We start from the raw sequence: 72,089 nt of genomic DNA on the forward strand, positions 1-72,089 counted from the left end.
CCACGCGCCGATCACAGCTGACTTCCAGGTATCGGTGGAAGCATCGGGAGCATTTGCCCGAGTACAAGTACTTGGGCAAATGCTCGGTATCGGTGCCGATACCGATACTAGTATCGGTATCGGGACAACCCTAATAAAAAGAAATGCTCCAATAGTGTAGTACCATTAAAAAGATCAATTTATTCACACTAAAACCGCATCAAATTAACTCACATTTAAATAAAAACTGGTGGGCAGAAAAAACACTTCACAGCATATTGGAAAGCAGCACAGCACACTGAACAGGGTACAAAACGAAACCACCACACACGGTCACGGCAGGCCCAGGGAGTATGGGAGCTGAAGTGCATCTCACCCGCCTGCAGCGACCTGTCCTCCAGCCAATCCTCGCTCCGTCACCCATCACCTCTTCCTTTGAACTCTGTGTTTTAAATTGCCCGAAAGCTCAGCCCCGACAGCATTTATTCATGGGTTCAGCCCATGAACTCCCTGGGTCCGCCGTGACCGTGTGTGGTGGTTTCATTTTGTATCCTGTTCAGTGTGCCGTGCTGCTTTCCAATATGCTGTGAAGTGTTTTTTCTGCCTACCAGTTTTTATTTGAGTGATTGAGTGAGAGCAATAATTCTAGCACTAGACCTCCTCTGTAACTCTAACCTGGTAACCGTAAAAAAAAATTAAAGTTTCGCCTATGGAGATTTTTAGGTACCATAATTTGTCGCTTTTCCACGAGTGCGTGCAATTATAAAGCATGACATGTTTGGTATCTATTTACTCGGCGTAACATCATCTTTCACATTATACAAAAAAATTGGGGTAACTTTACTGTTTGTTTTTTTTTAAATTCATGAAAGTGTCCCTTTTCCCAAAAAGTTGCGTTTAAAACACTGCTGCACAAATACCGTGTGACATAAGATATTGCAACAATCGCCATTTTATTCTCTAGATTTTCTGCTAAAAAAAAATATATAATGTTTGGGGGCTCTAAGTAATTTTCTAGCAAAAAATACGGATTTTAACTTGTAAACACCAAATTTCAAAAATAGGCTTAGTCATGAAAGGGATAATTAAGAAAAAAAATTGGAGAATCCTTAAACATGATCCTGTGTTAAGTAGCAGACTCCCAGATAGACCCAATATTGTGTTTAGAAAGCCTCTGGATTTGAGGAGCTTGGTAGCCCCGAGTAGGGTGAAAAAAATCTTCTAATAAATCTACAAGTATATGGTCGACAATCTTTGACCAAAAGGGAAGCTATAAGTATAGTGTCAAAAACTGTGGCACATGTATGTATATGTGGCACAGGAAGAAGACCTTAGTAGGGAAAGATGGAAGGGTTCACCAATTAAAACATTTTATTAACTGTGGAACAGAGTATGTTGTGTATGCTATAATTTGCCCTTGTGGTGGCCTTTATGTGGGCTGGACATCTTGCCCCATGAGAGTCAGGATAGGCGAACATAAATGCGACATTATCAAAACAAGGGTGAAATACCAAGTCCCTTGGCACTTCCAAGAAGCCCACCAAGGTGACCCATTGGGCATGAAGGTTTTTGGGATAGATTCGATTGGAGATGACTTAGATAAGGGGAGGAGACACCAGAAGTTATGCAAGCGAGAAGCCTTCTCGATCTTTACCCTTGGGAGTCTCACTCCTGAAAGGCCTAAATGAGGATCCTGAAATACATAAAATTGTGTAAATATAAAAAAAATTAAAACAAATAGTAAGTGTAATCGTAGTTGGGTCTAAGTTAAACTTTCCTTTTAGAAAAGATAACCATCCACCTGATGGTTGATTTTGATGTTACCACTATCTTTCTTATTATTTCTTGATGATGTAAGCCTTGCTCCCTTTCTCTCTCTTTTTTCCAATTATATGTGTTATCATCGTTGTACCGAATGGTGTATATACTTAGATTACCTGTTAAGATTAATAAGAATTTCTCTAGTAGTTATCAATTTTTAAATAACTAATATTATTACTATCATTATTATTATTGATATTAACCACTTTAATACCAGGCACTTATACACCTTCCCGCCCAAGCCAATTTTCACCTTTCAGCGTTGTCGCAATTTGAATGACAATTGTGCGGTCATGCTACACTGTACCCAAACACATTTTTTATCATTTTGTTCCCGCAAATAGAGCTTTCTCTCTGCGATTTAAATTTTTTGCGCAACAAATAAAAAAGAGCAGAAATTTTGAAAAAAACAAGTTTTTCTTTGTTTTTGTTCGTATGTTTTCTTCTTCAATGACAGGCACTGATATGGCTGCACTGATGGGCACTGATAAGGCGGCACTGATGGGAACCGATGAGGTGGCACCAATGATGTGGCACTGATGAGGTGGCACTGATGGGCACTGATGATGGGCACTGATAGGCGGCACTGATGGGCACTGATAGGTGGCACTGATGGGCACTGATAGGTGGCACTGGTATGCGGCACTCATAGGTGGCACTGATGGGCACTCGTAGACGGCACTGATGGGTACTTATGAGTGGCACTAATGGGTACTTATAGGTGGAACTGATAGGTGGCACAGATGGGCACTGATAGGTGGGCCCTGATGGGCACGGATGGCCACTGATAGGTCACTGATGGGTGGCATTGCTGGGCATCGCTTAATTTTTTTGTTTTTATAATGCTGCCAGTCAGTGCCCATTTGTGGGCACTGATTGGGCATATGTTGGCACATGTGGATGGCCATGTACCTGGCCATCCACATATTATGTGCTTCCCTGGTGGTCCTGGCGGCTTCCCTGGTGGTCTGAAGTGGGCATCCGAGGGGGGGCTGTGCTGATAAACAATCAGCACAGACCCCCCTGTCAGGAGAGCCGCCGATCGGCTCTCCTCTACTGGCATCTGTCAGACGCGAGTGAGGAAAAGCCAATCAACAGCTCTTCCTATTTACATCGTGATCAGCCATGATTGGACACGGCTGATCACGTGGTAAAGAGCCTCCTCTGGACTCCTCCTGTCAGACTAAAACACACCGCACCACCGATCGCCGCAATGCGTGCCCCCACAGGCGCGCGGCAGCTGTCATCCTGCAGGGTGTCATATGATGCCCAGTCAGGATAACTGAACCACCGCCCGGCCGTCATTCTGCTATAGGCCAGGCGGGAAGTGGTTAATAAGGTTTTTTACTAAAGATTTTATAATCTATGATAGTAATTATTAACATATACTTTTTATACCATTTGATCTATTAATAATTTATTAATAAATTTTACATAATATTTTTTGCATGCATTGTGTGTAATGTGCATACATATTTTTGTATGTATGTGTGTATATGCGCACATATATATTGTGTAAAATATTTTAGCTCCTTCAGTTATGGCCATGGGTGCCTACAATGTATGATTATCATGAGCTTTTATCACATGTAGATGTGTATATGCATTGGTTTACACGCCTCCCTGATTTGAATTGATTTCAATACAATATGATATATTAAGGGGTGAGTGTGTGTATCTCGATAGGGACCTTCATAGAGAGTCACCTTTTTGGCGATCTAATCCCAGAAACTTATGCTGTGTACACACACGGGTGGACTTTTTGACCGGACTGGTCCGATGGGACGAATCCGTCGGACAATCTGACCGTGTGTGGGCTTCATTGGACCTGCAGCAGACTTTTTCGGTCGAAAATCAGACGGACTTTAGATTTGGAACATGTTTCAAATCTTTCCGATGGACTCGAGTCCGGTTGAAAAATCAGCTCGTCTGTATGCTAGTCCGACGGACGAAAACTGACACTAGGGCAGCTATTGTCTACTGGCTATCAACTTCCTTATTTTAGTCCAGTCCTACGTCATCACGTACGAATCCGCCGGACTTTGGTGTGATCGTGTGTAGGCAAGTCCGTTCGTTCTAAAGTCCGTCAGAAGTCCGTCAAAAGTCCGTTGAAAGTCCGTCGGAAAGACCGTTGGACCTTTGATGCAGAAAAGTCCGCCCGTGTGTACACAGCATTACACTCTGAATCTATTAGAGCCCTAATGTGCTATGCCACCGGTCTCGACAACATACCCATGGGTATGGAGGCCTTGGCATATGCTAAGTCTAATAAGCGATTTCCCACATACATCCGGATGCAAAAAATATGGAACAAGCTTAGACAGTTACAAGAAGTAGAGGGCTTTACTGGGTACAGCACGATATGGGCTAATGGACATTATGAGGAGTTGCAGTCGTTGGATTGTGGCATGCATTGGAGAAGACACAGGGTCACACACTTGCAACATATATTTGCCACAGAAAGACCGATTCCCTTCCCTGCGTTGAGGGAGCAATTTCACCTCCCGCAATTAATGCTCTTCTATTATATGCAGCTGCAACATGCAGTGGTGGCACAGGCCGGGGGGGACCCCGTGGACTCTCTCACCGACCCCGATATTCTGATATATGGCTGAGGTGTCCCAGTTTAAGGGCTTAATTTCTAGAACTTGATTTTCAATAGAACATGATTCTCAATATTTACCTAGAGGGGTTTCCCCTAGGAGCGTTGAGTAAATGGGAAAGAGATGTGGGAACATTTGAGGACGAACAATGGGAGGAGGCACTCCAGGCAGTACAACTTTGCTCCCTGAATGTGGCCCAACAATTGTCCCAGCTATATATATAATACTTAGAGTGCACTATACGCCAGACCAGATTGTTCAGGATGGGAGTGAGACCGGATTCCAAATTTTCCGACAACAAAATCCGTTGTCGGAAATTCCGATCGTGTGTACACAAATCCGACGGACAAAGTGCCACGCATGCTCAGAATAAATAAAGAGATGAAAGCTATTGGCCACTGCCCTGTTTATAGTCCCGATGTACATGTTTTACGTCACCGCGTTTAGAACGATCAGATTTTCCAACAACTTTGTGTGACCGTGTGTATGCAAGACAAGTTTGAGCCAACATCCGTTGGAAAAAATCCTAGGATTTTGTTGTCTGAATGTCCGAACAAAGTCCGACCGTGTGTACGGTGCATAAGACGACATTGCTATGGATGACAACTTCAAACAGGCCATAGCCTCGTACACACGAGCGGACTTTACGGCAGACTTTGTCCTGCGGACTTTTCGACGGACTTTCCGAATGAACGGACTTGCCTACACACGATCAACCAAAGTCCGACGGATTCGTACGTGATGACGTACGACTGGACTAAAACAAGGAAGTTCATAGCCAGTAGCCAATAGCTGCCTTAGCATCGGTTTTTGTCCGTCGGACTAGCATACAGACGAGTGGACTTTTCGACCGGACTCGAGTCCGTCAAAGATTTGAACCATGTTTCATTTCTAGGTCCATCGAACTTTTGGGGAAAAAAAGTCAGCTGGAGCCCACACATGATCGAATTGTCCGACGGACTCCGGTCCGCTGAACCAAGTATGCCGTAAAGTTCGGTCGTGTTAGACATTGGAAGGCGGTTGAGCTTCCAACGTTAAAGGAATGGATTGCCCAGATGGAAGACACTATAAGGTTGGAGAAATACATCTTCCAACATAGAGGTCGCCTGGGAAAGTTCGATAAACTATGGGCACCCTGGTTGGATACCCCCGGCCTCTCCCCAGTTGATCTTGTAATGGACAGACTGTTGAGGTAAAATGCATAGATGGGAAAGCGAGGGATAAACTCTGAAGGTGGAGAACGGAAAGCGATTACATCATAAAAATCAGAATACAGTGCTGACGCACATATAATGAGTTCCTATAGAAGAAATACCTGAATTGCATACTGTGAGGTGGTATTGGATGCTAAGTTTAATGTATGAATATACCTCTTGCGATGGTAATTGAAATGTATGACAGACTCTGTGCCTTAATTGTGAGCTGTAAAGTTTTTTCTTTGTTTTGTTTTCTAATAAACCTTTTTTTTTTTTTTTTTTTTTTTTTTTAAAAAGGCATGCAAGCCATGTCCTCCCACTTTTACAAGTCACAACAATACTGATATCCACCAAACATAGGTTTATATATCCTTGTAATGAAAGAGTATATATAACCAGACATGCCCGGAGTACCAGCTCAGAAGAGCACACAACCAAAGAAAACGTTTGCATAGAAGTAAGCCAAGGCATATCCAATAATGACTGGCCAATAGTGAATATGCATGCAAAGTGCCCGCCCTGTGTAAGAAATGCAGCTTACCTAGATTTAGACAGCATCCATCTGGGGCCCTGGCCTCGTATAGACAGGTTGCACTTCCTATCCCTGATCTGAGCCTCTATCTTTATACTAGCCAACCAGGGCTGCACCGCTCATTGCAGATGGGTGACAGCTGTGTTCAGCCCTGGAGGCTGGGTTCCCATCCATATCAGCCCCCTGAGAAGTAAGCGCCGCTGTCACGCCACGTGAGTGATGTCACTGCGCATGCGCAGCGGAAGGAAGCCGCACGCACACGTCCCACCGACACGGCACAGTAGAGGAGATAGAGGGAGAAAATGGAAGCTGACCATGGGTCAAAACAAGACCCGTCCGCTTACTCCAAGATGCCACATAAACCTGGGCATTGGCCGTGTCAGGCAGCCCGGAAATTCATACCTATAAAGTTATCATAAATATGGTATTAATGTCAGTATTGAAGCTCCACCATTTAGTGGTAGAAAATTGAATTTCATTCCAAGAAAAATTAATGAAAAAATGCTAACATTTGTTTGAATACATGGGCCAGGGAATGGCAGCAAACCCCAAAGCCGCATGTGTGTATAAAGTATTTACAAAAGTTGAACAAAATACATACATGCCCACTTATTGGTTCAAATCCAGAAAACACTACATATATTTAAAGAAATCACTATGACAATATGGTTATCTATAGTATCTACACAAAGAATCAGAACATTGCTAAGGCAAAAAGAGAAGGGAAGAAAGAGACCGATTCATTTTTCCATGCCCCCAGATGCAAAGCCTCTAGAAAGGGCTTATAGCATACAACTTCATTGAGTCCTGAAGGCTGGGTGGCCTTTAAGATGTATATCCATCTAAGTTCCAACTGAAGAAGGGATTTATTCCAATCCCCCTCTCTAGGGTTGGGATGGACTTAAAATGCCGCTAGTTAACTGATGCGGATAAATATGTCCTTATCCTGGTTGTACTATTATCAGCTCAGGAGTTACAAAATACACTGAAGTTTGGATTCTTTGGCTAATAACAGTCAGTCAGGAATGCATTTTGACCATTCCACCAGCTGAGCTATTTACAACAGGTGATGAGTCTAAGACCAGTATGGATATCTGTTAAGATTCTAGTTACTCAGGCCTGAAAGCTTGATAGTTTTATGATGGCCGCCCACAATGATTTATTGTTATATAGGTATAAATAGTTTACAGAAGTGAGACTATATATTAATATCTCTCAGTGTTTGTTTTGTTTTATCTTAGCCTTCATACCTAATATGATTTCAAGGCTGATAGTGGATGATTTGGTCCACTCAGCCTTCTCTATCTATGTATTATTTTTTGTATTTTTTATGTATTTCAGTTACGTGTTAGGGCTAATCACAGGGGAGTTGCCCCTTGGAGGTGTGAGAGAAGGGATGCGTATATACTGAGTCCCATCCCGGTATTTGGGAATTTGGGGGTACTTAATTTTTGGGCATAATAAAATGCTTAGAAGTACCCAAATACAGAAAATTAGTTTCACTCTATTTCTCCCCACTGCTCATGCACCCAGGGACAGATATGTACAGTGGGGAAGGAAAGTATTCAGACCCCCTTCAATTTTTGACTCTTTGTTATATTGCAGCCATTTGCTAAAATCATCTAAGTTCATTTTTTTTCCTCATTAATGTACACACAGCACCCCATATTGACAGAAAAACACAGAATTGTTGACATTTTTGCAGATTTATTAAAAAAGAAAAACTGAAATATCACATGGTCCTAAGTATTCAGACCCTTTGCTGTGACACTCATATATTTAACTCAGGAGCTGTCCATTTCTTCTGATCATCCTTGAGATGGTTCTACACCTTCATTTGAGTCCAGCTGTGTTTGATTATACTGATTGGACTTGATTAGGAAAGCCACACACCTGTCTATATAAGACCTTACAGCTCATAGTGCATGTCAGAGCAAATGAGAATCATGAGGTCAAAGGAACTGCCTGAAGAGCTCAGAGACAGAATTGTGGCAAGGTACAGATCTGGCCAAGGTTACAAAAAAATTCTGCTGCACTTAAGGTTCCTAAGAGCACAGTGGCTTCCATAATCCCTTAATGGAAGACGTTTGGAACGACCAGGACCCTTCTGAGAGCTGGCCGTCCAGCCAAACTGAGCTATCGGGGGGAGAAGAGCCTTGGTGAGAGAGGTAAAGAAGAACCCAAAGATCACTGTGGCTGAGCTCCAGAGATGCAGTCGGGAGATGGGAGAAAGTTGTAGAAAGTCAGTCGGGGCTTTATGGCAGAGTGGCCCGACGGAAGCCTCTCCTCAGTGCAAGACACATGAAAGCTTGCATGGAGTTTGCTAAAAAACACCTGAAGGACTCCAAGATGGTGAGAAATAAGATTCTTTGGTCTGATGAGACCAAGATAGAACTTTTTGGCCTTAATTCTAAGCGGTATGTGTGGAGAAAACCAGGCACTGCTCATCACCTGTCCAATACAGTGACAACAGTGAAGCATGGTGGTGGCAGCATCATGCTGTGGGGGTGTTTTTCAGCTGCAGGGACAGGACGACTGGTTGCAATAGAGGGAAAGATGAATGCGGCCAAGTATAGGGATATCCTGGACGAAAACCTTCTCCAGAGTGCTCAGGACCTCAGTCTAGGCCGAAGGTTTACCTTCCAACAAGACAATGACCCTAAGCACACAGCGAAAATAATGGAGTGGCTTCACAACAACTCTGTGACTGTTCTTGAATGGCCCAGCCAGAGCCCTGACTTAAACCCAATTGAGCATCTCTGGAGAGACCTAAAAATGTCTGTCCACCAACGTTTACCATCCAACCTGACAGAACTGGCGAGGATCTGCAAGGAGGAATGGCAAAGGATCTCCAAATCCAGGTGTGAAAAACTTGTTGTATCTTTCCCAAAAAGACTCATGGCTGTATTAGATCAAAAGGGTGCTTCTACTAAATACTGAGCACAGGGTCTGAATACTTAGGACTATTTCAGTTTTTCTTTTTCCGCAGTGGTGGGAGGGAAGAAACATGTAGGGAATTGCAGGTGTCCTCCCCTCCATGGCATGTACAACTGTGTGCACCTCCATCGCATACCTGTTATAGACCTTAGCAGGTTATACCTACCAGGCGTTTACTAGGCATATGGAACATGCTGGACACTGACATTTTCAGCATCACCTGTACCCAATAGCTCATTGTAGCTGGAAGACTCCTGACAGCATTTTCCTCACACTGCAGAGCAGAGCTGACCTAGGCTGCTTGGAGCCTGCACACAGCAGGGAGCCTAGAGATCTAATTACAGCCTGTATGCTCAGAGTGTGGAACACACACAGAGACAGGGATATCCCTGCTTGGACTGGAGCACAGAGCACAGTTTATCCATATAGCCTGGAGTCTGAATATTGTGTTTGGTGATCACACACAGCCTGCATGTGTACAGTTTGAAACTTATACAGAGAGAGGAGTTCCCTTGCTAGACCTGGATATGGTAAGATCCATTGTATAATATAGTGTCTTATGCAGCATGTCAATGATTTGCTTCTAACTTTATCCCTCACACAGGGCTGGTGCAAGGATTTTTGACACCCTAGGCGAAACATAATTTTGCCACCCTCTGGCTCTGCCCCTGACTCTACCCCCTCTGCCCTTCCCATGTAACCCTAGTGATCTACCTGACTATTACACCGACCTACCTGACCCCTACACTGCCCCCTACACTGACCTACCTGACCCCTGCACTGGCCTACCTACACTGACCTACCTGTTCCTTAGACTGACCTATCTGCCCCCTAAACTGACCTACCTACACTGACATATCTGACCCCTACGCTGACCTACCTGACCACTACACTGACCTACCTGACTCCAACACTGGCCTACCTGAACCCTACACTAACCTACCTCATTCCTAATACAATGTCAGTGTTGTTCACTCACCCGGGATCTGTTTAGGCTACAGCACGTGACACTGCCACTTTACAGGACAGGCCGGGAGGGAGAGTAGCCTCTACGAATTGTGGTGACATGGCAGGGTCACATGACTCAGTATAGGAATCACGTATGAGCAGAGGCAGAGCTGGCTGTTCTGGGACATCAATATACAGAGACTCTGAGAGAGAGAGAGAGAGAGACAGGCCACTGATCATAGAGGCGGAGGCACACAAGGGATGTGTGCTTCCGTTTTATCAGGACACAGTCTTCCAGTGCTACTCTGCGCCTCTGACACTATTTACTTACGGATGGGGCGGCTGCCGTCTGAGTTAGTTACATGCTGCAGACAGAAGCATCGCCTGCATTACTGCATACAGTCAGCACTGCACCGAAAACTTACATGGCGGGAGACAGAGAGTAGGAAAACCAGCGGCAGTGCGCCCTAGGTGGCTGCCTAGTTTGCCTAGTGGTAGAACCTGCCCTCACAACAGATCCATCCACCTGTGGCCACGGAGGAATCTCTCCTCCCCAGTCTGGATCTAGCAGAGAAGACAGGGATTTCAGCTTGTGATATACCTGAAACACTGATTCATTTTGTTATCACAGACATGGATTAGTCTCATTCCTGCTGCACTTGTAATCATCACAGAGCTGTATATAACAGGGATTGTCCCAGCTATTCATCTTGTGAAGCAGGTAGTACAATATCCATTGTTGGTGCAAGGACTGTTCATGCATGCATGAGACTCTCTTTTTTTACTATTTTAATCAGACTGTATATATTTTTTAGCCTGGTCCAGATTTTTTGGGCCATCTGCCTTTTTTGTGTCCTTGGAGGTTTTCATCGGCCGGCATTTGAGGTGCTCTATCCTGGTGTGTGCATATATATATATATATATATATATATATATATATATATATATATATATATATATATATATATTGTATATATATATGTATATGTGTGTGTATGTATGTATGTGTGTGTGTATATATGTGTATATATATATATATATATATATATATATATATATATATATGTGTGTGTGTGTGTATATGTATGTGTGTGTATATATATATATATATATATATAGCGTGCTAAGCAGCAAAAAGTGAGAAAAAGAAAATAAATAAAAAATTATAAATCAAATAACACAAAATATATAAAAAATATATACATATGTGATGTCACTTTTTAAATTCACAAAACTAAATATAAATCAACTTCAAACAATATCCTCCCAACAGATGTGGCCTTAGATGGCAAAAACACTCATAGTGATGTAGTGCAACAAACAAACTACTTGAGTGCAAAACTGTGCCAGGAAAACATAAACTGTATATACAGTAAGTCCAAGTAAATGTATTCAATCCAAAGAAACTAATGCTTCAAAGTTCATGCAGCGATAGCCAACCAGTGAAAAAATGTAAAGCACTTGTGTTCCCCCTTAAGGGTCTGCACTCAACGGATGGCTGCACCCCTGCAGGGGCAATTGGCACTGTATAAAAAAATGGCAATCCCTTTATGGTAAAGTTTGGTCTTTCCTCCTCCTCATCAATGAATATGATCATTGTAAATGCTCATCAGGAATAGGTGGACAAAAGAGATATCTCATAATGTAATTCCATATAGAAAGGTTTATTTAATAAAGCCAAAAACTCACTTACAATTAAGCAGGAAGTAAAAAGCGCATGTAAGAAGGTCTGTGTCCGGAACGCCCTACATTCTACGGACTGAAGCTCCGAAAACCGGAAGTGATTCAATGACGCACAAGTCCCATCCTACGCATTTCGTCAGGGTGACAACATCAGGAGAAGCTCTCAGTGTTTTCCAGCATGTAAACTGAGATGCACGTGTGCCATCCAGATCCCTGTGTGCCAGAATGATGACCTCCTGCACATGCACAGGAGTGACTTCATTCTGCATCAGTCAATGAAGGTGGCAAAAAAACAGCACATAGAAGAAGATACTGGCACTGGTGAGGGACAGGGACTGTTGGAGCAAAGGTGAGTATGGCTACTTTTAGTTCCAGTTTTAAAAGTTTCTCACAGCCACTCTTCAGATTCAAACCTGCCCTGAGCACAGTGCACAGTAATACAGGATAAAGATACAAAGGAACAAAATTACAGAGATCTGGCTTCAGCAAGTACCAGAGATCATCAGTAGATGAGTGGTTGGTTTTTACTCGTTGCCTGAAAATGCTCTTTGAATTTACGTTTACTGAATATTATTAACCAGGCTTAGTCAATTTTATTATGCAGTGTGTTATTATGAATCCTATTTCCCATACAGGAGCAGTTTGTAGAAAGATGCACCCTGTTTGACCAGAAAAAATCACAAGATATGTTTTCTTTTTACACCTTTTCTATTCCTGTTAAGCTTTCCTGTACAAATAGCTTGAGCAGCAATGTCCTTATCGCATTGCATTAAGAAATGTGAAATTGAATTTGTATGCAGTCACTATCATATTTCTTTATACCAATTACTCCATATATCAATGCTGAAAACATCCCGTGAATGTGCAGTATATCTCAATACACTTGACAGTCTGACATGATAAAAAAGCATCCTTGAACTCTAACTACCAGATACCACCAAACAACTAGATTTACAATAGTAATCGCATCTCTACAACATATGTGTTGCACCGCTTGATTAGTCACACAAGGGGCAAGGATACCTTTGATTTACATTGATGCCTAGTCTATATACAATGTAGCTGTAAAAATACAAACACTGCATCTCCTTTGAATTCTAAGCATCAGTTCACATAAATCATTCTGTTGGAAACAACGCAAATACAAAATTCAAATAACGCAGCACATTTTTAACAATATATGACAACCTTAACAAAAACATTTCACACAAAGAGAGCATATGTGATATTAATGCACATAAAATGGAACATTTACTTATTAAAAATAAAGAAGCTAAACAACTTGTTTCTCTAGGTAAAAAAATAAATGAAAAGAACAATAACTGCAAAAAACCTGGATGTGTCAGAACAATTTTTTGCTAATGTTGCTATGTTTATACTACAAAACATAAGCCCCTTAAGTTTCACGTTTATGATACCTACTCTATATACCTTATGTATTGTAGTACATTTGTATATAAATTGCAGGCTAATACTACAGTCTGAACACTAACTGCTAAAATAACCCATCGCAAATATGGCCGGTACATTCTGAGCTTTTGGAATGCAGATAATAATGGGTAGGCCAGGTTCAGAACATGAAAAGTCATTTTTGCATATATATTGATATGCCTATATCTGAAACGATTACTTTGACAGGTGGTGTTTACTGAAGGTAACCTCTTATACATTTTTCCATTATGAACTCAAATTTGATCGCCTAAGCTTGTGACAAGATTACTTTAAGGGAATATATTTCTGTATATATTTTCTTCATTGTATTTAGGGCTAATAAAATATTTTGTATTGCTTTCTAGTCAGGTAAAAATAAAATACTGTAGCTGAGTCATTTCACTTTGAACATTATCACATTAATATGCTTTAAGCAGATTGATTAGTCTTGGAAATGTGATCTCATATTCATTGTCTTTTTACCACACATACTACACTTACGGCTCCATATGAGCTAGCAAGGGAAGAGCGGTACATGCTTCAAGGCTGCTTCTAACCTCTACAATCTTTTTCTGTGCAAACCAGCCTTTGCTTCTGGTCAGGATTGCAAATGGAATATGGCTGGTTTAATCTGAAATGTGTGATAAGGAAAACCTCGGCTCCCAGTGAAAGTTTTGAAACTGCATTGAGCTACAAAAAGTAAAATTAAAGGATTAAAAGAATACCCTAGTTTCAAGTATCTGCTCTTCTAATCTAAAGAGATACATTTTCCTGAAAGGCTGCCATGTAGAACCTTCCCAAACTTAAAAAAATGCAAAATTGTTCTAGCAAGCAAATCTCTTATTAATTAACCGCTTGCCAACTGCCCCATAGCAGATTTACTGCTACAGGGCAGCCACGCTGTGCAGAATCATGTATATAAGGTATACTTAATTCTGCACTTCTGGGTGGGGGGCACGCACGCACGCCACTGACGTGTTGCTTTTGCTGTGATTTGTCACAGCAGAAGCTGATCAGCGAGTGCTGGTAAATGGATGTCCGCCAGCACCTGCCGATCAGCGGGAAGACACACAGGACGGATCTCTGCCTATGTAAAACAAGGCAGAGCTCCATTCTGACAGGGGGAAGTGATGGAGTTTCTTTCCCTGCAAATTAGGGAAAGAAACTCCATCACTTCCCTTCTTAAAAGCACCTCACACAGTACACAAAAACACCCGCTAGGCACATGTTTAACCCTTTGATCACCCTAGATGTTTAACCCTTACCCAACCAGCGTCATTAGTACAGTGACAGTGAATATTTTTAGTACTGCTCTCTATATTAGTATCATTGGTTCCCACAAAGTGTCAAAAGTATCGGTTAGTGTCCGATTGTCTGCTGCAATATCGCAGTCTAGTACAAAAATAAATAAATAAATAAAAATTCCAGCATATATCCCATACTTTGTAGACACTATAACTAAATTAAACTAAAATAACTAAAAAACTAAAAACTAGATTAACTAAACTAAATTTTTTCATTGGATAAGTTTTATAGCAGAAAGTAAACAATATTGTTTTTTTTTGTTTGTTTTTTTTCAAAATTGTCGGTAATTTTTTTGTTTATAGCTCAAAAAATAAAAAACACAGTGGTGATCAAATAGCACCAAAAGAAAGCTCTCTTTGTGGGAAAAAAAAGGGACATATATTTTATTTGGGTACAGATTTGCATGACTGCACAATTGTCAGTTAATGTAACACAGTGCTGTATTGCAAATCTTCAGAGGGGCAATTGGTTAAAGAACATAAAATTAACATTTAATGATAACTGCATTACTCCTGAATTTTTCTGGTTTGCACCCCTTTAAAATTCTAGTTATTCTTAGTATTCCCACCCTTCTGACAAACATAAATATGGTCCTTTATCTGTGTGCCATGCTTATGATTTTGTAATCCTGATGTGTTGTATACCATATATTGTGATCACTATCCTATAGTTTACCAGGATACGTCTACCATGTCTGTGGTCAGTTGTTGTTTTTCTTTAACATCTTCATTATTACATGTCCAATGCCTGTTTTTATATTCCTTTCTTACTACTTTTGTGGGAAAACATGGACACAAACATTTTTTATAAAAAATCAAACATATAAACAAGAGCATACCAGGGGAGTGGTCAATCTGCCTGCATACAGCCATGTTGAGGGTGCTTTAGGACCCCCCCTGTTCTGTCTTTAGGACAGAGAGCTAAACTTTCCTACTCCATAAACTTCAGATACCATATTTCTTTTGATCTTAAATTTATTGGAACAAGCCAGGTGAATCTACAAATTGATAAAATAAACATCAATCAGTGCAAATTTGCATATAATAAAGAAAACAATGCTCTATAACACAGAATGGGATAACAAGAACTCACTTTTTAAGCTTGCCAAGGGGTGATGGTGAGAGATTGAAGAAACATGCCTTGCTGTATATTCTTAACCACTTAAGGACTGAGCCTCTTTCTTAGATTTGTTGTTTACAAGTTAAAAACAGTTTTTTTTGCTAGAAAATGACTTAGAATCTCCAAACATTAAACATTTTTTTCTAACACCCTAGAGAATAAAATGGCAGTCGTTGCAATACTTTCTGTCACACCATATTTGCGCAGCGGTCTTACAAGCGCACTTTTTTTGGAAAAAATACACTTTTTTAATTAAAAAATAAGACAACAGTAAAGTTTATATTGTGAAAGATAATGTTACGCAGAATAAATTGATACCCAACATGTCACGCTTCAAAATTGCGCCCACTCATGGAATGGCAACAAACTTTTACCCTTAAAAATCTCCATAGGCGATGTTTAAAAAATTCTACAGGTTACATGTTTTGAGTTACAGAGGAGGTCTAGGGCTAGAATTATTGCTCTCGCTCTACCGATTGCGGCGATACCTCACATGTGTGGTTTTAACACCGTTTTCATATGCGGGCACTACTCACATATGCGTTCGCTTCTGCACGCCAGCTTGTCGGGACAGGGCGCATTTAAAAAATTTAATTTCTTTTTTCTTATTTATTTTACCTTTTATTTTTTATTTTTACACTGTTCTTTTAAAAATAAATTGTGTCAATTTTCCTATTACAAGGAATGTAAACATCCCTTGTAATAGAAAAAAAGCATGACAGGACCACTTAAATATGAGATCTGCGGTCAAAGACCCCAGATCTCATATTTACACTAAAATGCAATTACAAAAAAAAAAATACAAAAAAAATGGCCCTTTAAGAGCTGTGGGCCGAAGTGACGTTTTGACGTCGCTTCCGCCCTGCAATGATATGGAGACAGGTGGGGGCCATCTTCCCCTCACTCGTCTCCATGTCAGGCTAGGGAATGGATCCAATCGCCTCTGCCGGTGCCGACGGCAACGGTAAGCGTCGGAGGGCACCAGAGCGCGGCGGAAGGGGGGCCCTCTCCCATCGTGAATAAAAGTGATTTTGCGGCGAATACACCACAGAGATCACTTTTATCTTGAAGCGGACTGCCCGCTAGCTGCTGCCATAACAACAATATTCCTCTTCAAAGTACAGATGTATAACGACAGTGGGCGGTCCGGAAGTGGTTAAAATGATGGCTGACTCACTTCCTCTAGAGAATTCTTCCAGAATGCACTGGTTCCTAACAACTTTATTAACACATTCTAAGAGATTTCAATATGTACAGTAACTACTAAAAAACAGCTAAATCTATACCAGAAAGAGAACAGTAGGTGGCGCCTGCATTCTGCATATAACCAGCTGGTGTAAATCAAGAAAACCCAACATGTTATTTTAACCGCTTGCCGACCGACCGACCGCCATCAAAAGTGTCCAATGTCACAGTCCCGATAAAAATTGCAGATCGCCGCCATTACTAGTAAAAAAAAAAAATTATAAAAATGCCATAAATCTATCCCCTATTTTGTAGACGCTATAACTCTTGTGCAAACCAATCAATATACGCTTATTGCAGGGTTTTTTTTACCAAAAATCTGTAGATTACATATCGGCCTAAACTGAGGAAAGTTTTTTTTTTTTTTTTAATTTGGGGATATTTATTATAGCAAAAAGTTAAAAATATTTTTTATTTATAGTGCAAAAAATAAAATCCGCAGAGATGATCAAATAACACCAAAAGAAAGCTCTATTTGTGGGGAGAAAAGGACGTCAATTTAGTTGGGGAAAATTGTGTCGCACGACCGCGCAATTGTCAGTTAAATCGACGCAGTGCCGTATCACAAAGAATGGCCTGGTCAGGAAGGAGGCAAATCTTTCCGGGCTGAAGTGGTTAAGCAACATAAAGCCAAATAAACTGAATAGAAGCCCGGTGGGTAGAACACCCCCCAAACAAATGCACATCGCCGCGTTACCAGAGGCTCTGCAGTACCACCCTTGGAAGCCTCATCAGACCTCATATACAAACATGGCACTGAGCCAAGGAAAGTTCCGCTAAGATCTGATGTTTCACATGACACAGCCAAGGGAAAGCTTAGGAGAACTTCTCTCACTCTTCCAGGCACTGAGGTTTGGTAAGTGTTTTAATGAAAAGAGGAGGCTTGATGGGGAGGGTTTTTTTTTCATTGGCTGGTAGGGAGCTTTGCTGGGGAAGGGGGTCTTTTCTAGGAAAGGGGAGTTGCTTTGCTAGAGGAGGCTTTGTTAATATTTTGTCCAGATATCGGTATTGCTTGTATATAGTCATGATTGCCTGCATAGGTGTGCACAGCCTATTACATTAGGGTGTGCACCTCAAAGCTCAAACACACGTGTGTGTGTTACATACACAGTATATACACGCTCTTCCACACTTCTCTTATAAGCCGAGCCATCATTGGGAGATCTTTCCCATCTCCCCGCCTACACACAGAGCCAGGGTGGTCTTAAAAGCATCATGGTCGCCTGGGCAAAGTGATACACTGGGGCCCCTACCAGGGAGATGGCAGCAAAAAGTATGTGGCAGGGTGAAGGGGTTAACTTTTGCTATGTACAGAGTGCAGGGCCCAGGAGTGCACTATGTACGTGCAGAGTGCAGGGTTCAGAAGAATGCTACATACATAGTGTACTGTTCAGGAGTGCACCAGCAGAGTGCAGACTTCAGGCATGCACTACGCACAGGGTGCAGAATTTGTGCGTGTGCTATGTAGAGTTCCATCGTTCAGAAGTGTGCTGTGTAGAGTGCAGAGATCAGGTGTGCGCTACACACAGGGTGCACAGTTCAGGAATGAGCAGAGATCATGTGTGTGCTATGTACAGAGTTCAGACGTGAGCTACGGGTAGGGTGCAGAGTTCTGGAGTGCACTATGCATAGAGTGCACACTTCAGGTGTGCACAGTTCAGGAGAGAGCTAGGCACAGGGTGCAGAGATCATGCGTGTGCTATGTACAGAGTTCAGACATGAGCTACGCACAGGGTGCAGATGTTCAAAAGTGCACTATGTAGAGTGCAGAGTTCAGGAGTGCACTATGCACAGAATGCTAATTTCAGGTGTGCGCTATGCAAAGAGTACAGAGTTCAGGCATGCACTACACACAGGATGGACAGCTCAGGCATGAGCTAGGTACAAGGTGCGGAAATCATGCGTGTGCTATGTACAGAGTTCAGGCGTGAGCTGCGCGCAGGGTGCAGAGTTCAGAAATGTGCTATGCACAGAGTGCCGAGTTTAGATGTGCGCTATGCACAGGATGCAGAGTTCAGGTGTGCGCTATGCACAGGCTGCAGAGATTAGGCGTATGCTATGCACAGGGTGCAGAGTTCAGGTGTGTGCTATGCACAGGGTGCAGAGATTAGGTGTACGCTATGCACAGGGTGCAGAGTTCAGGTGTGCACTATGCACAGGGTGCAGAGTTCAGGTGTGCACTATGCACAGGGTGTAGGCTTAAGGTGTGTGCTATGCCCAGGGTGCAGAGTTCAGGCGTGCGCTATGCACAGGGTGCAGAGTTCAGGTGTGCGCTATGTACAGGGTGCAGGCTTCAGGCATGCAGAGTTCATGCGTGTGCTATTGTACAAAGTTCAGGGGGACACTACGCCAGTTTACAGACCCTCTCCCTCAGTACAGAGCTTTCGCCTACAATTTCTCCCCAAGAGAATGCTCTCCTCTCCTTCCAGTACAGCTGGAGTTCCAGCTCTTCAACCTTCACTGTCCCATACCCACAGCAGCTCTCCTTTCTCCCACAGAATAGAATCTTAAACTTACTGTGGCTGGCCAGGCTGCTGCAGCAGGTTTCTCTTGATGCTGCGGGTGTGAGGCTAGAGCGGCCGAGCGGATATACCGCCCCGTCCCGCCCCCTCCTCTGTTGTATAGGGAGAGCAGGGAGGGATCTCTGTGTGCAAACACTAGAGGCCAGTGCTGGAGGTTCCGATGGTAAAAAACCCAGCCGCCGACAGTGTACTTCTTTCTGTGAGAGGGTTCCAGCTCCCGCTGCCACTCTGTATGCATCTCCCTTCTGTTCCAGCTGCAGGGACACAAGAAGTTCCAGCGCCGGGCGTTGTGTGTTGCGCTCAGGGTGATTAGGGTGTGCTCAGGCACACCCAGCACACCCCGTGCACATGCCTATGATTGCCTGTTTGTTTGTATATTGTCACAATTGCAAGATTGTTGCTCCCATATACTGTACATAATGTGACATTATGAAAGGCGAGGTGATTGATGGACGTTATGTTTCACCTCGCATGCGTTCATTTGCAGAGAATTAAGGTGGAATTTTGCAGTCCACTTGTGTTTTCCAAAAGGTGGTATAAATAAAGGACTGGAGCAAAGAATTGCTCTTGGCCTGGGACTCAGGAAGTCATATCTGAGAGCGCATGCTACTGATGTGATGTCTGCTTCGTAAGAGACAGAAGAAGGTTTGCATTATCTTTGTTTTGTGGGTGACTGGGAGAAGCCCTTCACTGGGAGTTAGGATCCTGAACTGTTTAGTTAGTGCCTGCATGGCGAGGATTTATTTTCTGTTTTATTTATTTGATTTTCATGCAACCTTTTAAAAACAAAACTGGCTATAAGTCAGATTTTAAGAAAACCTGCCATTTGAACTACCCTTTTTCCCAGGGAAGGTGATCCCCATTGAGCTAACCCCCCACATATGGTGAATTTTCGGCAGGCATCTTCCTGAACAAGTGGAAAGATGGAGGATGTATTAAAAGCCCTGCTGCAGGCCACTGTGACCCAGCAGGAAACCAACCGCCAGCAGCAGGAAGCCAACCGCCAGCAGCAGGAAGCCAACCGCCAACAGCAGGAGATGAATCGCCAGGCCACTGCAACCTAGCAGGAAGCCAATTGCCAACAGCAGTAAGCTATTGCAGCCCAGCAGGAAATCAACTGCCAGTTTGCGGAGGCCCTGGTGGAGTTAAAAAAGGGGTCTTTGCCGATGGAACAGAAAATGGTACGTGCCAGCTACAATCTGCAGAAGATGACACCTGCAGATGATGTGGAAGCTTACCTAGCGTCTTTTGAAAGAGTCGCTGTTCGAGAAGGATGGCAATAAGATCAGTGGGCAGAACTGCTAGTGCTCTTTCTGACAGGAGAACCCAAAAGGCCTATTTTGACCTAGAACCAGATGTTGCCCGGGATTATGAGAAGCTGAAGGCTGCTATATTTTCACGTCTGGGTGTCATCATTGTGGTTCAGGCTCAACGGGTGCATCGGTGGTCATACAGTACTGACAAACCACCCCGCTCCCAAATGTTTAACCTAATACACCTCAACAAGAAGTGGCTTTAGCCAGAGACTTTGTCAGACCCTAAGATTGTGAAGCGTGTGGTCATGGACCGTTATTAAAGCGTGCTCCCTGCCACTTTGAGGAAATGGGTCAGCCATGGGAACCCTAAGACTGCAAACCAGCTGGTGGACCTAGTGGAGAGATATACTGCTGCTGAGGACTTGTCCATGCCCCACCCCAATGTCTCAAGGGGAGAAAAACGGCCCAGAGGATCCGGTAAGACTGTTCCAGGGTTCAAGGGTGTAGGGAAAAATAACAAATCGTTGCCACAGAAAATTAGACTATGGGCTCAGGACATGGAGACTGCCCTAATAGGTCAGGAAGGTCTCTGAGGCTGTTTAGAGGACTGGGTACAGAACACGTAAAATCACTGCCATGCGTTAATATTGGTGCTAACTGTTCCCTAAATGATGAACCAATTCAATGTGTGTAGAATAATTATATTAATTCGGCTTTATAATCAAGATCTGTATTTATGCAGTCTGGGTCCCTTTTAAGCTTTGACTTTGAAAAAGCTCACTCAGCTCAGCATAAGACAAATCTTGAAATAGCTAGGTTGTGTGCGTGTCATTTTTTGTACCAGTTGTTCTACATGTGCTGAGTTAATGACTAAGGTCAGTAGGTCAGTGATTTCACAGATAAGAATATACTCAGTATATCTGTCATAAACTTTATTGTAAAGATCTTTTTAAAGGTAAAAACATATTATCTATAATATAGTTAGTTATTTGATATAGTTATTTAATTAGTTAGTTAGATTGAGTTTGTGTGAAGTAGTATATATTTATATATATGTATCCAATTATAGTTTAATATGCATTTGTAAGGTTTGGTACAGAATTGCATTTCTGTAGTTTAAAAGATATCCATTACAAGAATTTGGCCATTTGGAAAGGTCATTCACCTTGAGTTTTTTATAAGAAACTGTTGTGTGTTACTGACAATCAAAGAGGTTTAAGAGACGTGTCAGCTGTTGGCAAAGAGAATATTTAGAATAATCACGAATATGATCATTTCATTTTTAGTTCTAGCCGTATATGGCTATGACTTTAGTCTGCTGACTAGTTGATTTGAAATAGTATAAAAACAGAGTGACACTTCACTTCAGGACGCACGACACACGACACACATCATACACACAACACATGTCCTACACACACACACAGAAGGACGTCATTACTTTTTCACATACACAAAGAAGAACACACGCATTCTTACTCTACAGAAGACATTTCGTTTACATTAGGCCTAAATACAGCCTACCTCACAAACAGCTGCTAGAGTGGACATCTCTCTGACATAGAAAAGCACAAACGGAGCTGAGACATCTCTTGAACATTCTTTTACAAGATTTTGTTCCTATTTATTTTTGTTTTGTTACATCTAGCTGTAAGAAGAATTTAACTTTGTATATATTTTCAAGTTGTTGCCAAGTGTGACCAAATAAACTCACACTTTGTTTTAAGACAGCCTGGCTACTGAACTTTTGAACAAAACGCCTAAGACACTGTTGACATAACACGTGTCTGTGAGAAGAGAAGGTTTTTACACCCTCTCCACATTTTTACATTGGCGATTGCCAGCCAGTCCAGTTTTTTTTTCCCTGCTCCTTGACAAAGGGGGGAGACTCACACATTTTCATGATTGATCAAGTCTCGGGAAAAAACGATCAAAGAACCTAGAAAGCGGCGTTTGTGTTCCATCAGACGAGGACGAAAGGTCCAAGGAACTGAGCCAGCTAAAGACGAGAAATTCTTCTAAATATGGCATCTGATAATCAAATATGGAAGAACAAGCTCCAAGAAGAAACTAAGTAAAGAACCTAGAAGGAGGCGTTTGCGTCAGATGTGGACAACAGTTCAATAAAAGTCGCGGGTGAGTTTTTCTATGTCTGTTTTCTCACCTCTAGCCAAAGTTTGTAACTTTGAAGAAAAAAAAAAAAAGGAAGACCCAGCCTATGAAGTTGATTGACAAGGCCATTTGGACGGTATGCTTCAAGCTATGGTTGGAAATCCAAGACTTTGTGAAAACGTAACGTTACGTACGTGAAGATTTCTGCTAAGGTTAGTTCCTAAGAACTGAGACTTCACGTTATTTGAAAAAGCTACCATTGAGGTACAACAGGCAGATGTATGTACTATTTGGTAAGCGAAGATGAAAGTCTGATTTTGATGTTTGAAGATGGAAAGTCCAAGAAACAGGCAAAGAAAAATCAACAGGCAAGAACACTGAAGCACACTAAAGCACACTACAGCACACAATACATGGAACAAGGCAAAAAGCTACAAGAAAATGATTCTTCCAAGAAAAAGCAACAAACGAAAGAAGAAGCAACGAAAGAAAGAAAACGCAACTAACGAAAGAAAAAGCAACAAACTAAAGAAAAAGCAACAAACTAAAGAAAAAGCAACGAACAACAAATTTAAAGGACATTATTCATCTCTTGTTTTTTTTTAAGTATACAAGGACTATCATACTAACAAGGGGTGAGTGTGTTTGTTTATATATAATAGGGTAACATGGGATGGTTAACATCTCAAGGCTCAGAAGTATTTTCCTGTACCATCGGGAAATTGATACATTCCATATATATGGAATACAGGAATACATGCAGTAGTAAGGTAATTAATTAATTCCAGAGTGTAAAGAAGTTATTAAATAAGGAAACTAAGTTTAATGCTGCATGTAAATGTTTATGATGTTTATGAATATTTTAGGCCCTGAACAACAGAAATGTGTTATTACACGTGGTCATTTTAAAACACATATATAGGGGGCAGGAAAAAGTTTTCAGAGAAAAAGTATAGATTAAGATTGTGGAAAGAACTGCATGAAATTGAGATTATGGAAAATAACATGGTGTTTAGTGTCTTACAAAAATCCTATAGATTTGGTTGTAGGAAATAATAAGTTAAGGATTGAACAATTTTTACAAAAATTCCAAACCTGGATTTGGTTATTAAATTAAAAGTAGTAGATTGTTCTAATTTATTTAAAACTACCCAGAGAAAATATAAAAATATGAAAGTTTTGTTCAATCTAAAAAATTGTAAAAATAGCAATTGTTAAAAGTCTTTGTAAATTAGTATTTCTGGTAAAAGTAAGGACTTTGATTGAGGGAGGAGTTTTCTCGGGGATATGGCCAATCGCAGTTTTTTGGGTAGGACCCAATCTGTGAGTTTCACGAGATTGTCCTCTAAACAATTTTTTTGTCATTACTATAATCAGAAAAGTCATATAACGTAGTGTACATGATTTTTGGCAGATGTACAAACAAAATATGTTTAAAAAGTGGTAAAAAGGTTAAACATTTTAAAAACGAAAAACTAGATTGTTACCGAATTGTACAGTGTATTGTATACAAAGCATGAAAGCTAAACTGATTGTAACAGATCATTCTCTGAAGAGTTTGTGACATGCGAGGAGTGTATTGCCAACAGAGAAATGCAGATCAAGTTACACAGACTAGTCATCATGTCATGACAGTTTTCACTTCTGTGGATCAAAGTCTTCCAAATATCTGGAAGAGGGTTCATGGATGAGAAAAAATACATTTTTAAAAGGTATTATTACTTATTAAAGTAATTGTTTTTAAAAAATAAGATTTTTTGGGTCTTAATAACTTTTCTTAAGAGTTCATTGAGATTTTTGTAGACAGAGTATCTGTCTGAGTAAATTTTAATGAATTATATAGGCTTAATGTAGGGCAAATATTTTTAATTACAAGAGAGAACTTATATAAAATAATTTGAAGATCTAAAAAAAGCCCTTATTAATTTAGTATTTTTTGATTAATATAGAGATCTCTCTCAGCCATTTTACATTCAAGTGTATGTGGGTGATGAGACAATTTCATTGGAAAAAAAAAAAACATTGTCCAATGCTACAGATCAGAGACATTGTGGGTTTTGCACCATTTGTTTTGAAAAACATCTTATGTTACGCTAAAGGTGTTATTACAAAGAAAACAGGAGGTGTCAATGCACACAGCTTTGTCTAGTGGCAATTGGATGTTAAAAAGATCAGTTGTAGTGGTATTTAAAAATACATGGGGATTAAATAGATGCAGTGTGAGGGATAGAACCACAGTTGTATAAATGAAGGAAAAAGTCACTTTGTCAACTTTTAGTGAACATTTATTGGGGAAGAATTTCTTGTGCTTCTATAGATGGATCCAAATATTGGCACAATGGAATGACAATATTAAACTTTCTGTAAGTGTCTGCATTGAAAGCTGATCTTAAGACTGCCATGTGTTTGTTTAGCAGTCAGAGTGACAGGCATGTGTGGCTCATTCAATCATACTGTATGAGAGGAATGTTTTTAGTTCTGAAAAGAAATTTCAACATGATCAAATTTCTTTCAGAAATATAATATTTGGGAAAGCCCAACCTAAATTGTCAGTGTAAAGGAAAAAATACAATAATCTGGTAAGATTATTCTTTTGCAAGATTTAATATTAGTCACAGGATAAAAAGGGGGACTATGACATTTTGTTTTAGTTAGAATCAGTACAGACTGATGAAGATAATATTTATTGTAAAAGAATTGATTCCAACAATAATGGATAGAGTTATTTTTAAATGAAAATATTTCTTTTTGCATATCCAGGTACCTGACTGACTGACTGACTGATTTTTTGTTTAAGCTAATGAAAGAAATTCTGAACTACTCATTTTAGAACACGTTGTCATCAAACTTCTGAATAATGTTTTATTTGTTTATAAAACAATCCAATAGGAAAGAGTAACCTAATACTACAAAGTATTGAGGGATTTGGCTAATCCATATAGATTGATTATATTAGTTTTTTTTCCACCTACTAAAGGAGGATATTAGGATGTTGTTTTTTTTAGTTAATGTTTCTTTTTGATAAATTAATTGAGGTTATTCTAGAAATAATATTTTTAACAAAAGTTAAGTTGTTGTGAACTTATGTCATATTCCATTGGGGTTGGATTTCAAACCATGGAATCAGATAATGATTTAAAATTTTGCAGGACATGTATGCAATTTTAAGTATTTAGTAAAGTTTTTGTTTCTTATCATCTTAAGTACTCAGGTATTGTAGAACATATGAATAGTATTATAAAGTCTAAATAGGGTAAGATGATTCAAGAATAAGGTAAAGATTGGGTGACTTATTTACCTGTTATAGTCTTAGTTTAAAAACTTTATTATTTTTTTAAACATTAGGTTTGTTAACTTTTTGAGTTAATGACAGGATGTCTTTTGAGATTAGCATACTCCGTTATTTTTATATAATCTGTTGTATAGAAAGAAGTGTGGTTGCAAACTTTGCAAACAACAGGTGCAGGTATTTCAGAAGTTTGTTCACAAAACATGGCTAGGCCTTTGCTAAATTTAAATAGAAATGATGTCTTGAATGAGATTTCTACTTCTTATGAGTATGTTTAGTAATTTATTCCAGTAGCTAAAGTTATGGTTAAGAATTAAAGATCTGAAGGTACCAGGGATGCCAACAGAGATGTCAACTGAGATATCAATTGGAAAGATTATTTTGTTATTTTTAAGGTACATTGGAATTATACTTTTTGTTTCTAAAGAATTGGTAATAAAATAAATAAAAATAATTGGTAAAAATAAGAACTAAATGGGTAGGATGTAATCAGCAGGAATGTTTCAGTTTGAGGAAATACCTCAGTGACAACTGCTGCCGGAAATATATTATTGCATCCTATAGTTATTATATTTATTATCATGATATTATGTATTTTATTTCAGATCTATATTATGGTTAGAATGAAACGATTTTATAAATTGATTAAGGAAGAAATGAAAAAAGGTGAAAAATTATGACAGGTATTTTTAGTCGGAAAATTACTTCTGTCTTATCTGATCCTATGATGAGCTGTGGTACATCTGGAGCAACTGATTCAAAATGTGTATGAAAGGGACATAAATGGAGTGCGCGTGATTTAGTTAATATAATAAATTATATTCAGGGGGGATTGTAGAATAATTATATTAATTCGGCTTTATAATCAAGATCTGTATTTATGCAGTCTGGGTCCCTTTTAAGCTTTGACTTTGAAAAAGCTCACTCAGCTCAGCATAAGACAAATCTTGAAATAGCTAGGTTGTGTGCGTGTCATTTTTTGTACCAGTTGTTCTACATGTGCTGAGTTAATGACTAAGGTCAGTAGGTCAGTGATTTCACAGATAAGAATATACTCAGTATATCTGTCATAAACTTTATTGTAAAGATCTTTTTAAAGGTAAAAACATATTATCTATAATATAGTTAGTTATTTGATATAGTTATTTAATTAGTTAGTTAGATTGAGTTTGTGTGAAGTAGTATATATTTATATATATGTATCCAATTATAGTTTAATATGCATTTGTAAGGTTTGGTACAGAATTGCATTTCTGTAGTTTAAAAGATATCCATTACAAGAATTTGGCCATTTGGAAAGGTCATTCACCTTGAGTTTTTTATAAGAAACTGTTGTGTGTTACTGACAATCAAAGAGGTTTAAGAGACGTGTCAGCTGTTGGCAAAGAGAATATTTAGAATAATCACGAATATGATCATTTCATTTTTAGTTCTAGCCGTATATGGCTATGACTTTAGTCTGCTGACTAGTTGATTTGAAATAGTATAAAAACAGAGTGACACTTCACTTCAGGACGCACGACACACGACACACATCATACACACAACACATGTCCTACACACACACACAGAAGGACGTCATTACTTTTTCACATACACAAAGAAGAACACACGCATTCTTACTCTACAGAAGACATTTCGTTTACATTAGGCCTAAATACAGCCTACCTCACAAACAGCTGCTAGAGTGGACATCTCTCTGACATAGAAAAGCACAAACGGAGCTGAGACATCTCTTGAACATTCTTTTACAAGATTTTGTTCCTATTTATTTTTGTTTTGTTACATCTAGCTGTAAGAAGAATTTAACTTTGTATATATTTTCAAGTTGTTGCCAAGTGTGACCAAATAAACTCACACTTTGTTTTAAGACAGCCTGGCTACTGAACTTTTGAACAAAACGCCTAAGACACTGTTGACATAACACGTGTCTGTGAGAAGAGAAGGTTTTTACACCCTCTCCACATTTTTACAATGTGGTAATGCTTATTTGAAAAAACGCATGTCTCTTTTTGCACAGGTGGTATGTACTGCATCATGTGAGGGATGCATGGAAAAACAAATATGTATGATTTCATATGATGGAAAGCCAGTCACTGCTCTGCTAGATTCTGGTAGTGTTGTGACTAGTCAAAGGTGATTTTGTAAATCCTGCAAAGTTACATCCTAGCACTATTGGGGTGATTTGTATACATGGTGACACATGTGACTACCAGACTGCTGTGGTTGAGTTTGATACCCCTTGGGGCACTGTGACACATTCAGTGGGGGTGGTACCCTCACTACTTCATGGAGCCCTAGTAGGGAGAGATTTTCCACACCTTTGGAGTTTATGGGAAAAGAAAAGGAGTCAGGAGGACAGAGCTCCCCCTGCTGAGGAAACACTGGAGCTCACTCTAGACCCTTTTGATTGCAAAATTAAAAGGGAAACTGTTGGTGTGTCCAACAGAGAGGTAGATCCTTTTCCTTTTTTGGTAATGGCTGGGGAGCAAGAGGATCTGGAATTCAGCCCTCAGCTTGAGGTTAATGAACAAGAAATTATCTCTGCCTCTAATAGTGAGAGTGGACAGAATGTGAAGCCTGACTTAGAAGTCAGGAAATATGATTTTTGTACAGAACAACTAAGAGACTCCACACTCAATAGAGCCAGAAAAAATGTTAAAATGATTGATGGCAAATCTGTTGAACCTAATGTAGGGGTGTTGTTTCCCTACATGGCTCTTAAAAATACTTACTTACTTACTTACTGTATCAAGTGGTAAAGCAAGGGGAGGAGGAGGTAGAGCAACTAGTGGTTCTCAAACCCTATCGTCGGATGGTATTAGATTTAGCCCATGGTCATATAATGGGTGGACACCTGGGTATAGAGAAAACTAAGGAGAGAATAACCCAGAGATTATTTTGGCCTGCGTTACATGCAGATGTCAAAGAATATTGTAAGTCATGCCCAGAGTGTCAGTATTCTGCACCATCGCCCCATTTTCACAGTACGCTGGTACCGTTACCGATAATTGAAGTGCCCTTTGAAAGAATTTGCATGGATCTGGTGGGACCAGTAGTACAGTCTGCCCGGGACCATCAGCACATACTGGTAATACTGGACTATGCCACATGGTATCCTGAAGCCATTCCCTTGCGTAATACCTCAGCTAAGACTATTGAAACAATAAAAATGAAATATTCCTTTAAATATTGTTCCGGGGGTGTCCTTAGTATGCCTGTAAATTAGTGCATCTTTCCCATGTTTAGAACAATGCCACAGCACAATTATATTTCTAAGGGAAAAAATGTAATTTAGTGTAAAACTGCTCGCGGCTGTAATGTATTGTCGGATCCCGGCAAAATAGATAAAAATACCAAATATACAAAAAAAAATGGTGTGGATGTCCCCCCCAAAATCCATACCAGGCCCTTAAGGTCTGGTATGGATATTAAGGGGAACCTTAATAAAAAAAAAAAAAAATGGCATTGGGGTTCCCCAGCCCCCCTATATACTCTGAACAGCAGTATATTTTACTATACGACCTGCCCTATATACTCTGCTGAAAATTGGGCCTTAGGTGTTGGTGGTACCAAAACACTGTAAGCCCTCACAGTTAGTCTTGTTGGGTGCAGGAACGGGCCCTGCTGTGAAATATTATATCAAGAATTGTAATTACATGCCCCTGTTAAACAGGGACAGAAAAATTGGGCCTTGGGTGGTGGTGGTGCCACAACACTGTAACCCCTCACAGATACTCGTGTTGGGCACAAGAATGGGCCCTGCTGTGAAATATTATATCAAAAGTTGTAATTACATGCCCCTGTTAACCGCTTGCCACCCGCCAGCTATCATATGACGGCCAGGGCGCGGCTCTCATTCTGGGAGGGCGTTATATGACGGCCCTCCATTTAAACAGGGAATGCACACGATCGTGTGCGCGCTTCCCTGTTCCTTCTGTGGCAGCGTGTCACGGAGACACCGCTCGCCACCGAGGGGGGTGAACAGCCATTGGGCATGGCTGTTTACCACGTGATCGGCCGTGATTAAGTCACGGCCGATCACAGGTGGTACCACCCCACTTTGCACTGCGCATGCGCGCGATCTCAAGCACGCTGCGCGTACATGCCGGTGGCGGCGTGTTCCCGGGAACACTGTTCATCACCGACGCTGGTAAACAGCCATTGGCCGGCAGCTGTTTACCACGTGATCGGCTGTGATCCATTCACAAATGATCACTAAATGTCAACAAACCGCTGTAACGAGATGTTACCGGTTCTCCTCCTCACATACCGATCGTGTGTGAGAAGGAGATTGCGGTAACATCTCCTTACCGCTTACAGTGCACACCAATCACACAATGATTGCCCCCCCAATAAAGAGGACCTGTCACCACCCATCAAAGTACCTGTCACAGTTCATCTGAGTACCTGTCAGTCCATATGAGTACATGTCATAGTTCATCTGAGTACCCGAGTACCTGTAACCAGGCCATCAGAGTACCCGAGTACCTGTCACAGTCCATCTGAGTACCTGTGTACCTGTCAGAGTCCATCTGAGTACCCGAGTACCTGTCACAGTCCATCTGAGTACCCGAGTACCTGTCACAGTCCATCTGAGTACCCGAGTACCTGTCACAGTCCATCTGAGTACCCGAGTACCTGTCATAATCCATCTGAGTACCTGAGTACCTGTCAGTCAATATGAGTACCTAGTACCTGTCACAGTTCATCTGAGTACCTGAGTACCTGAGTACCTGTCACAGTCCATATGAGTACCTGAGTACCTGTCACAGACCATATGAGTACACGAGTACCTGAGTACCTGTCACCGCCCTTCAGAGTACCCGAATACCAGTCACCAGCCCATCAGAGTACCCGAGTGCCTGTCACCAGGCCATCAGAGTACCCGAGTACCTGTCACTAGGCCATCAGAGTACCCGAGTACCTGTCACCAGGCCATCAGAGTACCCGAGTACCTGTCACCAGCCCATCAGAGTACCCGAGTACTGTCACCAGGCCATCAGAGTACCCGAGTACCTGTCAACAGCCCATCAGAGTAACCGAGTACCTGTCACCAGCCCATCAGAGTAACCGAGTACCTGTCACCAGCCCATCAGAGTAACCGAGTACCTGTCACCAGCCCATCAGAGTACCTGAGTACCTGTCTGCAGCTCATCAAGTTACCCGAGTACCTGTCTCCAGCCCATCAGGGTACGCAAGTACCTATTTGCAGCCCATGCCTCATAGAATATACGTTGAGGTGTTTGCTTTCCAAAATGGGCTCATTTTGTGGGTAATTTCACTGTCCTGGTGCTCAAGTACCTTCAAAAGTGTGATAGGTAGGAATTAAATGAGATGTGTAATTTATGCTCCTAGAACGCCTGAAGGTACTACTTCAATGTTGGGCCTCTGTATGTGGCCAGGCTGTGTAAAAGTCTATAGTCACCATAAAAGTCACCATACTCGGGAAGAGTAGCAGAATGTATTTTGGGGTGTAATTTTTGCTATATACATGCTATGTGTTAGAAATCTCTTATAAATTGACAACTTTGTGTAAAAAAAATGCGTTTTCATTTTTTTCCACATTTTCCAAAAACTTCTGGAAAAAATGAACCGTTCAAAAGACTCATTATGCCTCATAGATTATACGTTGGGGTGTTTGCTTTCCAAAATGGGGTAATTTTGTGGGCAATTCTATTGTCCTGGTGCTCCAGTGCCTTCAAAAGTGTAATAGGTGGTTGAGAAATGAGATGTGTCATTTATGCTCGTAGAACGCCTGAAGGTGCTACTTCAATGTTGGGCCTTTGTATGTGGCCAGGCTGTGTAAAAGTCTCACATATGTAGCATCGCCATACTTGGGAGGAGTAGCAGAATGTATTTTGGGGTGAAATTTGTTGTATGCATATGCTGTGTGTGAGAAATAACCTGATAATTTGACAATTTTGTAAAAAAAAAATCTTCATTTTGCAAAGAATTGTGGGAAAAAATTACAACTTAAAAAACTCACCATGCTACTTACTAGGGATGAGCTTCGAGTTCAAGTCGAACTCATGTTCGACTCGAACATCGGCTGTTCGCAAGTTCGCCGAGTAGTGAACAATTTGGGGTGTTCTCGGCAAATTCGAATGCCACGGAACACCCTTTAAAAGTCTATGGGAGAAATCAAAAGTGCTAATTTTAAAGGCTTATATTCATGGTATTGTCATAAAAAGTGTTTGGGGACCTGGGTCCTGCCCCAGGAGACATGGATCAATGCAAAAAAAAGTTTTAAAAACTGTCATTTTTTCGGGAGCATTGATTTTAATAAATACAAACAAATCAAACAATAAAAGTGTAATATCCCTTTAAATTTCGTACCTGGGGGGTGTCTATAGTATGCCTGTAAAGGGGCGCATGTTTCCTGTGTTTAGAACAGTCTGACAGCAAAATGACATTTCAAAGGAAAAAAAGTCATTTAAAACTACTCGCGGCTATTAATGCATTGCCGGTCCGACAATACACATAGAAGTTCATTGATAAAAACGGCATGGGAATTCCCCACAGGGGAACCCCGAACCAAAATTTAAAAAAAAAAATGACGTGGAGGTCCCCCTAAATTCCATACCAGGCCCTTCAGGTCTGGTATGGATATTAAGGGGAACCCCGACCAAAATTTAAAAACAAAAATGGCGAGGGGTCCCCCTCAAAATCTATACCAGACCCCTTAGGTCTGGTATGGATTTTAAGGGGAACCCCGCGCCAAAATTTAAGAAAAAAACAGCGTGGGGTCCCCCCAAAAATCCATACCAGACCCTTATCCGAGCACGCAACCTGGCAGGCCACAGGAAAAGAGGGGGGGACGAGAGAGCACCCCCCTCCTGAACCATACCAGGCCACATGCCCTCAACATTGGGAGGGTGCTTTGGGGTAGCCCCCAAAACACCTTGTCCCCATGTTGATGAGGACAAGGGCCTCATCCCCACAACCCTGGCCAGTGGTTGTGGGGGTCTGCGGGCGGGGGGCTCATCAGAATCTGGAAGCCCCCTTTACCAAGGGGACCCCCAGATCCTGGCCCTCCTTCCTGTGTGAAATGGTAAGGGGGTACAAAAGTACCCCTACCATTTCACTAAAAAACTGTCAAAAATGTTAAAAATGACAAGAGACAGTTTTTGACAATTCCTTTATTTAAATGCTTCTTCTTTCTTCTATCTGCTATCGGTTTCTTCCTCCGTCTTCTTCTTCTTCTGATTCTTCTGGTTCTTCCTCCGGTGTTCTCGTCCGGCATCTCCTCCGTGGAGTCAGCGTCTTCTTCCCTTCTTCTCCTCGGGCCGCTCCGCATCCATGATGGCATGGAGGGAGGCTCCCGCTCTTCTCTTCATCTTCTTCTCTTCATCTTCTTCTCTTCATCTTCTTTTCGGGCCGCTCCGCATCCATGATGGCATGGAGGGAGGCTGCCACTGTGTGACAGTTCTCCTCTTCTGATGGTTCTTAAATGACGGGGGGCGGGGCCACCCGGTGACCCCGCCCCCCTCTGACGCACGGTGACTTGACGGGACTTCCCTGGGGCTACGGAAGGAGTGACTCTGGACAAGGAGCTGGTGGAATAGGCCGCTTTGGCAGCTGTGTTGGAAAGCAAACTACTCTGAGCCTGGGTGACAGAGGATGTGGAGGATGAGGACGGCTTTGTTATCCACTCCACCAACTCTTCTGCATGTTGTGGCTCAATAACATGGCCATCAGCAGCAAAAAAGGACAAGAGTGCCCCACGGCCACCTGCAGAGGATGCACAATGTCCACGACCACCACTGTTGACTGTAGACACTGAGGCTGCTTGCCCTCTTTTAGTGGCCTGTGAGCGTCTGCCTCTGCTTGGTGGCCTTCCGGACATGATGTATTTTTTGTTTTGCAACACCACACTACACTGTATTAGATACTGTGTACACCACCTGAAAGGTATTGGAAAGTGTACAATGGCTGCACTATATTGTATACTGTGTACACCACCAGAAGTGTAGTAGAAACTGTACACACTGTATTAGATACTATGTACACTGCCTGAAGTGTATTAGCAGCTGTAACACGGCTGCACTGTATTGTATATTGTGTACACCACCAGAAGTGTAGTAGAAACTGTACACACTGTATTAGATACTGTGTACACCGCCTTCACTGTATTAGCAACTGTACACCACGGAATGCACTGTAGATATAGGCTACACTGAATGCAGAGTATATATATATATATATATATATATATATATATATACTGTATATATATATATATATATATATATATATATATATATATATATATATATATATATATATATATATATATTAATACACCGCCTGAAGTGTATTAGAAACAGTACACTACCGAATGCACTGTAGATATAGCTACACTGAATGCAGAGTATATGTATGTATATATATATATATATATATATATATATATATATATATATATAAATATATATTAATACACCGCCTGAAGTGCATTAGAAACAGTACACCATGGAATGCTCTGTAGATATAGGCTACACTGGATGCAGAATATATATATATATATATATATATATATATATATATATATATATATATATACATACACACACACTAGACTGTATACAGTATATATATTAATGCACTGCCTGCACTGACTGAATATATAGTAAACACTGAATGTATAGTCTATGCTAAAGCAGAGTATATATATATATAGATATATAGATATATATATATATATAGATATATATATATATATATATCTATCTATCTATATATATATATAGATATATATCTATATATATATATAGATAGATATATATATATATATATATATCTATCTATATATATATATATATATATCAAATACACTCCCACTAACTGAATAACCTGCCTGCTTAATCTAACTCAAGCTATCTCTCTCTCCATGCCAACAACACTACACACGGCCGCTCTGTAAGCAGCCTTATATAGTGTGGGGCGTGGACTTAGTCCCCCTGGGCCATTATTGGCCAAGGGCACCCTGTCTTTGGCCAATTAGGGCTCTCTCAGCAGAGCATGCTGTGATTGGCCAAAGCATGCAGGTTAGGTGCATGCTTTGGCCAATCATCATACAGCAATGCACTGTGATCTCGCAGTGCATTATGGGCATTCCGCGTCACTCGAAATTTCTGCGAACGCCCCATATGTTCGGTTCGTTTTAGAGCAAACGAACACCCGATGTTCGAGTCGAACTTACGTTTGACTCGAACCACAGGCTCATCCCTACTATATGGTAAACATCTCAGGGAGAAGGAGAGACCACGCCTTATAGAAGTGTCATTGAGCATATCTCACTGATGAGAATTGCTGTCATGCCGCTTGTACAGGAACATATGGAGCAAGCCCAGGAGGCCCAGAGAAGGGTTTATAATCAGGGTGCCAAGACCCGAACCTTAAACCCTGGTGATAGAGTGCTGGTACTGGTTCCCACAGTTGAGAGTAAATTCCTACCAAAGTGGCAAGATCCCTTTGAAATTATGGAAAGAGAAGGGTAAGTAAACAAAGTTTACCAGCCAGAGAAAAGGAAAACAGAGCAAATATATCACGTTATCTCTTGAAACCTTGGAGGGACAGAGACTTTACTGGCAGTGCCAACCCCCCAAAAGGATATGGCCCTTGTGACAATTGAGGTACCCATAACTGAAACCTTGTCAGTGGCTCAACAGAAGGACGTTAAAGAGTTTGTGAGTAAGAATAGAGACTTTTTCTCTCACCTACCCAGACAGACCAGTGTTATACAGCATGACATAATTATGGAACTAGGTGCTCCTGTAAATGTAAAGCCCTATAGAATACCCTAGGTGAGAAGCAGTTACAAATGAAATAAAGAACATGTTAGAGTTAGATGTGATAGAGGAGTCCCACAGTGACTAGACAAGTCCCAAAACCAGATGGCACTATACGGTTTTGTAATGATTTCAGGAAGATGAACAGCATGTCCAAATTTAATGCGTACCCAATGCCTAGGGTCGACGAGCTTGTCGACAGATTTGGAAGTGCCCGGTACATAACTACTTTGGATCTGACTAAAGGTTATTGGCAGATACACCTAACAGAATCTGCAAAAGAGAAGATGACCTTTTCTACCCCTGAGGGGTCATTCCACTATAAGTGGATGCCTTTTGGTTTGCATGGGACTCCTGCCTCATTCCAGAGAATGATGGACAAGACAATGAGACCACATCGCCAATATGCAGTCACCTTTTTGGACAATGTCATCATTCACAGACCAGATTGGGAATCTCATTTGCCCCAGGTGCAAGCCATAGTAGATTCCCCTAGAATAGGAAGACTCACTGCCAACCCCAAAAAGTGTGCCATTGGCTTGGAGGAGGCCAAATACCTTGGCTACATTATTGGTTGCAAGCTGATCAAGCCTCAGATCAACAAGATTGATCCGGTTCAAAAGTGACCCCAACCTATAAATAAGAAGCAAGTTTGTGCATTTCTTGGGATCACAATATACTATAGGCGTTTTATACCCAATGTTGCCACAATTGTAGCCTCACTGACAGATCTGACGAAGGGTAGAGAGTCGGTCATGATTAAGTAGAATCCGGAGGCAGAGCAGGCATTTCAAATGTTGAAGCAGGCTCTTTGTGCACAACCTGTGCTCGTGACCCCAGATTTCACAAAGGAGTTTGTGGTACAGACAGATGCCTCTGCTGTGGGACTGGGTGCTGTACAGTCCCATCTCTTGGTCTTTTTGACCCCAGATCTCTCATTAAAGAGGACCTGACATGCTTATTTCTTTTACAAAGGATGTTTACATTCCTTGTAATAGGAATAAAAGTGATCAAAAAAACAAAAACAAATTAAAGGGACAATGCAAAAATAAGAAGTAAAATAAATAAGGAAAACCTTTTTTTAGGCGCCCCATCACTTTGAGCTTGCACGCTAAAGCGAATGCATATGGAAACGGTGTTCAAACCACACATGTGAGGTATTGCCACGATCGTTAGAGTGAGAGCAGTAATTCTAGTGCAAGACCTCCTCTGTAACTCTAAACAGGTAACCTGTAAAAACATTTTAAAACATTGCCTATGGATTTTTAAGTACAGTAGTTTGTCGCCATTCCACAAGCGTGTGCAATTTTATAGCATGACATATTAGGTGGCTATTTACTTGGCGTAACATAATCTTTCACATTATACAAAAAAATTGGGCTAACTTTGCTGTTTTGTTTTTTATTTCTTTAATTCATTACAGTGAATTTTTTTCAAAGAAATTGCATTTGAAAGACCACTGCGCAAATACAGTGTGACATAAAATATTGCAACAAAGACCATTTTATTCTCTAGGGTCTCTGATAAAAAATAAAAAAAATGTTTGGGAGTTCTAAGTAATTTTCTAGCAAAAAACTACTGATTTCAACAAATGTCAGAAAAGGGCTTGGTCTTAAAGTGGGTAGATTTTGTGTTTAATACCACTTTATAGTTGCAACTTTTAGTATTTTTACAAAAAGCACAGTTCTGGATGTATTTCAAGTCCAACATATGTCCACACATACATGTTGACTTCTATCTTAAAGCTAATTCAAAATTATAGACATGGAATTATTTTATTCTGGGGAAGGCTGTAGAGTTTATTTTAGCCTCTCTCTCGTAACAGCACAGGGCCAGTAGTATATACAGTATGTGCCAATAGCTGTGTAAGTGACGCACCAATAACAAGCTGCTTCTATGAGTGTGGATCCAATGCTAACCTAAAAGAGTACTTAAAAAAAAAAAAAAAAACTGGAAAGAGTAGATCAGGAAGTTTCCCCAGAAACAGAAAATGAGCTGAAAGGCATAATGGCTTAGACTCATTGAGGCATAATAATACTTGCGGGAATATCAAATAGATTAGTCAGCTACAACAGCAAATGATGCACAATGAAGGCAAGGCATTCCATTTCTACATATTTCGAGTCCTGGAACTTCTATAGTTTACACTAGAGTCTGGTACAGCAACAGATTAGGGTAGAATGGAGCCCAGTGGCGGCCTGTCCATATGGGGCACAGGGGCGCCGCCCCTCTAATCCATGCGCCCAACCCCTAATCTATATGCAGGGAGCTGGAGGTATGGATTCCAATGGGGTTTTTTTTTTTTTTTTTTAAGCACATGATTAGAGCCTGAGGCTCTAATTGGCTTCAAAAAAGGGTGGGCTCACCCACTTGTGTGAAAATAGTGAATTAATTGGCCAGGGGTCTCAGGACCCACTTCCTGTTTGGCCAGGAGGAGAAGCAAGGGCCCCGTAGTGCGGTCTCCAGGGGCAGCTCACCTGCAGCCACATCCAGCACTCCCCGGCTTGGACGGTGAAGGGAGGAGGAGGGGAGATCAGAGTGTCATCCCGGCCAGGACTTGTTATCTGCTAAGGTAAGAGGGCCTCAGATCGCCGCCTTTTCGTTCGTCTCTCTGTCCCCTGTGGGGAGGCTGATCGCTGCTTTGTCATCCGTCTCCCACTCTCCAGCCGGGGGGGATGCCATTGGTTTGCCGCCCCACCCCAAATATTGAGCACCAGCCACCACTGATGGAGCCCTAGGCATGGTAGCAGTCTTACCTCCCCCCCCCCATCACGTTGATTGACATTGAAGATGATTCCAAAGTCACAGGGAAAATCCCCTATTTTTACTGTTTGTACTGGCATGGCCTACTCCATCAGACATAGGCAATAAAGGCATCCTTTTTAGTGGAGTGACAGCCAGATTCACAGGCTTGATCAGTTTGGCTGTTCCTCCTGCAGGATCACAAAGGATATAGCTGTGCCCACTGGGCATCCTCAAGGTCCTAGGCTCCTGCCCATGGTTCATTGTGGATTCTGCAACTGGTCTATAGGCACATTAAAGGCAGCTTCCATACACATTTCCAAAAGCATGGCATTGAGATTTCAGACTCTTTTGATGTAATTGAACAAGCAAGTTTGACATTTGTAATCATTTTATTTAACCAGTATAATAACTTTTGTTTTTTTTAAGAAAACTTTCAAAACTCCTTGCTGATGTGTCATCGGATTAAAAAAAAAATAATAATACTGTATCTAGTTAGCACCTAGCATTTGTTCAGTGGTGATGTTTCATAAACTGAAATACATAAAAAGCCAAATGCATAGACTAATGGTTGCTGTGGCTACACATCAACCGATATGTAATCTAACCTGATAAATTTGTTAAAGAGTTGCTATAGCAACACAGCATCACAAACTCAACTTAATGCTCTGGAATGAATATCATCACACAATTCTTGGAATTCATACCCATCATCACAAGTGGACGGTACATTAATTATGACAAAGAAAGATGGTTAAAAACATCATATTGATATTCCTGGGGAAAAAAGGCACATACAACCGCTGGCCATGGCTGCACCTATCCATTATGCTGTGTGAGATGATATTTGAGAAGTGTCTTCTTACACCCAGAACTTTTTTACATCTACTTACATCTACTAATCTTTGGACATAAGGGTATATGTAAAAACGCAATTGTTTTATGAGGCTAAAGCAGCCTAGCATTTGATACAAGTTATACAGTACAGTTTTAGCAGATTATATGAATTATGGAAGCTATCCACTGCTTAAAATATAATTTCAACATATAAAATATTTAAGCATGTTTTTATCCTCTTTAATCCTTAAATTAGATTTTTTCCTTTTTTTTTTGCAATAACTTTCATTCACCTAGGTGGCCCATGCCGGCTCTGTAGTGACAACTGAGTTCTCCCCTCTGCTCTCACTGGAGCACTGGGCTGTGGAGGGGGCAGGAGGGACTCAGGCTCTCAGCATATCACTAAGAGGTTGAGCCAGCTGCCAGTTTAGGGTTCTGGGTGCATCCCGACCATATAGTCTGGATCTTTTCAGAGCCTGGACCGGCTCAGTGACATCTGCTGTTGGCTGAAAATGGCTCACAGGAGTGCAGAATGAACTGCACTTCTGTGATCCATAGGAGAAGTATAGCCAAAAAAGCTTTGGCTACACTTCTCCTTTCAGTTTAATAATGCCAATTTTGTCAGTTCTGGGAGATATATACCATATTTATCGGCATATAACACGCACTTTCCCCCCCTGAAAACAGAGGGAAAAGCGTGCCTGCGTGTTATACGCCAATATGTTTTTGTGGGGCAGAAATCGGGCGGTCTGACCCGGGTGCCTCCCATTGGGGGGGGTGTCAGGCCGGCTGCCCCACCTCTCCTGGCCCTGGGACAGCGCTTCCAGCATACTTTAAAGTTGAAAAAACATTACTGCCAGCCCTTTCTCATATACTGCTCCTCCTGTGTCACTCTCAATGTAAATGAAAGCCTCTAAATACCTCAATTAACGTGGCTCTTGCTGGCTGCTCTCCTCCTCCGGCTCCGCCTCCTCCTCAAGTGTTTTGATTGGAGGAGGAGAGCGGTCATGTGACCGTCAATGAAACAGCAGAGGAGAGTCACATGACTGGGTCCACGAGAGAGCAGGTAATTGAGGTATTGAGAGGCTATGATTTACAAAGAGAGTGACTCAGGAGGAGTAGTGTATGAGAAGGGGCTGACAGTGATGTTTTTACTTTAGAGTATGCTGGCAGTGCTGTCCCAGGAGACTAGGGGTCTCCTGGGAGTGCAGGGGGCTTTATAATGAAAGGGGGCTGTGTGATGTGCAGGGAAAGGGGGCAGTGTACTATGCAGGGAAGGGGGTCTGTGTACTATGCAGGGGGTCTGTGTACTGTGCAGGGGTTCCATGTACTGTGCAAGAGGTCTGTGCACTGTGCAGGGGGCTGTGGAAAGTTTTTTTCCTGAAACTTCCCTCTTAAAGTTAGGGTGCGTGTTATACGCCTGTGCATGATATACGCTGATAAACACAGGAATAATTTGAAAAATCTGAGTCAGCTGTGACACGGCCATGTTTACCACAGTGTAGCAACCCCTCAATACTCATTTACTAATGTAAATATCTGGGAACTGAGGAGACCAGTTGCTGGAGTTTTGGAAGATGAATGTTGTTCCATTCTTGCCTGATATAGGATTCTAACTGCTCAACAGTCCTGGATCTTTGTCATTTTTTTTTTTTTTTTAAGATGCACCAAATATTTTCAGTTGGTGAAAGGTCTGGACTGCAGGCAGGAAGTTAAGCACCCAAACAAAGCCATGATGTTACAGATGCATGTATGTGGTTTAGCATTGACCTGCTGAAATATGCAAGGTCAATGCAGGCTTTTGAACTGAGCACTGTTAACAAGCTGGAAGGTCCCTCTACTCTTTAGTCTGTAGGACGTGGTGCTCATCGTTGCCAAAAAATGTAAAATTTTGATTCGTCTGACCGTAGAACAGTTTTCCACTTTGCAACAGACCGTTTTAAGTGAGCTTTGGCCCAGAGAATACAGCACATTGCTGGATCATGTTCAGATATGACTTCTTCTTTGCATGCTAGAGCTTTCACTTGCATTTTTAGATGGCATGGTGAACTGTGTTCACAGACAGTGATTTTTAGAAGTATTCCTGAACCCATGCAGTGATGTCAATCACAGAATCATGCCTGTTTTTTTTGCAGTGCCGTCTGAAGGCCCAAAGACCACAGGCATCCAATATTGTGTTTCAGCCTTGTCCCTTGTGCACAGAGATTTCTCCAGATTCTCAAAATCTTTTGATGATATTATGTACTGTAAATGATTATATATTTAAAGTCTGGTGCGTTACAGAGCAGTGCACTAGCATGCCTTAATAGCGCCAAGTCGTGGATGAGATTGTGTGCTCCTACTCCATAAGACAGACCAGCTGCCTCCTGTGCCTTCCAGTGGTGCACTAACACACCAGACCCATGTGAGTACCCTATAATAGGGCTTTGTTTGCAGTAAATAAAATCTTTTAAAACTGTATCACACTATGGAAATTTCTTTTTGATATCTATATTTGAGGAGGCTACATCTTTGAGCAGTGTTTGGACCTTGCAACCTGACCTGGAATCCATTTTGATGATTCAAAAGCGTGTATTGACCAAACTTAATTGCAAGGTCACATGCTCTGAGGTGAGCGGCCATTACCTTTGAGTGGGGAGCGCCTGAGTGTAATCACTGCTGCAGATCGCTATATTCACAGTCACAGTCAAGTCACATTTATTATCTCTGTATTAAGGACACTGAAAACTGACTCTGGTTGGTCAGAGTATCACGGAATTATATGCACTTGAGCACTTTATGGATCACTTTTGTATCAATATTTATATTTTATGAAATGTGTGTATATTCACGTTATATGATGTTGTAAGCTGTATGACGACATTAGTCACTTATATATTATTATTTCAGCCTTGGATTTGATTTTATAGGCACATCTCTTTTGTTAACAATTTTGTTTTTTAGGTTTTTGCTGCAGGTTCAGCAGATCATTAAGGGGATAGCGCAGCACATGATTTATCTATTTATCTATGAATCTCACACGTTAGTATGGGACATGATTAGTGCTAGCAGCTGTCATCATACTATATTAAGATAGGGGAACTTTAATTTGGTAGCTTGCAAGACCTTTACTATTTTAGATATTTTTGTTGTATGGGTCGCCACTGAGGAGGTTTTCCCTCACTAACAGTGCAAGATTTGCATAAAAAATAGACTGCATTTAAAACTTAGCAAAGAAAAAATAAGCTACATTTCTAGAAAGAAAATGGGACATGGCACTACAAGACCAAATACAGATATTGATCTGTGTTAGGATCCCCTAATTAAGGAATGTCAAGTTCCAAAGAAAAAACAAGGGATGAATAAAATGGAATAAACCTACAAGGGTTCCATTTGTCTAGATTCAAAAATGTATTAAAACACATTTATAATAATATAACAAACATAATTTTCCAAATTGTTGATTAAATGTATACATTTTTTGAAAACCAATGCTTTGTAAGCAAGGACTAAACTACAAAGCTAAACTTGTAGTTGTGTCATACAAAAAAATAGCAGCAATTCTATCTAAAGTGAATATACAGTAGATTATATAAAGTAAGGGTTTTAGGGAATTCTGAATTTGTTTCCTCAAGGTCATTTTATCTGATAGTGTACCCATTGAACATTTCCATTGCAGCTCCTTAAAAGGTTCATTATGTGAACAGGAAAACAACAAAGTGAAAGATGCTATCTCATGTACCCTCTTTACTTCTAGAAAAGCACTTCAGGCATGCCTTAAGAGGCAATCAAAACATTCTCCAGTATATTTGACAATAAACTATTGTTCTCGTTTGAGTTCTTGTTGTAATGTTTACTTTAAAATAACTTTTTAATGGGATGTATACATTTTTGTTGTATAATTTCCCTCTATACAAATAAATGTACAGATTTATTGTCTAGCCACTAGAGTGAGACATGTATTGCACTGCAATAACTCAGCCTTATTGATTTGGAGCTACTGCAATTAATCAGATGTATTACCAACCATAATCAAAATCTGTTTTGGATATGATGTATTAAATCAAGTTTAGTGTAATGTGAGGATCTACCTGACTGAATATAATGAGAATGGATTATATAGGCAAATCCTTACACTACATAAAGTAATTGTTTCCTTTCAAAATGCACATAATGCATCATTTGCTATGATGTTGATAATGGTCCACAGTGATATTTGATTTGTAAGTGTAACCAAGCACTTCTCCAGCGTTCAACAATGGACAAAGGTTTTTTTTTTTAGATGACTGCTTCAGGGGTTGTGACATTTTTTTGTATAAAGGTGAATCTACCTAGTTATGTACTTTTTAGTAATAGTTATGGGTAAATCGACCAGGCTCAATTCAGCAATGGTTTGAAGTATATCAGGGGTGAATCTTGTTTTTCAAGTCTGAGAATCTTAGGGTTAGCATACATAAAAAACCCACAAAATTGTGAAATGATGCAGCACCAGTGAATATAACAAAAACGTTCAAAAAAATAAATAATTTGTGTTCAATGTGCAAAAAATGAAGTCTCTCTTAAATCAAAAATCTTCCATCACCTATCAGACCCTTGCAGTGTAACAAGAACACCGAGTGACACCACCTTAAAAGAGAAGTATGAGTTTTCTATTTATTTAATAATCATACTTACCTAGGTGGATTGTTCCGATGCTGCTTCTGTCCCCCGGCGCCTTTAAGACTGGGAACCGAGCGATTTAACACCACATATTGCTCGGTTCTCACAGCTCCCTAAGCAGAGAGCTGGAGCGCTTGGCTGTGCTGGGGGCAGGAGCGGGCGGCTCAGGGTCTCAGCGCCTCGCCTTGCTGAGAGGCTGAGCTGGGTGCTGGTTCAGGCATGTGGGCGGATCCCAACCATATGGTAGAAATCCTTCCCGAGCCCGGACCGGATCTGTGACATCAGCCGACTGTGGGCTTCAGCCCGCTCTCTGCTGGAAACAGGTTACAGGAGTGCAGAAAGAACCGCACTCCTGTGATCCACAGGAAAAGTGCAGCCAAACTAGCTTTGGCTGTACTTCTCCTTTAATCAAATGCACTCTCACCAAACCATAAGCTGTAACAAGTATAGCAGATACAGCATATTTCTTAGACACAAATCCTCTCCAGGTTTATGCACTTCCACTCTGGAATCACTCCTCTTAGGCAGCAGCAAAAGGCAACTCCTACTGGAAAAGACAGAGCTCACCATGGAGCCAACAGAACGCCAGTGATAGTGTAGTAGTTTAAATAAAGATTTATTGAAGAACAGAGGCAGTTATCCAGTTAAAATAATGTGACAACGAAAAAACAGTAAAATCTCACTGAGAGAGCTGTTGACGACCCAGAGTTGTACAGTGGCGTGATGTCAACCCTGAGACTCTGCCCTGATTAGTTTTGTCTAAATTGACATTCTCAAGGACCCCTTGGACCTGCTAATCCAAAACTTGCTATCATCTAACTGCTCCTACAAGCTGGGCAACCTACTATGCCCCACAAGACATACTGATCTATCTTCCTGCTATGACAAGATGAAAAGACAGAGTTGGTGTGACTGAATAGGGTGTCCAAGATGGCTCAGGCAGCTCACAGACTCCTCACACCAGATGAATAACTGAAGAAAAAGCAAGGAGGTATATGATGCTTGCCTTAAAAGATTCACCCAACACCTGAGTCTGATTGCTTTGAACAAAGCTGACGCCAACATTCTAAAGTCAAAACACCTAAAGGGATACTAAGGTGCAATAATGTTAAACTGGCCATACATAGATAGAAAATCGATCCAAAAAATGTTTGTTTCTGATAAAGATCTGTTGAACGACTGTGTGTTGATGACATCATTGTATCTAATTTTTTTCCACATTTTTTCTCACGTTAATTACATAAATGGTAAATTTTCGCTTTTTCAAATGATTTTCTATCCATGTATGGCCAGCTTTAGACTGACTATCCTTCTTGAATGAGGGCACTAACCCTCTGGCTTTGCAGAATGCTGGCTGCTGGAGCTTTTCAGTTAGGCTTGGTTCACGCTATTGCGAATTGGATGCAGTTTCCCCACATCCAATTCGCATGTCAGGAGATTTTTAACGGCTCTCAATGGAGCCTGTTCACACATCTCCGGGGCGGCTTCTGAGCAAATTGCACAGGAGTCCTGTGCATCTTCTGGTCCGTTTCAGGTCCAAATTCAGCCAAAAATTCAGATCGAAATCAGACCTGAAACAGTAAACAGGGATGCACTGGACCCCTGCTGTGATCCGCTCTGTACGGCAGTGTGAATCCAGCCTTAAGAACACTTTTTGCCATTACAGTCCCTACATGTCCTCTACCTCCAAGCAATCTCCAAGACCCTTCCTAATTTATCTCCTGAACTATAGAAACAAAAAAGTATCCCACGCAGAGCCTGAGAACTGAAAGAAGTATCCTTTAATGGCACTAAAGACATGTTTTTTTCTACATTTCTCACCTGAAGTCCAAAAGCATCAAGCTCAGTTTCAAAGGTCAAAAAGTACCTTTAAACGCTTGCAACTTTCATATTCAATGATATACCAGGCCCAGCTGCAAATGGTGACTAATTATGCAGTACAATTTTTTGATATCCTGGGAACAGCTACTGAGTGGCTAGACAGGCATTGCATTAAGTGAAAGTGAGGTCCAATCTTCCTCCAAAGACAGTTCCACTGAGGGGGTACCATTTGCTAGACTTATCTCTTAGGATGCAGAGCCATGTTTATGTTTGACTTACCAGATGCCCTCTGAAAATGAGCGCTCAATATGTTCCATACCCTGATTGCCCAGCAGAGGCATTCCTGTCCTGCGCTTGTACAACCTATATATAACAAAAAAATATCCTGCGCTAAAAGTGTCATGAATCCAGAAAAACTAAAAAATTTAAAAATTCAACAGAAGAAAGCAGCACTCATTGTATCTACACATAACAATACAAACTGAATTCCCTAAAATTAAATGTATATGTATGCAAATAATATATAAATCAAATATAATAAAGTGCATAAACAGTTCTCACCATAATTCTTAAACAAATAAATAAATAAAAAATACACAATTCTTATAAAGTGCACTCAAATAATAAATAAATAAATAAAATGTTCCCAATAAATTCATAAACTTCATAGAAAGTGGAAAGTCAGTCACAGTAGAAGTGCTGGAAGGATCAAGGTGCATCAGAAGATATCCCGCAAATTTTTATTGCCAAGATGTGGGCCACCCAGAGGGATATCAAAGCCTCTTGCCAGAATTAAAGACGTCTATAAAAAGAAGGTCTAACAGCGCTTACACTATAATACACTATACTACCAAAAGTATTGGGACGCTTGCTGTACACGCACATGAACTTTGCAGCTATAACAGCTTCAACTCTTCTGGGAAGGCTGTCCATAAGGTTTAGGAGTGTGTCTATTGGAATGTTTGACCAGTCTTCCAGAAGCGCATTTGTGACATCAGGCACTGATGTGGACAAGAAGGTCTGGCTCGTAGTCTCCGCTCTAATTCATCAATTTGGTCTTGTAGTGCCATCAAGGTGTTCTATGGGGTTGAGGTCAGGACTGTGCAGGCCAGTCAAGTTCCTCCACCCCAAACTCGCACATCCATGTCTTCATGGGCCTTGCTTTGTGCACCGGTGCACAGTCATGTTGGAACAGGAAGGGGTCATCCCCAAACTGTTCCCACAAAGTTGGGAGCATGAAATTGTCCAAAATGTCTTGGTATGCTGATGCTCTAAGAGTTCCCTTCACTAGAACTAAGGGGCCAAGCCCAACCCCTGAAAAACAACACCACACCATAATCCCACCTCCACCAAATTGATTTGGACCAGTGGACAAAGCAAGGTTCATAAAGACATGGATGAGTGAGTTTGGGGTGGAGGAACTTGACTGGCCTGCACAGAGTCCTGACCTCAACCCGATAGAACACTTTTGGGATAAATTAGAGCGGAGAAGGCGAGTCAGGCCTTCTCACCCACATTGACGAACCTCACAAATGCGCTTCTGGAAGAATGGTCAAACATTCCAATAGACACACTCCTAGACCTTGTGGACAGCCTTCCCAGAAGAGGCTGTTATAGCTGCAAACCGCCGCATTGTATGTCGGCAGAATGGCACGGGTGGGCACATAGGTGTACCTGTACGTCCCTCCCTCCCCGTGCGATCGCGTCCCCCCCCCCCCCCCCCCGTGCCCGCGGCAGTAGGATTTGTTAGCGGACCAATCAGTCCCCAGGACCAGACTGATGATTTATGGTCTGGACCTGGTGATTGCTCCTAACGAATGGAAACCTTCCACTGTCTGTGTAAATGTAAACACAGACAGGAGGAAGTGATGTCATCTCTCCTCGTGGAGTCTTTTAGATTAGAGTGAGAGGAGAGATAACATCTAACCATGAGTTTCACAACACTACACTAACCCCAGTACACACAGGTACACTTGCCACCCCCCAATCGCCCCACCAGTTTACCCCTTCACTCCCTGTCACTGTATCACCAATTGCAGTTTTCAGAATTTCCACTGATCGCTGCATTGGTGTCATTTGTGACTAAAATAAGTGTTAGGGCAGTTAGTAATAGGCCCCGTTAGGTCTAGGTTACCCCCCTAAAGCCCCCTAATAAAGGTTTAACCCCTTGATCACCCCCAGTTAACCCTTTCACCCCCTGTCGACAGTGTCAGTAATGGATAGCCTAAAGGTGGTGATTGGTTTTCGGGGTCCTGTACGCGGTTAGACTGCCAAAAAGTCCCACACATGTGGTATCCCCATACTTAAGAGAAGCAGCAGAATGTATTTTGGGTGTGTAATTCCACATATAACCATGCCATGTTTGAACAATATATCATTTAGTGACAACGTTGTGTAAAAAAAATAATTAATTTTCCCGAAATTAGTGGCAAAAATATAAAATATTCCATGGACTCAACATGCCTCTCAGCAAATAGTTTGAAGTGTCTTATTTCCAAAATGGGGTCATTTGGGGGGGTTTTGTGCTATCTAGTCATTTTATGGCCTCCGAAACTGTGATAGGTAGTGAGGAAGTGAAATCATCATTTTACACCCTTAGAAAGCCTGAAGGCGGTGATTGGTTTTCGGGGTCCTGTACATAGCTAGGCTCCCAAAAAGTCTCACACATGTGGTATCCCCATACTCAGGAGAAGCAGCAGAATGTATTTTGGGGTGTCATTTCACATATGCCCATGGCATGTTTGAGCAATAGATCATTTAGTGACAACTTTGTGCAAAAAAAAAATTGTCATTTTCCCGCAACTTGTGGCAAAATATAAAATATTCCATGGACTCAGCATGCATATCAGCAAATAGCTTGGGGTGTCTACTTTCCAAAATTGGGTCATTTGGGGTTTTTTGTGCTATCTTGGCATTTTATGGCCTTTGGTACTGTGATAGGTAGTGAGGAGTGAAATAAAAAATTTACACCCTTATGCCCCATACACCTGGTCCGATATTCCGATGGAAAATGTTCGATGGGAGCCTTTTGTCGGAAATTCCGACCGTGAGTAGTCTCTTTCGGACAGTGTCCATCAGAATTTCCGTCGCACAAAATTTGAGATCTGGTTCTCAAATTTTCCGACAACAAAATCCGTTCGCGTAAATTCCGATCGTGTGTACACAATTCCGAAGCACAAAGTGCCCCGCATGCTCAGAATAAATTACGAGACGGAAGCGATCGGTTTGGTAAAACTACCATTCATAACGGAGATAGCACATTTGTCGCGCTGCAATTTTTTAAATAGTTTAATGCAGTGCATTCTCTTCTTCTTTATAATGCTAGAATAATGAAGTTGTTTTGCTGCTCATATTCACACAGAGTTCTCACAAACTGATTTCTTTATTATTTCTCGTGATTTCATGAATAATATTATTATTTTTTTTCGTCAGATCTCCATAATAATGTTTATAATTTTTTTTTTGGGGGGGGGGTTTGTTTTTTTATCAAGATCTACTTTTTTTTTTTTTATAGTGATCTCTCTAATATTTTTTCTCATTGTGTGTGTCAAGTACAACAGCATTATTACTACAACACCATTATTATCTTGTATTTTTTAATCTCAAGGAGGTTGGTTTGTGTTGGTGTCCCTTATTCATTTCACATTGTATTTCGAAAATGTACCTACCTACTCACGAACAACCTGTCCTTTTTGAAGTTAAACACATAGGCAAGTATTTGTGAACAATAAATAGCCATTTATTCTGGGTCATAGCAAAATAAAGAGGAAGGCAACGCTGGAGAAACTGGTGAAATTAGCGAAGCCTTTGTACCCCAGGGCACACATCAGCTCTTTGTAACTAAAAATTGGTAGCCTGAGAAGTCCATATAATGGGGAGCACAATCTGGTCCAGGACTCCCAGAGGTCAGGAACAGCAGCAGATGACATCTATGTCCCCAGGCTGTGGTCATACCACAGCCTGCATCTTTTGCCAGACCAGACTGAATCCAGGCCATCACTTTTTTGTCTTCCTTCCAGGCTGTGGCTCTGGTGTTGGAGGTGTGGCAGGAGGAGGAGGATGGTCCAACTCACAAAGGTGGGTTTTGGGTGTCAGTTGGCCCCTCAACCCCTTATTTTGGGTGATGACCACAATTTCCTCACACAAGAGGCATTGGCCCTCCTCTATTTGCTGCATTTTGTATGCAGTCATGCATGCAAAGGCTTCTTGGAGAGTGGGGATGGTTCTCATTAGCATCAGTCTGAGCGCTGCCTCCTCCACGTTACTCCCCTTCCTGGCCTTTTTGGTTTGAAGGCAGAGGGGAGGGACCTGAGATTGTGTGAGGCTCCTACTGGGCATGGCCACCTCCTGGCTGCCACTTCCCCGCCACCTCCTGGCTACCACCACTTCCCCCGCCACCTCCTGGCTGCCACATTCCACAGCCACCTCATGGCTGCCACATTCCACAGCCACCTCCTGGCTGTCACATTCCACACCCTCCTCCTGGCTGAGGCATTCCTGTGTATGAAAAAGGGACATTGTTTTCACACAATTGTTCACACACAATTTTCAGCTCATGACTGTTGCAAATTGAATGTTAATAAATAGAAAAGACTATCATTCTGACCCCAGCATTTTTCATTCTTGTCCCAATCATTTGTGGCCACTACTGTCTATTGATATGTAAAACAATTTATTAAATCAGCAATTAGTGATCAATAATAACATTTAGTTACCATCATTTATTTTACAACAAGAAATATGTTGAACAATGCTATACCTGGCTCAAGCTGGGCTCCTCCACATCTTCCTGGCTGGATGGCCCAGGGTGGGCATCAGAAGCCTCAGCTGGGGTGGAAGGAAGCGTGGAAGGTAGGGTTGAGTGGGATTCCCTGACTTCAGCCTGGTCTGCAAGAAAACTAAGTCTCTCATAGTACCACAGCCTGGGGACATAAACGTCATCTGCTGCTGCTACTGATCTCATGGATTTCTGGACCTTAGTACACTCACGATTATATGTGCTCCTCAGGCCACCAATTTTTTTTTTTTAATAGTTGATGTCTGCCGTGGGGATCTGCGGCTTCACCAACTCCAGCAGTTTCTCCATCGCTGCCTGCCTCTTTATTTTGTTGTTATAATGTGGATATTTGGCCTGCCACAGACAGGTCAGCTCCCTGTACTTGTCTATGAAGATTGGGAGACAGCTGTGGTCTTTGAACCCATCTATTTTCTCTGCAAGACACAACACAAGACAAACTCTAATGTCAGGCTAAACTCTCCTAATCTTGTCCCAATATAGACCTCAATCTAGAAGCAGTATAGGCCACTGATGCACCAAGTTGAAATTATACCTTTGTTATAACGATCGTCGCTTCCAATACTCCGTCCTCCGCTCACAGATCAAACGTACGACGCATGCGCGTTGCGCTTTATATACACTGCGCATGCGTGAAACTCCGCCCACCCCTGACGTTCTTTCTAGTATATTCCCTGCCCCTTCTCTTTTGGTGCAGTGGGTAGAGAACATGGCGGAGACACAGCAGGTGCATGCAGAGGAGAGCAGCAATGACGAAAGCTCAGACGTCCCCATCCCGGAGGAGATTTAAGGCCTTAAATATGTCCTTTGCAGAGATGGTGGAGATGGTGGAGATGGTGGACATCTTGAAGAGGGCCGACTATGATGGGAAGTATGAACCTTACCCCAACCCAAATGTGAGAAAGGCCAAAATCATGGCTAAAGTTGTGAAGAGTCTGCGCCGGAATTTTGGGGTATGGCGATCCAAGGATCAACTGAGGAAACGATGGTAAGACCTCAAATTGAGGGAGCACGATCAGTACAGAAGAATCAAGAGAATTCTTCAAAAAAGTAAGTAGTTGTCATGTGTTCCTATTCTTCTTCTTACATTCGTGCTGCTCCATGTGCTTTTCTTTACTGTTGTACAGTTTAAAATGGCAATTTTCATGTTCATGGGCACAGTAATCAGTCGTAGGAAACATCGTTCATTCGCCCACTTATAAGATGTTTTGGGCAGTGCAGGTTAACTACATTTGTTCAGGCCTATTTGTATTAAAAGTTGTATGTTGTCTAGATGGGTTTGTACTAGAATGAAATGCAAACTTGATTCAGTGTAAGGAGAGGACACCCAGCAGCTGTTTGCACATCTGGATGCAGGAGCACTAGTGTGGGACACCAGAACAAACTTTTTAGGGTGTCCCACACAGGTGCTCCAGTGGATACTAGGGGTGTCTCCATGTGTGATACTTTAACAAAAACGGTAAGTATTCCAGCTTTAGAAAGGAAAATAAAATTTCTTCAGCTTGGAATTCTGCCAAAACAAACAATTGTACGACACTTCCAAGCAATGTATCATCTTCCTATTTCTGCCCTCAAATACTGTATCTGTGTTCTAAGTATACCTTTTTTTTATTCACATAGGGGAGAAAAGACTCGGGACATCTGAGGGCACCACGAACACCACACCTCCTAAAGAAGGGGGAATCCCAAAACCACAAATACGCATGGTGTGTGTTTTTTTTTTTTAGGTGATGTGGATGTTGTGGAAGAAGAATCTCATTTCACCAGTGCCCAGATCCTCATCGGGGAGATAATGGGGTGCAATTGTGATTTAGAAAAGATAAAGGAAAACATCAATGATGTTCAACAAAAAATGAAGAACAACATTCATGTTTTAGGCAGAATATAAAACACACAAAAATATATTGTGTATTTTTGCTTTTAAAAACAAGTTTTAAATTATTTTAAAATTAAAATTTTGAAGATGCACATGGTGTGTCAACATGTGCTATCTGCCATCACGGGATATCAAGGTACGCATTTTGTGGGTGCAACCCCTTCCTCACAACTGAAGTAGGTGAGAGGAAGGGGTTGCACCCCCAAAACACGTCCATTGATCCCCCATGATGGGAGCTAGCACATGTTGACATTAGGCATGGGATCAGGAGGGAAATTCCTATTTTTAATCCCAATTTGTGTGCATCTTCAAAATTTGGCTTTTACAGGGGTGACATCACCCCATCTGATGAAGGCAATATCTACACAGTTTGGACATACTAATGACTGATATTGCCTACACTTTATCAAAGTTGAACTTTGTAAGTTCCTGAGTTGTGTATATTATGTTTGGAAACATGCCTGTTGACCCAAAAAAGGATATTTCTAATGTGACCAAAACAAATGTAATACACCAAAGCTGTTGGTTTGTTCAAAAACCCTTTTCTAACGCACATGTGAATGTGCTTTGAGTAAAATGTTTTCTACTCAACAATGTGTGGCTTCTTCTTTCAATGCTCAAAAGCAGTTTTTGTAGTAAGTTGGTGTTTACAGTGACAATGGGGGTTATGTAAAAGGCAAATCCACTTTGCACTACAAGTGCACTTTCATTGCAGTTTCAAGTGCGCTTTTGCAGTGCACTTGGAGTGCAAAGTGGATTTTCCTTTGGTAAATAACTCGCATAGTGCTTTTTAATTTGCCACAATCAGGCCATTTTCGTGACTAACAAAAAATCACAAAAGAAAAGAAACATAAGCAGTAAATACAAAGAAATATTATTTCAGTTTATCAAAAAAATGTATTTTTAAAATGTTTCTTGATTGTGTGGCATATCAATGGCCCCCCTACCCGCAAAGTACTCCAAATATTTTTGTCTCACTTTGCGGTCGCTTTGGGGGGGCAAGCCAGGACGGCCGGCTTCAAGTGCCGTCAGGGTTGAAGTATCAGGAAAGCCAGCCTCAGTCCCAAATCCCAAATGAGGCCACATAGTGCGTTGCATTTTTCGAAGATAATTGTGCAGAATGCAGCAGGCAAGCACAATATGGTTGAGTTTATATTCCGCCATGTGGATTGGTGTCAGAAATAGGCGGAACCGGCAGGCCATTATCCCGAAAGCGTTCTCCACCACTCTTCTGGCTTTGGCCAACTGATAATTAAAAACCCTCTGGTCCGGGGGGTCCTCATAGGAAATGGCCGCATAAGATGGTCCCCCAGCGCAAATGCTTCATCCGCAACGAACATGAACGGGAGTCCTTCCACATTGTCTTCTGGAGGTGGCAAGCCCAAGCTGCCATTCTGGAGCCATCGGTAAAACCCCGTCTGGGCGATGACTCCACCATCCGACATCCAGCCATTTTTGCCCACGTCCACATAGAGAAAATCATATGTTGCTGACACCACCGCCAACATCACTATACTATTAAACCCCTTGTAATTATAATAGTATGACCCCGAGTTGGGGGGGTGGTACAATGTGGATGTGTTTCCCATCTATTGCCCCTCCGCAGTTGGGAAAGTCCCAACGCTGGGCAAATTGGGAAGTGACAGTCTGCCATTCCTGTGGCATTGAAGGAAACTGTGGAGTCAAACAAGAAAAAAATAATTAGTAATTTTGCACATAACATTGCAAGCAGATTAGACACAAACATTCTTGGCCAACATCAGTATAACATTTATGTGAAGGAGTATTTAAAGACAAATATACAAAGTACACTTATCATATTCCTCACCCCCTCTGATGGGCCATTGTTAAAATTTTAGGGGAGGGGGGTGTTTTGGACAGGTAACCATCTCCAATTCATTGAAAGCTGAATGCATAAATAATATGTGTTACTTTGGCCAGCCCCTCCTTACTTACACTATTGGCAGCCCACTGGACAGATAAGAAGTGTCATAATACAAAAAACATAAATACACACTGTACAAATTGAAGCACTTTTTTACATTCTGCAATTACCTATCAACATAACAGGAGAACAAAACTTTAAACAGTACCATTTGAAAGTATTCGGGCAGGCCTTTTCACTACATGCTTTGGGGAATTCATACAGAAATCTGACCACAAAAGAGGTAGGTATAGTGTGTATGGGTTTGGCAAAGTCAGCAGATAGAGGATTGGTATCGGTTGACTTAGTGGTTTGGGGGGGAGGGAGGGTTCCAAATGATTTTGGGACCCCAAAAAAAAGCCTCTGGCACTCTGCCTGAATTTAAGCACACAAATAACATTTCAACACATTTTAGGGGGTGTTTAGGGTAAAGCAGTACTATGGAGCTGATAAAATACATTGTTTAGTGACTAGGCTAGGTGGGTATGGGCCCAGGATAGCATGCTGAGGAGGTTAGTAAAGGCAAATATGCATGAAGGACAAAAAAGGAAGTTTCAAGACTTCCAGCATGCATGAGGACAAATGGGACATTCACAGCATATTACAATTATGGTAATTAGGGAATGAGGAAAGAAATACAATACATTAGCAAACATTAAATACATAGAATGTGATGTTAAAGGAGAAATCTTACCTTAATATAGTCCTTCTGCAGGACCTGTATAATGGCAGAACAGGTCTCTGGAATAATGATCCCCAGAGCCTGGGAGGAGATGCCTGTCGAGAACTTGATGCCCTACAGACTTCTCCCTTTCGCCAAGTACCGCAAGGTGGCGACTAACCTCTGTTCAGGAGAGATGGCTTGCCACATGCAGGTGTGTGAGCAATATATCATTTAGTGACAACTTTGTAGAATTGTATTTTTTTGTCATTTTTCAATCACTTGTGAAAAAAAAATATTCAATGGGCTCAACATGTCTCTCAGCAATTTCCTTGGGGTGTTTACTTTCCAAAATGGGGTCATTGGGGGGTTGTACTGCCCTGCCATTTTAGCACCTCAAGAAATTAGATAGGTAGTCATAAACTAAAAGCTGCGTAAATTCCAGAAAATGTACCCTAGTTTGTAGACGCTATAACTTTTGCGCAAATCAATAAATATACGCTTATTGACATTTTTGTTACCAAAGACATGTGGCTGAATACATTTTGGCCTAAATGTATGACTAAAATTGAGTTTATTAAAACATTTTTACAACAAAAAAGTTGAAAATATAATTTTTTCCATTTATATCGCAAAAAATAAAAATCGCAGAGGCAATCAAATACCATCAAAAGAAAGCTCTATTTGTGGGAAAAAAATGACGCAAATTTTGTTTGGGTACAGCATTGCATGACCGCACAATTACCAGTTAAAGCAGCGCAGTGCCAAAATTTAAAAAGTGCTCTGGTCATTGAGCAGCCAAATCCTCCGGGGCTGAAGTGGTTAAAGTTCATGTGCGTGTAAAGTCCAAACACACACAACAAACCAAGTTTAGCGCTGTCCCCACTATACCTATTCCAACAGTAAACAGTCTGTATGTATATTCCTCGCTTAAGGTGTTGCAGCTCTCCCAAAAGTCCACTGGGTTTTAGACATGGTTCTGAAAATATATAAAAACAAGAGAGAGCACGCGCCAGCCCTAGTGTGTTATCGTTTAATAGATGAAGATAAGTGTATAAAAAACGAGGGTTGCACTCACAAACATCCAGCGTTAAATGGCATAAACAGCTCCATAATAGCCTCCTCTCCTGGTCTGTAGGGATCAGTTAGCTCACAGCAACTAGCAGCGTGGTAAAGTATTCCAGGAAGCACAGACCACCTGCTTGCTTGTAACACACACCGCCCAAAGCACTCGCACGGACCAGCCGGCGCTGCCTGACGTCACTCGTGGCCAGGGAGGGGATGCACAGTGATGCAGCTGACTCCTTTCGTAAGCTTCATGCAATTGCTAGGACAACATGTTTTGGAGGCGTGGCCTCCTTCTTCAGGTAACGCCCTCATCTCCTCTAGTGATAATATATGCTCAAACCCCCGCCCCTCCTATCTATGAACCAATGGCATCATAACAGACCAGAAGCACGGAGTACACAGCAAGAGGTGTAGTGGGTAGCACTCTCAACCGGCAGCATAAAGGGTCACCAGTTCAACTCCCATCCACAACACCACCCGAATGTAAGGCCAAACAATGTCAAACTGAATATCCCATACATTGGGTAATTTCATATGGGAGTACCTATTTCAAGTTCTTCGTTTAACCCTTCTGGTGCCATACTGTTTAGAGTGAAAATCCAATAGGATTCACGTTTGCATAAACGAGCAAAACGTTCACCTTCCGGGATAGACATAGGTATGGATTCTATACCAAAAAGTTCCAACCCTGTAGTGCTGCCATCATGTTTATGCTTAAAGTGACATGGCACACTATGCTTCTCAACCTTTTTTTCTATGAACCTACGGTGTTCACCAAAGCGGGTCCTCATCGCACACACCGTTCTACCTACATAGAGGTACCCACGTGGGTACCTCAACCCATAGATAACAAACTGGGTATTGCAACATATAAATTGTTTAATGTAGAAAGTACGGTCATCTTTACAACTAAATGACTTCTGGCCATGAGAGATAAATTTACACGCTTTGCATTTAATGCCTTTACATCTATAACATCCAGTAATGTTAAAGAATTGAGGGATGCCTTGCATTTTCAAGCTTTGTTTGTCTTTAAGGCGACTGGGGGCAATTAAACTTTTCCCATTTTTCGCACGTCGGAATACTACCTGAGGTTTATTGGGGAGGATTTTTTCAAGTGTATTGTCCTGCCCCAAAATTGGCCAATGCTTTTGGACAGCTCTTTTTATATCCCAGTGCTGATCATTGAATGTTGTAATAAAGAGAATGTCATGTTGTTCTTTTGCAGTTGTAGTCATAATCTTGTTCTGGATGCCTTCTCTATATTGGTCTCTCGCCTTTTGAATGTGATGATCTGCATATCCTTTTTCCAAAAACTTTTTTGACAATATGGTTGCCTGATCATCATAATCTTTGGTGCTACTACAATTCCTGCGTAGCCTACAGAACTGACTGTAGGGTATGTTATCTTTTCATTTAGGGTGGTGGCAACTCCTCTGATGCAAATAGAAGTTGCCAGCAGTTTCTTTGAAGTGGGTTTTGGATGTGATGTTGCCATCTCCATCACTACCCAGTTCAAGGTCCAAGAATACCAGGGAATGAGCGTCTACTACATGGGTAAATTGGATACCAAACATATTGTTATTACAATATGAGACAAATTTGTCAATAATATCAGGTGGTCCATCCCACATAATCAGTATATCATCGATATACCTCCCATAGTATACCAGATGTTTGGCAAATGGATTGTACTGCCAAATACAGGACTTTTCCCAATACCCCATGAACAGATTTGCATAACATGGTGCAAAATGTGCACCCATAGCTGTGCCAGCTATCTGTCTATAAAATTTGCCCTGGAAAGCGTGTGCATGTAAAGGCAGCAAAATTGGGCCCAAAGTGTCAATATTTTGTGTGGCCAAAATTATTTTCCACCACTAACTTAACCCTCTTGGGCATGGAGTTCACCAGAGCTTCACAGGTTGCCAATGGAGTCTTCTTCCACTCCTCTATGACTACTATGACTACATCGTGGATGTTAGAGACCTGGCGCTCCTCCACCTTCCGTTTGAGGACGCCCCATAGGTGCTCAATAGGGTTTAGGTCTGGAGACATGCTTGGCCAGTCCATCACCTTTACCCTCAGCTTCTTTAGCAAGGCAGTGTTCGTCTTGGAGGTGTGTTTGGGGTTGTTATCATGTTGGAGTACTGCCCTGCGGCCCCGTCACCTAAGGGAAGGGATCATGCTCTGCTTCAGTATGTCACAGTACATGTTGGCATTCATGGTTCCCTCTATGAACTGTAGCTCCCCAGTGCCGGCAGCACTCACGCAGCCCCAAGACCATGACACACCCACTAACATGCCTGACTGTAGGTAAGACACACTTGACTTTGTACTCCTCACCTGGTTCCTGCCACACGCGCTTGACACCATCTGAACCAAATAAGTTTATCTTGGTCTCATCAGACCACAGGACATGGTTCCAGTAATCCATGTCCTTAGTCTGCTTGTCTTCAGCAAACTGTTTGCGGGCTTTCTTGGGCATCATCTTTAGAAGAGGCTTCCTTCTGGGACAACAGCCATGCAGACCAAATTAATTCAGCATGCAGCGTATGGTCTAAGCACTGACAGGCTGACCCCCCCACCCCTTCAACCTCTGCAGCAATGTTGGCAGCACTTAAACGTCTATTTCCCAAAGAAAACCTCTGGATATGACGCCTAGCACGTGCACTCAGCTTCTTTGGTCAACCATGGCGAGGCCTGTTCTGAGTGGAACCTGTCCTGTTAGGGTCTTGGCCACAGTGCTGCATCTCAGTTTCAGGGTCTTGGCAATCTTCTTATAGCCTAGGTCATGTTTATGTAGAGCAACCATTTTTTTTCAGATCCTCAGAGAGTTCTTTGCCATGAGGTGCCATGTTAAACTTCCAGTGACCAGTATGAGAGAGAGAGAGTGATAACACCAAATTTAACACACCTGCTCCCCATTCACACCTGAGACCTTGTAACACTAACAAGTCACATGACACCGGGGAGGGAAAATGGCTAATTGGGCCCAATTTGGCATTTTCACATAGTGGTGTACTCGCTTTTGTTGTCAGCGGTTTAGACATTAATGGCTGTGTGTTGAGTTATTTTGAGGGGACAGCAAATTTACACTGTTATACAAGCTGTACACTCACTACTATACATTGTACCAAAGTTTAATTTCTTCAGTGTTGTCACATGAAAAGATATAATAAAATATTTACAAAAATGTGAGGGGTGTACTCACTTTTGTGAGATACTATATATGTTTTCCTTGCATTGTAACTTTAAAATCTTTAAATAAAAGAATTTATAAAAAAGGGATATAGAAAACATTTGCAGATTTTAATAATTTTCAAAACAATTCACCTTTTCCTGACTAAAAGCTTTTTTCAATTTTTCTTTTTGGAATACCTAGCTATTATATCAGCCTCTACAATAAAGGTTTAATAACATTCTTCTTTATACATAAACACTCCAGCTTTTGACCACATCTGGCCCTTGGGCTGCATTTAGTACTTTGCTTGTAGTTGGGGCACTATTCTTCCCACTGACTGCAACAACGGGGCACAATTCAACTCACTGACACCAAAGAAGGGGCAAGTTTCTCACTTCACACTTTCGATAGGGCACAATTGCATCCACTGACAGCATTCATGGGCAATATTTCTCCCTCTGACACAAACAATGGGGCACAATTCCTCCCGCTCACACCAATGGGACACTATTGCTCCCACTCACAATAAAAATAGGGCACTACTTTTCCCATTGACATTAATGATGGAGCACTATTTCTCTCCCCCCCCCCCCCCCCCAGTTTCTAGAGGTGCTAGGTAATTTACTCCCACTGACCACTGTTGCCAGGGAATTATATACTCCAACTAGTCACAGTCTGACCCCCCCCCTTTATGTCTGAAAGACAATTTTTAGACAGTTCTGTCTAGGTCAATCTTGGAGTCTATAAACCTGCTGGTATGTTTTCCATAGTTGAAATAAACCAGAACCCTCAGAAAAACCCACAGAAACACACACACAAAAAAAAAAAGTAGTCCCACAGGTTAAAACTAAAATCGAGACCTCAGCATTGCAAGGCCACAGTATAAGCCACTTAGCTACAATGTTCACCCAATTATTAATTTGTTTTGTATGAAATTACATGCACATGACAGTTTGCTCCACTTTGGCTTCGAGTTTCTTCTCAGCAGATCCAAAAAACTTATTATAGAAGTAAACTTTCTAAACTTTAAACTTGTTCATGTCAGTTTTTAATCTATAGTATATCAAATACTTTCTTAACTTGTGACACACATTTAGAAATTCTGAACTGTATTTGAGTGTTCCCATGGGGCGACATAATATTCTGTGAAATAATACAGCACTCACTGTGTAGTGAGGTTACAGGTTACAGTGGTTATACCATTTCCAGTACATATCCTTCTATAACGTCTTGAAGGGTGTTCTCAGGGCTGAAAATGTGTGATGCTTCAGCTGTTTTTATCATGAAAAAGGTACATTTTATTCTCCGACAACAGTTTTCTATTTGCAACTCAATGGACCCCTTATTCTGCGGTAGATATAGATTGCAAAGGGCTGTTGAATAGAAAAACAATCTGTGTTTCATTTAAGATTTACCACTATAACAAGACATTGAATCAGTTTGCGTTAACAATGACACATCTGAGACCGGGTAAATAGCTGGATAGCAGACATCGATGAATCTTTCCCAGTCCACTATCTGCAGAACAGATCAGATATTTTTTTACTCTATTTATATTTTTTATGAAGGTTAAAAAATAAGTAGGTGCCCCTACTCCAAAAGGTAACCACCGAAACAGTTGTCAAGGCTTGTATGTTATTATCTGAAAGCTAACAGTATGTGCACCCTCTGCTACCCTGTTACCAGGTCTTATGGCCTTCAACACCAGGCAGTAACTTCCAGAGAAAGGCTTTTCAAACACTGCTCAATACTGGCAGGTGCCAACTTTTTATACCTTTAGCTCATAATTACCTTTACTTAAAATAGGAGGATATAATCAAAGATGATTTTTCTTTCTCCTGGGTTCTATGGCAGTCTCTTTTTAAAGAAAAGAAAATGAATTACGATGTCCTACCAGAGGGCTAATTTGGAGACCCATACATTTATGCTAGTGTCCTGATTCTCAAGAGTTTAACAATTCTGGAAGGCAGCTGGGTCGCTCTGCAACTCTTCCTAAGTCCAAACACTTTTACCGTTAACATAAAAATAAATGGCATCTAAAATAGACTGATGCTCAAAATAACAAAAAAAAAAGGGTTTACAGTTTAAGATGTTTTTATGAAATATGCATTCTGAAGCTAATTTCAGATTTATCATTATTCAAATTAGACATGTTTTTAATACAAATCTTTAATACTTCAACCCCTTATTAACCTACTGTTACCAATAACCAACCTCTTCCTCTCCTTTACCTCTGGATCTTGGGAGACCATGATTTAAGGGGAATCTCTGGGCACCCTGTTCTAAGGGGGATCTCTGGAGACCATGATCTAAAGGGGATCTCTGGAGACCATGATCTAAGGGGGATCTCTGGAGGCCATGATCTAAGGGGGATCTCTGGAGATCATGATCTAAGGGGGATCTCTGGGGACTCTGATCTAAGGGGGATCTCTGGGGACCCTGATCTAAGGAAGAGCTCTGGAGACTCTGATCTAAGGGGGATATCTGCAGCCCTGGTCTAAGGGGGAGCACTGGGGACCCTGATGTAAGGGGGTAACTCTGGGGACCCTGATATAAGGAGGGGGGAATCTGGTAACCCTGATGTAAGGGAGGGACTTTGGGGTCTCTGAGGTAAGAGAGGGAACTTGTGGGACCCTAATAAAATAAAAGAGGAACTTTGGGGACCCTGATGTAAGGGGAGGACTTTGGGGACCCTAATGAAAGGGGGAGCTCAGATGTAAGGTGGGAACACTGCGGACACTGATGTGAGAGGGTGGCTCTGGGGGCCCTGATCTAAGAAGGGAAGACTCCAGGGACCTTGATGTAAAGGGGAGACTTTGGGGACCCTAATGAAAGGGGGCACTCTAATGTCAGGGTGAACTCTGGGGACCCTGATGTAGGGGGGTAGTGTTGCTTTACTACTACAATGAAATCATGTGCATTGCATTAGTTATATGTAGTGGAGGCATAGCCTGTCAAAATTGACATGTTGTTTAAGTGTTTGCCACTCATGTATATAGCCATGAGCAAAAGTATATTAGTGTATTAGTGTTAAGGTGGGTGATCTGGGGTGGTAAAGCCAAGGCTCAACTGCCTAGTTTTACTACTTCCTGGTTTCTCCTGGGAATGAAGCCTTACTCCCTCAGAGCCACACAGGACCCCCCTAGATAAATGCACCTCACAGAGCCCCCACACTCCCAGCTCCCCTTAGTCCTTCTTAGGCTCACACCACATTTTTCATTCCAGTGACTCCACAGACACAGGGACATTTTTCTTTCCAGTGACACCACCAATGCAGGGGCATTTTTTCCTTACACTGATGCTAGGGCATTTCTTTCTACATCACTGTTAGTCCCGTAATATATTACAGGATAGAATGTGCACAGCTATTAAACGCATATGTTTCGATGAGAAGTGCTGAGTGTATCACTATTAATCCCACCCCACCTGCTACTCTGCCTAGAGGCGGGGGGTGGGGTGCGCCGTTTGGCATCTTCACCCTGGGCACTGGGTAACCTTGTCAAGGCACTGCATACAGTCACCAGGCAATCTAGTCAGTATTATGTGTTTGCAGATAATCAATTGGCTGCTGTTATGGTTAGAGCTTCTCCTCAACAAATGATTGCAGAATTCTATGCAGCCTTCCAGGGTAAAAAAAAAGGATCCCAGGCTTAAAATAGAAAAGTTTTGTGGGAGGCAGATTTGGGTCCTAGTAATAATGAGACCAGGAAAGAGGTTCTAACCAGCCACTGATTAGTCTCTCTGAAACTTACAGATAAGCTATCTATTTATACTATATATATTTATATCTTAGATTGCAAGCTCTAAGGAGCAGGGCCCTCTGATTCCTACTGTATCAAAGTGTATTGTATTTGTACTGTCTACCCTCAAGTTGTAAAGAGCTACGTAAACTGTTGGCGCTATATAAATCCTGTATAATAATAATAATAATATCTATATATGCCATCTTATAACCCATTACGCTCTAAGTGTGCAGGGGGTCCCTTGGATCCTTTTTCCATCTGTTCTGGTCTTGCCTACAGATAAATATCCAAAAGTTGGAGGTGAACTATATCTGCTGTTGAATGGCCAACACTGAGGGGAAAATTGCATTCTCATTGTCCACAGATAAAGGATTTTTTTTTGTTTTTTTTTATTGATGGTCTTTCGCCTTTCATTTTATTTTGTGGCTGATTTTAGGTCAGGGACGACTTATTGCTGCTTTTTCTATGGTATATTTCAGTCAGTTCTCGATCATTTAGAATGCCCTGGCCAATTGTGTACTGCTATTTCATCTGTGATCTCTTATTTTCTTAATAAAAACCTAAAAAAAAAAAGTTTAAAAAAAATAAATAAAAAATTGACTGGACAGTGTCTGGACAGTTTTGAATCAGCAAAAAAAGACAACCACAGTGAACTACTGGCTAATTTCTTCTTGTCTGTTAAAGATATATTACTATTTGGTGAAAAAAATGTGTTACTGCTAAATCTACCTGAAAAAAAAGTTGTATGTAAGCCAAGCTAATTGTAAAAGAAAAAAATCCATCCTCCACTAAGTGCTACCAGTGTTTGCTGTCGCTGAGAGACTTTCCTTAAAAATCATACTATTCCATAATACCACATACAGTTTTAAGGCATCCCTCAAGTATGTTATTTAAAGAATGTATTTTCAATGGTGTCTTAGAAGCCACATGAAAATGCTCTCTTTTTTTGCGTCGACACATGTCCCTCACGGTAGTGACCAGACTACCACAATATTTTGACAGTAATTTTCCTATTAGCTCTTAGAATTTAACTAAAAGATTAGCTCCCAACAGACTTTGGGACTCGCTTCTAAGTTCAGGTTTGCCGAATTTTTAACAAGATTTGTCAAACCCCTGGTGAATAGAACTCGGGCAGATTCGCCCATTATTGCAAAGCTGTATTGCATTGACTGCAGTGGAGAAAAACGAATGTCATAACTGCCTATAATGTCTGACAGGAGTACTTAGATCAGTGATATGAATGAACAAAATGACACATTTTATGGCAGGTGACATATCGCAGTTTGCCTACACTTACATTAAAATTTCTGATAAGAATAACCTCCTGGAAGTCAACTCTATACAACAAAATATATTTTTTTCACAGTTTATAACAGTTATTGAAAAATTATTACGCAAGTGTGTGGTTACCCCCGTCCCTAATAACGCCTGATTATACATACTAGTTACATAGTTAGTCTGGTTGAAAAAAGACACAAGTCCATCTAGTTCAACCAATAGAACAAAAAAAAAAAAATTATACAATCATATACCAACAGGTATATACTAAATATACCAAAAACAAAGACAAAATTATGGGAAACAAACGTTGCACTCAAACTAATCCGAAAAAACTACATAATCCCCCATGACTTGGCAAAGTTTGCCAATATTACCATATCCACATAAATAACATACAATAAATAGCCTCCATGAAAATATATGAAAACAAATGTTCATTCTCCAAAAGTATCAAAAATGGGACAGTGTATCTACTGAACTAAAGCTGGTGTCCACTATGTATATCATCAGCTGTGCTATATAGCTACATAGTGTTACGTAGGACATAAATGGATATATTCCTCCAATAACCGTAAGTTAACCATTCATAAGTAGCCCTTCCAGTGATTTCATATGATAAGCTTGCAGATACAAAATTTGAATTATGCATTGAATGCCTGTGAATCCAAAAATCAACACACACCTCTTCCCCATCCAGAGTGAGACCGACCCCATGAAACCAAGATTGGATCCTCTGCTTGGGTTAATTAATCACTTCGGCCCCGGAAGGATTTGCTCCCTTCCTGACCAAGCCATTTTTTGTGATACGGCACTGCGTTGCTTTAACTGACGATTGCGTGGTCGTGCGAAGCTGTACCCAAACAAAATTTTTTCCACAAATTGAGCTTTCTTTTGATGGTATTTGATCACCTCTGCAGTTTTTATTTTTTACGATATAAACAAAAAAAGAGCAACAATTTTGAAAAAAAAACACAATATGTTTTACTTATTGCTATAATAAATATCCCCAAAAATTTGAAAAAAAAAACCTAATTTCTTCATCAGTTTAGGCCAATATGTATTCTTCTATATATTTTTGGTAAAAAAAAAATTGCGATAAGCGTATATTGATTTGATTGTTTTGCTCAAAAGTTATAGCGTCTAAAAAATAGGGAATAGATTTATGGCATTATTATTTTTTTTTTTTTTACATAGTAATGGCAGCGATCTGCGATTTTTAGTGAGACTGCGACATTGCGGTGGACAGATCAGACACTTTTTTGGGACCATTGACATCTATACATCGATAAGTGCTATAAAAAAGCACCAATTGTGTAAATGTCACTAGGGGGCGATTAAGGGATTAAATGTGTTCCCTGTGAGGTGTTTCTTTTTTTTTTTAATTCCTTTATTTAGTTATTATTTAGTTATTGTATGGCAAAGTTTCAAGTGTAAGAACAAGTCACGACATATTCTTACAAATAGGTACAATAGATCAACATATTCTATAAGATAGAAAAATATAACCAAGCATACATAAACTTTTGGACATTGTGAATGTCTTCTTGCCAATTCTGTATCACTTACATAACAGAAAACCAAGATGGCCTAAAAGAGCCTCCCTGTATAGTTATCATTCTGGTCAAAAAAAAAAAAAAAAAGCGTCAAACTATTAAAAGGTGTTGAACAAATAAAATAAAGATCATATTGCTAACATACATTTCTAGCTCGATATGCAATTTCCAATCACTATAATTGTATTACCGCCGTCTTTACAGCTACAATAACGAGCAAACAAATTTTACAGAGGATACACGAGATAGAGAGAGAAGAGGCAGAAATAAAAAGGAAAGGGGGGATCAGTGGTGTGGAAAGAAAGAAAAAAGAAAAGAAAGGGAAGGGAAAGGGGGAGGAAAAAGGAGGAAGGAAGGGGGGGCAGAGCAGCAACACCACCCCCTCCGGAAAGGCATTAATTCCCACTCCTATACCATGTACAGGTGGGCGTCTCCAGATGATAATTAATTAATTATTCCATTATGTCTCTTGTGTATGAGCATGAGCTATCTCCTGTAGGTACGTGTTGGTACCCGTGAAATGTCTCCAAGGCCTCCACTTGTCTCTGAATTGTTCCTCCGTATTGTGTAAAGTTGCAGTTAATTCCTCCATACGGAGGATACAGTTGACTTTAGAATACCACAGGACCTTAGTTGGTGGAAGGGGTTGCTGCCACAATGCGGGGATACACGCCCTCGCCGCATTGAGTAGTTGCATTGTCAGGGTCTTTTTGTACTTTCGGGTGGGTCTCCCCATCAGGTGTAGAAGGCATGCAGCCGGATTGTCTCTCAGTTCCACTGAGGTCAAGCTACGAATGGTCGTTGTCACCTCCTCCCAAAATGGATGCAAAACCAAGCATGCCCAGAAGATGTGTACCATGGTTCCAACTTCTGAGTTGCACCTCCAGCATTTATCAGATAATGTTTGGTCCATCTTGTAGAGTAAATAAGGGACTTGATACCATTGAGTCATAATTTTGTACCTTGATTCCTAGTAATGGTTCGCGATCGAGGATTTATGTGCTAAAAGGAGGATTTTTTCCGTTTGTTGTGGGGAAAACTGTGTTCCCAAGTCTCTGTATAAATGCTGGGGTCGGTTCCTCACTCTGGGATGTTAAAAGACTGTATAAGAACGAAAGTGTGTTCGCACTGGTTCCCCAGATTTGCATAGTGACTCACAGGGTGTGAGTTCTCGCGGGGTGTATGGAGTTTTCTGTAAGGTCTGCAGGAAATGTCTAAGTTGCAGAGTGCTGAGATTGTCTAACGGTGGTTCTGTGAGTCTAGAGATGGTTGACAAAGAGGGAAGCTCTCCCTGTGGCCAAACATCCCCCAGAGAGTGTCTCCCGTGTGCGGTTAACTGTCTCAGCCTTCTGCTAGTTAAACCCAGAGTAAAAACAGGGTTTCCTATGACTGGTGTCATAGGAGAAGGTAGTGGTGACAGACCTGTGTTGCGAAAGATCCTCTTCGCTATCGCGAGAGTGGCACCGATCAGAGGGTGAACTTTCAAGTCCTCCAGTGGAGGGGTAGAAAGCCACGGGGGCGCAAGCAGAGGGATGGAGGCATCCTCCATTTCCATCCTTACCCACTGCTTGGAGTCTTTGTTACAGTGCCAATCCACGATCCTCGCAAGGTGTACTGCCCTATAATACCGAAGGATATTGGGGAGTCCAATGCCTCCCTTCTTTTTGGGTCTAGATAAAGTTCGCATTTTTGTCCTAGGCGACCTATGGGCCCAGATGAAGTCCCTTATGATCGTCTGCAATTGTTTAAAGAAAGTGGGCGGAACCCAAATCGGCAACGTTTGGAGTACATACAAAACCCTTGGTAGAGCCGTCATCTTCAGAGCGTTACATCGTCTAAACCAAGTCCATGTTAAGGTATGCCAGGCACGAAAGTCTGTCTTGAGTCTGTGTAATAGGGGTAGATAGTTATGAGAGTACAAGTGTGCCAAGTCCGGTGTAACATCTATTTCCAAGTAACGTATGGATTTGTCTGCCCACTGAAACTAAAAGGACCTGCGCATGATCTGTGCTTCTGGATCAGGTACTGTGATATTTAACACTGCGGACCTGGCACAGTTGACCTTAAAGTTTGACACTTCTCCGTAGGACCGTATAGCCGCTAGTATGTTAGGGAGTGAAACCCGTGGATTAGATACAAAGAAAATTAGATCATCGGCGACAGCCACAATTTTGTGGTGTCCCAAGGGTTTCATAATGATAGTGATGTTGGGATCTCCTCTTATAGTACACAAAAAAGGCTCAAGGGTCAAAATAAAAATAAGCGGGGACAGAGGACAACCCTGCCTCGTCCCGTTTGCTATTGTGAAAAAATCAGAGAGCCACTCATTCACCCGCACCGCCGCCGACGGAGTAGAGTATAGAGATAGAACCCATCCGAGCATATTAGGGCCCAAACCAATGTGATCCAGGGTGGCGCTAAAAATAAAATGCCAGGCCACCCTGTCAAATGCCTTTTCCGCATCGGTTGAGAGCAGGAGAAAAGGCTTTTTATTACATTGAGCCGCATGAATAAGGTTAATGACCCTAACAGTATTGTCTCTCGCCTCTCTCAACGGCACGAAACCCGCCTGGTCGAGGTGTATTAATTGTGGGATGTGCGGTAGTAGTCTATTTGATAGTATTTTTGAAAAAAGTTTCAAGTCTACAGTACATTGAGTAACGCAATCGGGTGATAATTTCCGCAGTGAGACTGGTCTTTCCCTTCTTTAGGTATCAGGGAGATATATGCCCGAAGCGAGTCTACCAGGTTAGGACTATCCCCCTTCAACGTATTATACGCTGTCAAGAAATGAGGTGTCAAAGAGGTCGCGAAGGTCTGATAATAAGTCAGGGTGAAGCCATCAGGTCCCGGTGCCTTCCGTGGTTTTGTTTGAGCTAAGGCTGTCTGGAATTCCTCAGACGTGATCTCAGATTCCAACGAATCTCTAATATCGTCTGGAAGTGTAGGCATACCGGAGGCTCTGATATATTCACCTGCTAACGCCGTCTTGGTTGCTAAGGACTCAGTGGGTTCCCCCCGATATAAGTTATACAATTGCTGATAATATTTGCAAAATTCGTTCGCTATGTCTTTGGAGGTATGTACTTTGGTCCCCTGTTTAGTAGTGATAGAAGGCATGTAGGTGTGCTTCCTCGGGCCACGCAAAGCTCTAGCCAACATCGAGCCCGGCTTATTCGAGAATTCAAACAGGGTCCGTCTCGCCCAAGCCAGGCTTTGCGTCATTTTTTGATATAATAAATCTTTCAGTTCCCCTCTGGCCTTTAACAACACTTGAGGTGTGCTTTGGCCAATGACCGTTTATGAAGCAACTCGAGAGAGCGCACCTGAGAAATCAACAAATCAATCTGCTTAGTTTTTTCCCCTTTCCTTACAGTCCCAAACCTGATCAACTCCCCCCCGCACCACACATTTATGTGCCTCCCACACAGTCATTGGGGTCAGTGATGGATCAACATTTTCCGTGAAGTAATTGGTGAGAATTCTCCCTACCTCACTACGTACCTCAGGTATTTGCAATAGAGATTCGTTGAGTTTTCCAGGTTGTGGGAGTTTTAGATTCAGTCTCCCAACACAGAGTCACATGGGTAGGTGCGTGGTCGGAAAAAGATATGTAGTCAATCTGGGAGGAGGTGACAAAGGGCAGGTCCTTGTGCTGGATCTGAAAGAAGTCGATCCTAGAGTATGTACGGTGCACCGAAGAGAAGTAGGTATAGTCTCTACTCTCAGGGTGCATAATTCTCCATGGATCGACCAAGTTCAGGTTGAATAATTCTGCTTTCAGTTTTTTGAGGTAGGAGAAAAACAGATGTGATGCCCCTCTCGAGACATCAAGTAACTGCTCTTGTGCATAATTAAAGTCGCCCTACATCAGGAAAACACCCTCCCGAAATTCCAAGATTATGGGGATTATTAGGGACCTCATAAACGAGAGGTGGTCTGAGTCTGGGAAGTAAATGTTAACCAAGGTCACTGTGGTATTTCTGATTCTCCCTTTTATAAGCAAGTAACGGCCCTGCGGGTCTGCACGCTCCTCCAGTAGAGTCCAAGGGATCGACTTGGCTATCAGTATACTAACGCCTTTCGACTTTGACAGAGGGGAAGCTGCATGATATGCATTTGGAAAATCTCTATTGCAGAGTCTGGGAATTGCTTGGTGTTTAAAGTGGGTCTCCTGGATTAGCCCCACCTGGGTGCGGGATTTTTTAAGATCAGAGAGGAGTCTCGAGAGAGATCGCTGTTCCTAATCACTAGGAACAAACGATCACTCTCTACTCCCCTGTGAGAATGGGGATCTGTCTGTTTACATCCCCATTCTGGCTCTCTGTGGAGCAACTACAGGTGGCCGGTGGGCATAGCGGCCACCGGCCACGCGCATCAGCTCCCCCGTAGTGCAGCGGGCACACGTGCGTGCCCACTATAGCTGTTAGAGCAGTGGTTCTCAACCTGGGGTCGGGACCCCCTCGGGGGTCGAATTACGTTTTGCCAGGGGGCACCGAATCCTGGGCTGTTCCTGAAGCCTGCACTGCTCTCCCAGCCTTTTCATGGCCGCCCAGCAGGGCTGTTCCTGGAGCCGGGGCAGTCCACTCAGCCTCTTCGCAGTCGCTCATTCAGTTCACGGGATGGCTGTTGCAGGGAAGCACTGGGAGACTTCTTCCATATTGTGTGGCAGTGTTCTGTGGTAGAGAGATTTTGAAAGGCAATACTGAAATATCTGGAAGGTACCTTGGCCCTTCCAAACATCTATTTCCCAGCCTGGTGTCTTCAGGGGGGCCTGGAGGGGGAAGAGATATCTAACTTGCAGAAAACCCTACTAAAAATTGTTTTTTTGCTATGCCAAGAAAGCGTTGGCCCTTAGATGGAGGAACCCAATCCCACCATCTCTTCAAGGCCGGGTGGAACTTATTAACAAAGCATTGCCAATGTACAGATTAACCTACGCTGCTAGAGGTTGCTCTAAGAAGTTTGAGAAAGTATGGGCAGGTTGGATAAAATATGTATCAGGAGACATAGTGGTGTGATAGCAGACGAATGGTTGTAGTAGGAAAAAGATGGCTATGACCATGCTGCAGATGAGACTTTGCAGACATAGACATAAGTTATGATGTTTTATTGAACCTATGGTGTGACACAAAAGAAACACATAGATTGGTTAATAATATTGCAGTAGTTTTACTTTATTGATAAGATGCTGTAGATGTATGACATGATCCACCCAAGTCGGTAAGAGTATTCCATCCCTTACTCAGATTCGGATTTTTAGTTGTGATGTTACCCGCCTGGGATTCAATTTGAGTCAATCACGCCATACATAATATGGACTAATATATTATGTTTATATCGTTTATTTGGGAGGCTTATCTCCCCACTTGCATTGTGGACATTTTTTTGACATTATATAATTTTTTTACCACTGATAAGTTTTGATTGGTGATTGTTATATCTATTATTTTCTTTTTTGTGTTGTTTTGTGCTCTTCCTGAAAAGATAGAGCATCTCACTTGGTCACAGGTGTGTTGCTATTGGATGTTATATCCCTATTCACTGCACCATTGAGTATACATACCTTTCAGGTTTGGGATTAGATAAGGTCATTTGCTTTTCCAAATGTAAGCAGACTTCTTTCTGTCCTATACCTTTACACTTGTTTTTTCACTAGCGCTACACTTTTAATATTTAGTTAATGTGCACAAATCTAGTCGTTTTGTAGTGTTGGCTGCTGTTTCTGACTTGTTGGATTGGCGCGGTATTTTCCTTATTTATTTGATGGTACAAGGTTATGACTGATTGTTGTTAAGGTTATACTACATGTGAATAAGCACAGAGTAATGTAATTGTACACCATTTTTGAAAATCTGAATAAAATGTATCCTTTAAAAAAAAAAAAGAACAAGGCTTGTAACAACCTCTGTGGTGTATTTGCCTTCATGGACTCTTGCCTATTTAAGGTTAGAGTAGGTTAGAGTAGATACAGAACATTTTAGTCCAGCATGTAGTGTGCTGTCTAGTGTAGGCTATATTGCTGTTGCTAGGGAGAACCGTGTATGTATCAATGCTAAAGGCGGCCAACCAGCTAGGAGATGGGTGACTTGGCGTAGGGCGATGATTACTCCTGTAGTGAAGGGGTACTTTGCCTGGCCCCTTCGCTTGAGGCTGTTTCCCCACATACTGGAACTCAACTCATGGTACAGTGT

The sequence above is a fragment of the Aquarana catesbeiana genome, linkage group LG01, assembly GCF_042186555.1.
Source record: "Aquarana catesbeiana isolate 2022-GZ linkage group LG01, ASM4218655v1, whole genome shotgun sequence".
Lineage (NCBI taxonomy): Eukaryota > Metazoa > Chordata > Amphibia > Anura > Ranidae > Aquarana > Aquarana catesbeiana.